Source organism: Pistacia vera, unplaced genomic scaffold (genome assembly GCF_008641045.1).
Source record: "Pistacia vera cultivar Batoury unplaced genomic scaffold, PisVer_v2 Contig735, whole genome shotgun sequence".
NCBI classification, from domain to species: domain Eukaryota; kingdom Viridiplantae; phylum Streptophyta; class Magnoliopsida; order Sapindales; family Anacardiaceae; genus Pistacia; species Pistacia vera.
The window spans coordinates 895,685-967,773 of record NW_022196596.1 but is presented as its reverse complement, the minus strand read 5'-3'; the positions used below and the strand labels follow the sequence as shown (position 1 = coordinate 967,773).

At 33.4% G+C, this 72,089-nt stretch overlaps 1 protein-coding gene and 1 non-coding gene across 2 annotated transcripts; one reads left to right on the top strand and one right to left on the bottom strand.

Annotated features, from left to right (window-relative positions):
• Positions 1-42,023: 42,023 nt before the first annotated feature.
• LOC116115297 lies at positions 42,024-42,131 on the bottom strand. Its single transcript, XR_004125651.1, has one exon. It is a non-coding gene; the product is annotated as a small nucleolar RNA R71 (small nucleolar RNA).
• A 20,593-nt stretch (positions 42,132-62,724) lies between these two features.
• Positions 62,725-64,150, top strand: LOC116115270. The gene is made up of 3 exons (XM_031401424.1): positions 62,725-63,343; positions 63,632-63,702; positions 63,971-64,150. Exons 1-3 carry the CDS (start codon positions 63,292-63,294, stop codon positions 64,148-64,150), a joined length of 303 nt encoding a protein of 100 aa, XP_031257284.1. The 5' UTR covers positions 62,725-63,291.
• The last annotated feature ends 7,939 nt before the right edge of the window (positions 64,151-72,089 follow it).

Genomic DNA, 72,089 nt, shown 5'->3' with positions numbered 1-72,089 from the left:
ATAGAATGTAGTTAAGTGAAAAATGGAAATGGAATGACAATCTTGTGCTTGGGCCGAAAAGGGTATTTTGGTAATTTGAAAGTCTAGGGACATTTTTGTCTTTATGGGCGAAAAGGGCACTTTAATAATTTTTCTAAGGGGTCGACACCATTATCCAATTTATTGGAAGAGTTTTACCAAAATTGGATTCATATTAATTTTAATTAATATGGAGATATATATTTAATTTAATTAAATATATATTAAAAACCCAAATATTAAATATATATATATATGGATTAAATAAATATATTTATTTAATTAGTTTACATATATTTATGGAATTAAATAAATATTTTTATTTATTTAATTTAGTATTTAATATTTAATAGGATAATATCTCTAAGAGATGTTATCCTTTCCCTTTAGGATTAGTGGAATCCTTCCAAAATAAGGATTCAAGGATTGTAATCCTTATAGAATTCCTATTTGGAATTACACTATAAAAGAAGGAGCGTTTTAGTTTTAAGAAAGTGAATTCTTTTGGGAAAAAATAGCTTAATTAAATCAAACTATTTTTCTTTCTCTCTCTCCCGTTCACGCCTAAAACCCCAGCCACCCTTGAGATTTTTCTCTCTTAATTTTTGCCACCATCACATAAGCCCTCTGATTGATCTAGCAGTCAATCCTAGGGTGATCCCGAGCCTACCTTCGTGTGGATACCGACGGACTCACTCCTACATTGGATTGATAGCAACTAGTTTGAGAGATCCAGAGGAGGAGCTGCCAACGGAGGTAAATCACATAACCTTGTATGGTTAATATTTATGTTGATTAATTTAGTCGAAATTGTGATCTTGGGTAAGGGAATCGTGCCATGGCAAGAACAAAATTTTTGTTATTCTACGCTTGCCATGACACAGTTCCTACAGAAGAGGCTCTACTTGAAAAGCCTAGTGATGTCACAACCTTGTAACACAACGTGTTTAACACCTAAATTGCAATAGTAGTATCAGGGCATGGATCTTCCTATCGTGGTCAAATACCCCCAACGTCATGAGAGGTGTTATGTGTCAAAACAATTGTTTAGGTGTAAGATGATTAAAGGTGCCAATGTTGGCCCTCATGTACTTGAGATGATTGGATATATAAAGAGGCTTGAGACTTTGGATTCTCATTTGGACAGAGACTTGACGGTTGCTCTAGTCTTAAAGTCATTACTTAATTCGTATTCTTAGTTCATATAAAACATGAACGTGAGAGAGAATACTCTCCCTGATATCCTCACCATTGTAAAAACTGTAGAGCATGATTTTTAAATATCCCAACCAATATTGCTAGTAGTCGCTAGCACTGGCAAATGGATAAGAAAGGAAATGGAAGGGTAAGGATAAGGATAAGGCTAAGGCCAAATCTAAACCGATGTCCATATTCCAAGATGCTTAGAAGCTCGAGGGTGGCATCGGTAAAAATGGAAAGGAAGTTTGCTTCTACGGTGGTAAGCTTGGCCACTGGAAGAAACATTGCAAGGCCTTCCTTTTGAACAAGAAGAAGTTGATTTCTTTTGCTTTAGGTATGATTGCGATTAACCTATCTCCTGTAACATCTTAAGTCTTTGATTCTCGATTTGGTACTCATAATTGTATTAATGTGTAAGTACTAAGGCAGAGTAGATTACTCCCTAGAGGAGAGATAGACCTACAAGTTTGAAATGAAGCGCGTTATGTTGCATTAGTTGTAGAAATCTATTATTTGTTTAGCCTGCAGGCTTTATATTGGAGCTTACAAACCTTCTGTTCTTGAGAATATAAATTCTATGTTTGTTTTGGACAAACGAACGATATCATTTTGATTTCTAATAGATTGTTGTCTCTTAGTTTGAATGGTATTCTTTATGGAACTACTATATTACCTTATGGTTTGTAAACTCTTCAATTAAACAATATGGAAATTCTCAATGTTGTAACAAAAGAAAGCCAAGCAAGCTTGAATGAAAATACCTTTGGTATTGTAGACTGGGTCATTTAATCAAACTCACATCACAAAGCTCTACAGAAACGAAGTTTTGGACCCTTTTAACTTTCACCTTTATATGGTATATGACTATTAGGCAAAATGACCAAATCATCTTTCATTGGACATAATGAAGGGGCTATATAACTGTTAGGTAGCGGCAACATCTTTAAAGATATATTTAGTCTTCTAACAGTTAAATCTAAAGGTAGATATTCTCACTTCATCATATTTACTTATGGTTTCAGTAGGTATGGTTATGTCCATCTTATTAGGCATAAATCTGAATCCTTTGAGAAATTAAAGAAATTCAGGAATGAAGTATGGAATATGCTAAGCGAAAGTATTAAAACTCTTTGGTCTGATAGAAGAGGAGAATACTTGAGGAGATATGGGGTATTATCTCAAAGTCATACCTCTTTATATGCCATAGCACAATGGTGTTTCTATAAAGAGGAATCGAACATTGTTTTGTATGGTTTGATGTATGATGAGTTCTATTGATCTACCAAAATTATTCTAAGGCCATTCCCTAGAGACTATGACTTAAAGATTCACACACAGAATCATGTGCCATCAAAGTTTGTAGATAAGATTCCATATGGATTATGGAGTGAGCGTAAACCTGAGTAGTTTTCAAGAAATTTTGGATTCTAAAGCTTATGTGAAGGAATTGACTTTGAACAAGCTAGGTCCCAAAATCTTAAAATGCATCTTTGTGGGGTATCCTATAGAATCTATAGGATACTACTTCCACTATGTACTGTGGTTTTCTTAAAGAAGAATTTCTTCTAAGAAGTATTAGTGGGAGGAAAGTAGAACTCGATGAAGTTCTAATTCCACAGGATACATTAAACGAAAGGACGGGATGATGTGCTACCTAAGGTGGTTGAACATCGTAAGGAGGTTCCTTTATATCCTGTGGATCAAAATGAACCACCTCAAATTACATATGAACTACGATTGCTGCATATTGCTTCCCTAAACGAAAACCTTGTAGTGGATATATATATGACATAACCCGATGGTTTCAATTTTGATGGACAAGTTGGTTAAGTATGAAAGTTGTGAAGATCCATTTATGGACTCAAGCAATCTTCTAGGAGCTCTAATATTCGGTTTTGATGAGGCTGTTAAAAGTTTGACTTTATCAAAAACGAAGATGAGCTCTTCGTGTACAAGAAAGTCAGTGGGAGCATAGTTGTATTCCTAAGTGATGTATGCTGATGACATACTCATCATTGGGAATACTATACCAAACTTGTAGTCAGTAAAGACTTGCTTGTCCAAGTGTTTCTTCGTAAAAGACTTATGATGAGTGGCCTATATCATTATAGTTTTCTAAAACAAGGAAGAGATAATATCAATTCTGTAAACCTAGAGTGACGAAATGTATTTCAGCCTTATCAAATTTCCAAGTTCACTTATGATAACCTAAAAACTAGACCTGGAAAAATAAGTAATTACCTGCAAGTGGACCCGTATCCGTTAAAGTTATATAGGGTGCGGGTCTCACAATTTGGACCTTTTTTTATTTTTTTTACCCATACCTAGCTCGATCCCTTTTTTTTGTGGCTAGTCTAGGTATACCCCGCAAATACCCGTAAAAAATTAAAAAAAATTTAGCAAAAATCTTTAATTCCTAAAATTCTATTCTCCAACTCTCTTTGACTATTCAACTCTTCTCCTCATTCTCTTCTCACTTTCTCACGCATCTCACTCCCATCATAGCCTGTCGTTGCTTGCTCTCTCATCTTCGGCCACCACCACTACCTGCTCTCTCATCTCCCTTTGTCACCAGTCACCACTATCAGCTCCCGTCGTTGCCATTCGCCATTGCTGTCTCATCGAAAGTAAGTTTTGTGTCGTAAAACTTTTCTAATTTGATTTTTTCAATTTAACTCTATATATCACCATCATACTTGGTTTGTTTGTGTTTATTTCTTATTTGATCTCTCCTTGTCCATGCTTTCGATTCGCTTCTATGAAAAGATGAATTCTAGCAATCGGGGTAGTTGATTTATTGATTAGAATTATGATTATAATTATTATGTATATTTTTTTATGAGTTTCCACTTTTATTGTTTTCTTAACTAGGTAGGAGGTCCACTCGTTGCGCAGGTTGCTTATAAACTTGTATACAATGTACAAAGTATCATAAGATTGAGTAAAATAGTAGATTAGAAAATATATATTATAGTATTTAATTTAATGTTCAATTAATAATTAAAAGTAATAAATAATAAAGAAATTACGAATTGTAATTTGATAAAAATATTACATGTCCATGTATACCTATTTAATCCAAATAAGTTATATTAAATTGTAAAGTTTTTTTGAAATTATACAATGTACAATTGAGTAAAATAATATATTAGAAAATATTTGTTATAGTATTTAATTTAATGTTCAATTAATAATTAAAAGTAATAAATGATAAAGAAATTACGAATTGTAATTTGATATAAATATTACATGTCCATGTATATCTATTTAATCCAAATAAGTAATATTAAATTGTAATTTTTTTTTAATGGTATAATAAAGAAATAAAGAATTGTAATTTAAACTAAACATTACATATTGATATATACCAATTTAATGCATGTAAAAAATATTAATTTGTATTGTTTTTTTGAACTGGACAATTAATGTTACATCAAGTGTTTCGAATTTTTGCTTGAAAATTTGGTTATTATTTATTTAGGGTTAATATTAATTTTAAGTTTTTTTGTGAACCGGTTTATTAATTTTTAATAAATGGTCCGGCTGGTTTTATTTCAAGTTCGGCTACTATTTAATTAGGTTTTTTTTTTTTTTTTTTTTTTTCATTTTGCTTTCATCATTTGTATCTCATGGTCTGCTTAGGGTTGTTGTATTGTCACCGCTTCTTTTGATTACAATCATGGTGTTTGTGTTGAAGCTTCTTTTACTGAGGAAACAACATCTCTGTAAGTAACCTCCCTTTTAATAGTTTCTTTTGTTTTTCCTTTCAATTTCAGTTCTTAAAATGTCTTTTATGTTATATTGTATAGTTTGTTCAACAGGCATTGCATTCTGAGAGTGTGGATTTAGTATAAGTTTGGGCTTTTATAGTTTTGGAAGATTGATTGTAGTTTTTTATATTTAGTAGTTGATAGAAGTTATGTTTTTGGTTTTGATTGAAATTATACTTATCTAAGTTTTTTAGTTCTTGACCTCTTAACGGGTTGTTTTTTGTTTGCAAGTGTTTGTTTTATTGAAATTTGTTTGTTAATACATTTATGTTTTGTTTTTGCTTCGTTAATGTTGATAGCATGGAAAACACAAATTAATCCTTGAAGAAAGGGAAGCACCTTGTTAACATTAATGTTAGACGTTCTATTCGTTTCCAAGAGTTAGATGTGCAAATGCCGAAACAGGATATTCAACGTCTGATTGGTTCTATTGTTCTTAGTGAAAGTGATAAAGAACACCAACCACCAGCACATGGGAATGTGGAGAGTTCTGATGTAATTAGGGCAGAGAGAACTTTGCACGACAAAGTTGATTATCTCATTCAAGCAGCAGAAAGTCAACGAAACAAATTTATACCGCATGATAGCCCTTGTTTGTGTCAAGTCAAATACATAAATTTGTATTTTAGTTCCCAGAAGCAGGTATCAATATCATCAATGTATTTGTAAATGTCTTTCTTTTTGTTAATGAGTTCAATTTTTGTATTGATTTAATTATGTTTGTTGTTTGTTGTTTTTTTTTATCTTAAAATATACAGATCGAAACTTTAACACAGGAGAATCATCAGCTAGCTTTGAAGTTGGAGAATGCGCTGGGAAAACTTGAAGCAGTATGTTCGTTATATATTATTAATCATATATGCTGTTTTAGAAAGCTGATTCTTTTAATTGATTGTATAGCGAATTCATGTGTTTGTATTTGTGTTGTTTTTAAACTGTGTTGAAAACATATTTTTTTCACAACATGTAATTGATATATATTAGTATTGTATTAAGTATTTAAGTGGTATGTTTGTTAGACATTATTAATCATATATGCTGTTTTTTTCTCTGTTTTTTGTTTGTTTTTATAGGGAATTCATTTTTTGAATTGTTGTTTTTTCCAAATGGTGTTCAAAACATGTCTTTTTTCACAACATATATTTGATTTAAGATATAAATAATGTTTTGATGTTTAGTTATGATAGACCGGAATTTTAGTTTTTTAATCATATTGTATTAAGTATTAAACGTTTCATTACCCATATGTACATGCATTTTTAACTGTTTATATATAAGATAAAAGTAGTTTATTTTCATTAATTTTTGAAATGTTGACATATAACTTACTAATGTTTTATTTGATTGTAGAATGAGAAACATATTCAATCATATTCAGCATTTGTGGACAAATGGAAGGATATGTTTTTGAGTTCATATGTGTCAAGAGAAAATGCAGTAAATATATCCTGCCAATCAATACCTGGAAAAAAGCGTGTTCGCAAACTAAAATGTTTATCAACCGAGACAAAGAAACTTGATAAATAAATTATATGTGATTTGGTGTTGTTTTGTTACTATAATGTACACTAATGAACGCAATTCTTATATTTTTATAATTATGAAGTAATCTTTTTGAGCCACCAATTATAATTTATCATGTTTAAAATTATTTTATATGTGAGATATTTGATATGTTCTTTTTTGTTAGTTTATATAAATCATATTAACTTTAAGGAAAGATATATTTTGATACTCCCATTATAATGATATGAGTGTGTATATCTTACACTGGTGTATTGTACTTTGTGGATAAACAGTAATTGTTGTTTATTTCTTAATGCAATATATTGCTAATTTTGTTTATTATATATTAATTATAAAAGAAATGTGTACATTGGGGTCATTTATTTCTAATGTTGATGAATTGTCAGCAACAATTCGTTTGCAACAACCAATAACTTCATTGTAGTTAGATCAGAAATAATACTCATTGTTGAATGTATGATATCCGACAACCTATCAATTAGATCTTTCAATCTCCGTCTTGCAGCATCTATATTCTCTACATTGGTGCCAACATTTTGTATAATCTCTCTCAACTCCAACTGTCTGTTAAGTATCGCTGTTTAAACTGCTGAAAAAAAAAAAATTAAATTAAATTAAATTAAATTTTGCTAATGTTTGAAATGTGTATAAATACAGTGTTTGTGTATATAAATAATCATAACAAAATGGGTTAAATGTTTATTATCACTTTCTGTGTTCATCAAATCTGATATTCTGTCAGCCATTGCGAAATAAATAGTATAAACAAATAGTATTAATGAAAGTGTAGGATTTTACGAAATGACAATAGACATTGAATGAATGGTAAACGAACATACATTTGCTAAAAAATAAACACATATTCAAGAAGATAAAAAATTAAACACTTCAAATAACGTACAACGAAATGGTAATTAAGTATTTATTATATATAAAAATCTAAAAACATTACAAATAAACATTTATATTGGTGTGTTTATAATATATATAGATATTTAATTTGAATTTAAAACGTTTGTATTTATTTGTATGTTATGGGATTAAACACATTACGCGTCCAAAAAACTTTTAGATTTCCAAAACATTATCATAACTATTTCATTTCATATCTATATCTATATCTTTATTTATTTAATAAATACAATTATCGTGTGAAATGTCATTTTTATTTAATGGTGAAGAATTTTTTTTTTTTAATTTAAGTTTTGGTTTGGTAATAGAATTATTATATTTAAAAATGGTTCAATATGTTTGTTGAATATGTAATAATCATGATTATTTTTGGATTTTTTTAATAGTTCATCATATTCCAAACGATCTAACATAAATCAATCATTCGGAAAACACAATCATTGAAGGAGATACAAAAACTGTTCGAATAACGTGCAAGGAAACAGGTATAATTATTTATCATATGTAAAAATCCATTGACATTTAAAAAACACATTGATATGGCTGAGTTCATAAACATATATAGATTTTTAATATTTAATTTGAATGTGATTTTTTTTCAATTAATGGTTCGGCAAACACAGTCATCGAAGAGAATGAAAAAATTGTTCGGATAACGTGCAAGGAAACGGATATATTTATTTATTAAATGTAAAAATCCACATACACTTAAAAAAGACATTGATATGGGGGTGTTCATAAACATATATAGATATTTAATATTTAATTTGAATGTGAATTTTTTTCAATCAATGGTTTGGCAAACACAATCATCGAAGGGAATGAAAAAAATGTTCGGATAATGTGCAAGGAAACAGTTTTAATTATTTATTAAATGTAAAAATCCACAAACATTGAAAAAACACATTGATATGGGTGTGTTTATAAATATATATAGATATTTAATTTAATGTGAATTTGAAGTGTTTGTTTTTATGTGTACCTTAATGGATTAAACACATTGAACAAACTTTTAGATTCCCAAAACATTATAATAACTATTAAATTTCATCTCTATATGTTTATATCTATTTATTTATTGTTGACGCTTGATTTTAGACGCCAACGACTCGCACGTGCAAAGTGCTAAGAGGGCTTTATAAATTACACGTAATGGATCTATGAGATTTGAATATGGAACTGAGATTGTACATATTGCAGAAAACATAAATAATAAGCTAACAAGAGAGGTTTTTATAGTGGTTCGGATGCTTAAAACAAATCCTTCATCCACTGTTATTTTATTGATCTCTGACCATTTCTATGATATTGCCCGTAAGGCATACAAAGATGAAGAAATACAGTGTTTACAGAGAGAAAGAATTGAGTTTAAATCTATGGTTAGCTCTCATATGCCCAGCCCCCCTCTTTGGGAAGAGAAGTGCCAATTTATACACCTAAACACTCAATGTAACGAGTGTTTTGCATGTTGCTTTGACACATGGAAGGCTCTCGTCCATTCATCTTTTAAAATGAGATAGGGTTGGTATGAATATCTTTGAGGAGATATGGGCTTATGAGCTAGTACAAAAAGACATTTATTGGACTGACATAAGTGTAACTTTTGAGGCATAACATTTATGTAATACACTTAATGTACTAAATGTCATTATTATTTAATTGACTTATTATTGTTAAAATGTTTCAGCATGTTTATTGAATATGAAATAGTAATGGGTATTATTATATTTGTTGTAATTGTTTAGCATATATCAAACGATTTAGCATACTACAACTGTTCGGCAACAGGTTTCTATTACTGGCAATGTGTTAATGAACAACAGAGTTTACAATGGAAACAACATGTGTAATTATTTAAAGTTGTTGACACATGAGATTAGTAACGTCCAAACTTTAATTTAATTTAGTTTATGGTTTGGCATGACACTTATTAATTTTAAACATAGTTCGGCATGTTTATTGAATATGTAATTGTAATGTGGATGGATAATATTTTATAAGAAATATTTAATTATATAGCACTGTTATTATTTGCTGAACAATTTGATGTTTCTGAGATAAGAAGATTAACCATTCAAGTTTATAGATTTTATTAGATTTTTTATTTTTATTTGGTAGAGTTTATATATTATTGTTATAATTTATTATATACATTGTTCACGAAAGTTTTAAAGGGGGTTACCAAGTGATTAAAACTTATGCGGAATGGGTTGCTTGTTCATATTATGCATAAGTGTTGTTCAAAGCATAAATGAAACATCCATCAAAGCAAGAAAAGAACACACTCATTTTTACATGGTTCGGCAACATGCCTACATCCATAGGACCAAGTCCAAAAGAAGCAAATCCACTATGTAAACTTATGAGTTCAAATACAAAGCAAGAAAAGCATACCCTGTTTTCAACACATCAATCTTGTCTTCTTCAGTTGAACTTCAAGCCACCATAGCAAGCTTCATACACGAGACCACCAGGTTGTACTTGAGCTCCTCTCAAGTTTCAACAGCAAAGAATCAACTTCGGAACAATAGCTTACACACAAGCTCTCATCACCATGGAATTAAACATCCAAAGTCATCACACAAGAACAAGCGAAAAGGGTAATTGTAAGCCTACCAAAGCATATGAGAAACCATAGACGAAAACAAAAACCTCAGAGGATATTAAGTGATGAATAAGAGGCAATTAGGTTTCTTAAGGAAGACAACATAAATGTATGAATATATAGAGAACAAGGTGACTAGGGTTGGAGGACAAAAAAGTTAAAGTAAAACTTTTGTGTTTTTCTTTTTGCACATGAAATTTGGGACCACCAAAAAAAAAAAAAAAAATATTCCTTTTCACACAACAAATAGAAAGTGGACAAGTGGAAAGGCACAAAACAAAGTATCAATAAGGAATAATATTGTCCAAAATTCAAAACTGGTGCGTGATATGTGATTGAGGAAAAATATTTGTCAGATGTATTGTGAGCACACAGACTCTAAAGTGCTCACACTTGTGAAGGTTATTACCTTTAGAGAGTGTGCCACGTTGGCGGAAAAGAAAAGATAGTGCAAGACTCAAAACAAGATCATAAGATGACAAAAACACTAACAATTCATAATGTTTTTTGATCAGGCAATAGTAGTTTAAAAGGTGGTTTTAAGTTGTGGTTCGGTATGTAGCTTATTACACACAAAAAATCGTTTAGTATGTGCTTGTACTATGTAATCATAATGTATATTTATCATAAAGTCGTGTTTTAAAAGCTATTGAAATTCAGGAACTGTTGATCTTGTATTTTTTAATGCAAAATATTGTGATTCTTATTTATTATATTTTATTCATAAACAAATTTTATACAAGAAGATTTTCTATTTCTTCTCTTGACGAATTCCGAGTTCCACTTCCTTTGCAACAACCAAGAACTCCTGTCTAGTTAGATCAGAAATAATAGCCATGGTTGAATGATGCAGAAACAATCAAGAGATGAGATGACTGAATGTAGGAAAACAAGGATATGATAAACCACCACCAAATGTATCAAGTTTGGATACTCGATTGGATAAAACAACCACAAAATGTTGGATTGTTTAAGATAACCACAAAAGGTTGTCAATAATTCATTCGCATAGTATATTTAACTCTTTTTTCAAGGTTACAAAGATTCTTATTTATACTAGAATTATCGTTAACTAACTAGGAAATGAATAAACTATTGACTGTAATAAATCTTATTATAACATGGAAAATACCTAAAACAAGAAATTTAATTTAATTAGGACTACTATAATAAAATAAGAAAAGCTAAATATAAGGAAATAATAAAATTTCTTTCCTAAAGAATTTTAATAATATATTCCCTGCATCATTCTCCCCCAATAGTTGGAAATCCGCCCTCGAATTTCTGGCACGAATATCTTCATCTTCAACTTGGATTAATCGAAACTTCTTTAAGTTCATCTCTAGGTAATATGCATGAAGATTAAATTTTCCTGCCTTTGTAACAATATCCATCCAATCAGCCCAATAATGGAAACAAAATCATAAAGCAAAATCTCTTGTAGCCTTATCTTGTCATAATAATCATGCACGTCGGCAACACAATTAATGATAAAGGAACTTGTTTCATAAGCAGCCTTGTGAAGACCCAAATGTGAAACATTGATTCTTCAATAATTTCTTCATCAAATTTCGGCGACTCACCATGATCATTAACATAATCAAAGTGGTCACGATTGTTAACCTCAACGTCATCACCAAAAATATCTTCAAACTCTTCTTCCTCGTCTACTTCCATCGAGGCCTTGATTTGCTCAAGCCGCTGTTGGAGGTCTTGAACTTGTCTCCTCAGATTGTCAATCTCTATATCTTGCTAATCAACAGCATCTCTCCCAAGAGCCACTCTACAACCCCTGCCGCAACTTCGCTGACCTTGATCACAATTCCATTCAGCCATCGATAATAAACTTGTGCTTTGATACCAAATGATGCTGAAACAATTTAGAGATGAGATGATTGAATGTAGGAAAACAAGGATACGATAAACCACCACCGAATGTATCAAGTTCGAATACTGGATTAGATAAAACAACCACAAAAGGTTGGATTGTTTAAGATAACCACAAAAGGTTGTCAATAATTCATTCAAATAATATATTCAACTCCTTTTCAAGGTTACTATTAGGATATGAGAAAGAATGTGATGAGAAAAGTGAAGAACTGTGGAAGTTTTGTTTAAGAAGGGATGTTAGGATATGAAGAAAGCTGACCGTTGATTGTAGCTAATGTGTCAGGAAGTTAGTTTTGATTCTGTTACAAAGCACATGTACATAAACACATCACACATGTATCACCTTTATCATCAATAACAAACCTGAGTTTCTCTCTTTCTACTTTGTTTTTTTTGCGTTTTCTGTTAGTGTTCTAAGTTGGTATCAGAGCCATTGACAAATGTCAAGAATGGTGGATATCTCTCAAAATCCTTCATCTCTTCAGAAAACAGACAATAGCTCAAGCTCTAAACACACTTTTAATTCAAATAACCTTGTCAATTATGCTACAATGACATCTTCAACACTGCCTGTGATTTCACCGAAACTAACGAGAGACAACCACCGCTTCTGGAAATCACAGATTCTTTCTACAGTAGGAGCTCACGATCTTGAAGAACACCTCACTGGTTTAATATCATGTCTAGCTCCTTTCGTGAAAGCTTTATTAGACGGTACACAATCAGAGGTAATTAAAAAACCTAATCCAGAATACTTACTTTGGAAGAAAACTGACAAGATTTAGTTAGCTGGTTATTATCGTCAATTTCAGAATCTATGTTTGCAGTGATTTCTAAGTGTCAATTTGCTACTGATATTTAGCTCACATTGGAAAAAGAATTCTTGACTGAGTTTATAGCTAAGACATTTCACGTTAAAAACCTTTTACAAAACACAAAGAAAGATGACATGAGAATACATGATTATTTCTTAAAGATGAAGAACTATGCTGAAAATTTATCATCAAGTGGAGTGGTGATTACTAATGAAGAGTTGTTAAACTATATTCTGGATGGACTAAATTCAGAGTATGATGCCGATATTGTTAATATAACAACTAGACTGGAATCTAAGGTTGATCCAATATCTGTCCAGGAAGCTTAGATTGTCTTACAAAAAATTGAACTTAGATTGGAAAAAGCACATACTGTAATGAACACAATGATGCATAATGAGTTTCATAATAGTTCAGCTAATGTTGCTAGTATTTCAGTGGAGAATGAAAACAAGAAAATAGAGTCTAATCAATCATCATAACTTCCTGGAAATCAGTATAACACGGTGACCTCATCTATACCACAGTTCACTAGATTTAATCCCTCATACTCACCTACTGCTTAGAATTCCCCTGTCTTTGCTACATCTCAGCCTCAACCTTACTTTAATAATCAGTTTTCTGGAGGATATGCTAGTGGTCGAGGTAGAAGACGTACAGAAGGTAGAAACAGGTTCATTTGTCAAGTTTGTGGAAAACCTAGTCATCTTGCTTTACACTGCTATCATCGGTTTGATGTAATTACACAGGGAATAATTTGTATGTTAGAGGCAACTTCAGTTCACCTGGTTTTGTGAGATCATCTGAATCTCTACTTGGAGGACAGTACTCTTCTATTGCTCCTCCTCATTACTTACAAGGCAGTCCTTCGGGATTATTACCACCGTACCAAACTGGATACCACACTCAATTCTTGACAAGTGCTGGTTCATCTCTTACACCTATTGTAAATCAGCCATCAGCTCCTAATGCCATTCAATCCAATCAAGTGTTCATGGCACAATCTCAGTCCCCTAACCATAACCTTGCTGTTATCAACTATGTTGCCTCACCAACCACTGTTCAAGATGTTGCCTGGTATATGGATTCAGGAGCCACCGATCATGTTACTTCAGATTTTTCCCAGCTTACAACAAGCTCTCCCTACACAGGAAATGAACAACTCCAGGTTGGCAATGGTGAGTTGTTATCAATCTCTCATACTAGTTCTGGTATATTACTCTGTCCTGTTAAAAATTTACACCCCAAACATGTCTTATTTGTTCCTTATATCACAAAAAACTTACTTAGTGTATCCAAGCTCACTAGAGATAATGATGTTCTTGTGGAATTCTTTACTGATCACTGTGTGGTTAAGGACAAAATATCCTAGGTCATTCTTCTTCACGGGGTACTTAGAGTTGGACTTTATCGTCTTCAAGTTCCAGTTCACTCGTGTTCTCAATCTAGTGCAGTTTTGGATCCCTCAATCTCCTTAAAGTCCACCAGCAGCAGTCTCGTTCCTCACTTTAGTGTCTCTAATAAAAATGTTGATATTCTGTCTAAAACTCAGAAGTTGTATTCTACTTTCAATAAGTGTACACCTTTGAATGTTTCTGTCAATAATCAGTCTTGTATTAGTCATGTTCATCCTCTTGTATCTACTCCTATTTCAGTTGTAATTGATACCTCTATTGGAAATAAATTGAATGTTTTCCCAGCCTGCAAACTGACTTTATGCTATGACATAAACGTCTTGGTCACCCTAACATTTCAGTTCTCACAAATATTCTTAAAACTTTACAATTACCTCATCCTGCAAAACCAAATATCAAATTTTGCCAAGCCTGCCAGTATGGCAAATTACATCAGTCTACCTACCCCAAATCTGATTCTCAAGCATCCAAACCTCTTGAACTCATTTATTCAGACCTTTGGGGACCCTCACTGATCACCTTCCCTGAAGGCTTTAAGTATTACATACAATTTTTGGATGATCACACTAGGTTTACTTGGATTTTCCCTTTAAAGAACAAATATGACACCTATACTATCTTTACTCAGTTCCACAAACTAGTAGAAATACAGTTTAATGCCTCTGTCAAATGTGTCCAAACTGATTGGTGAGGGGAATATAGGAGTTTAGTTCCTTACTTTAAGGATCATGGCATAATCTTTAGGCACCCTTGTCCTTATACCCATCAACAAAATGGGACGGTAGAGAGGAAGCATCATCAGATTGTCAGATTGTAGAACAAGGATTAACTCTTCTTGCACTAGCTGCTATGCCACTGAAGTATTGGTGGTTTGCATTTCAAACTTCAGTTTATCTTACTAACAGACTTCTGTCTCCTATCTTAGATAATTTATGTCCTTTCCAAAAACTTTTTCATACTATTCCAAACTATTATGTTCTCAAGGTCTTCGATTGTGCAGTCTATCCCTTCCTTCAACCCTACAATGCTCATAAGTTTAATTTTCATACTGTTAAGTGTACATTTGTTGGTTATAGTCTTCAACATAAAGGTTATCTTTGCTTAGATCCTTCTGGTTAAGTCTATACATGTCAAAGTGTTCATTTTGATAAGTTTGATTTCCCATTTTATACCTTTTCTAACTCTGCTTCAACATCTACTACTGCTGCTACGTCTGAGTCCTTGCCATCTATTCCTGTCTTTTCTTCCTGGTCTATTCCTAATTTTTTACCTCTAAATAATTTGTCTGGTATTTTTAGTCCTACCACACTTGATCAGTCAGAATTCCCAGCCAAGTCCTCATTTAATGCTTCCTTATCCTCTTCTTCACATCTGTCTCTTGTATGTCCCACCATATGTGATCATGCAAATTTTCCAGTCATATCTCCAAGTGGCCCACCTTTGTCATCCCCACAATCGTCTCTTGTGGCAACTTCTTCTAAAAAAATAAGTTCTCCTTCTACAGACTCATCTTCACGTTCAGGTTCTGTCCTATCTCCCATAACACTTTCTCCTAATGAGTCACATGATACCATTCACTTAGTAGTTAGCTTACCTATACCTGATCCTACAACTTACCCTGCATAAGACAAGTCCTTAAACACTCATCCCATGTGTTAGAGTAGATGCCCTAGAGCCAATCAATTATTGTAGAATTGACTCTTTGTAATAATGTTCGTTGATCAATAAACGACATTTTATTCTATATCGCGTAAATCATCATTGTATGTATTGATATATGTCCTTAGAATGGTAGAACCATGATGAGGGTATCAAGTGTTTCAAATCTTGATAGTGAGAACCCTATAAGCACATATGGTGGCCATTCTAGAAACGTCCGTAGCCCCATTATTATTGTGAAGTAAGGGCAAATATAATACGGTAAGGTTATCATAGTGTTGAACGACCCTGTTGATAAGAGCTTGAATGTTTATATTTTCTTAGTGATTTAATTGGTTTATTTATGGAAAAATGTGTTTAAAGTGTGGAATTTGGATTATTTCTTTCATAAATACCATTTATGGGATCACGGGTGCATGTTGAGTGTTTTCAGGCTCAAACAGGTTGTTGAAGGGAAAAGAATGATGTCGATAGGATTCAAAACACGTAGGAACAAACGGCACAAGAATCAGGGTCGAAATGAGGGAGTTGTGGTACATCGAAGATGTTACGGAAAATCTGGAAATTCTTTATCATGAGTATGCCTTGATGTTTCTGTCATAACTTGAGCTGTAGAAGTCAGAATTTGACGATTCTAGTGGTGTTGGAAAGCTTATTCAGAGAGCTACAATGTTTGTGTTGATAACTTCATCTAATTTTGAAGTTTACAGACACTTTGGACAGAAGGAACGATCACCACAGCGACCATTCTTACTGTCGCGGTGATGGGTCACGGGTTTGTGTTAATGCATTACCCTAATCCGAATCTGAATGGGTTAAGTTTTCTAATCTTTCTCCTAAGCACGACCAAGAACCCCAGGGATATAAAAGAGAGTTTTTAAGAAATTAAAGAGGACATTTGGGAAGAAGAAGACGGTTATCAAGTTGGAGATCGGGATCCTGAGAGCTCTTGTTCACCGATTAGAGAAGTTTTTATCTTTTTCTTTCTTGAACTGATGTCATTGAATAGAATGATGGTTTTTGTTATTTTCATTATGAACTAATTCTCTTTTCTGGGCTAAGATGTAGCCCAATTTATGAATATGTGTTGACTTGAATTGTTGTTAATTCTTTGGAGTTTATAATTCTAAGTTTTATTACTGTGCATAATGCTTTCAATTCTTAAGGACCCGAGAGTTGAATGATATTATGGGTTTTGAGATCGAGAGATAACCTGATTTGTCGTAGTAAATAAACCGTAGATTGAGCGAACGCTAAGGTTACCGCGATCTATGAGGCTCCGGTAAATTCCATAGAGCTTAATGTCTTTTAGCTCCTAAATCCAATTTAGAGATATCTTGGGTTGTTGCTTAAGGGTTAATTTGTAATTGCGAGAGAGAGAGTTGTGGAATAAGGGGATTTGGCTTTCAGATTACGCTTGATTAGGTTAACAACAAATGTCAAAGCATAGGATTAATTAGTGTGAAATCTATGCCCTAGGTTTGTCATATTGATTTTTACTTCAAAGTGTTTACAAATTCTGCCTTTATTTAGTACTTAATTTTGTTTTTGTTTTTACTTTTTCATTAAATTCATTCTTAAACTTCAGTTTAATCAAATAGCAATAGAATATAATAGTTTGGTACTTGGTAGGTAGTTCCCTTGGATTCGACACTCGTTTACTCGAGTTTTACTACTTGCACGATTTCGTACACTTGCTAATAGCCTATCACCTGTCGAAAGGCAGTGACTGATCTCACTTGTCAAGGTTGTTTGGTGTGACAACCTGGTGCAACACATGGGTGCTTGTTGTAGGCAAGTTCTTGGACTGACCCACCAGAGGATTCCATATGGATGGTAACCCCAGTGTCTATGGAAAAAATCCTCTAACGATGGTGGTGCAGGTGATCCTTAGACTTGAGATCACCAAAGTGCCTTGTGCACCGATTGGTGTAGTTTGACACTAGCCTAACGCAGTTCTATTCAGAGCTGTCAATACAGTGGTGATTGGCTACATCGAGAGTGTATCAAGACTATGGTGGATAGACAAATGATTCATCACTCCCAGGTACGGGAGAGGTTATCTCACGGCGCAATCAGTAAATGGCAATGACACTAAACTGTGGCCACAATGGGATTGATTGTTGCTCTATCCAGTTTTATACATATCATTGGTCTAGTAACTGAATACACAATATCGGAAGTAACTGAAGGTTGACACTATTTATATGCCTCGGTCTCGTCGAATAACGATATGAAAGGATCGGATTGTACGGTAACCATATCGTTGACAGGTACTACTTTTGAATCCGAATCATCGACTGGCCATGATGCCTGCTAGGGGCCAATCTTGGTCTATATATAGTGTGACGATTAATTGGTGTTAATCGTGATACTATACACTGCCGATATGATGAGGAGCCTATGGGTCACACACATAGAGATAATTTAAAGCCAGGAAATAAAAAGTGTTTTCGTCTTTATAGGCGAAAGGGCATTTTGGTAATTTCACAGTGCAATTAAATTTGCTGAGGTCGTAGCCTTTATTTAATTTGTTAGAAAATTAATAAGTGAGATTACGTTTAAATATGTTTCACATATATTTAGTAAGTTATCATTATTGTTAAATGTTATACATATTAAATATATTATTATTTGATTTTAATTGAGATATTGATAAACAAAATTAAAATATCTAAACGGAGTGTTGTAAACAAGGGGTGTTTGGGTTGGAGCCCAAACCTATTCCATAGGGAATAGGGCAATTAAATTTACCACTATAAAAAAAGGTTTAATTGAGATAGAGTAAGATTTTCATTATTTCATTTCATCATTGAAATGAAAAACCCCAGCCCCTTGAAATAAACACTCACGCCAGATTTGGGTTTTTGCCTAAAATCAATTTCTTTGATTTCTTCTTCTTTGTTTCTTAAACTAAGAGGATCTAGCAAATCCCTTTTTAGTTCCTTGTGATTATCTTCGTGTGGACTACATTGGTTCGATCCTACACTTGGGTTGGTAGCAAAATACGTTCAGAGACAAAGTTGGAGGAGCCTCCAAACGTGGGTATGGTTTCTAAACCTTTAACTGATTTCTGCAGATCCGATTATAATGTATAAACTGTAATTTTTTTGTACCCTGATCTTTGTTCTAAGGAACGATCTATCATGTTATTATTTTTGTTTCAACTGCCATAAAATGATCATTTCCTAGCAGTGGTATCAAGACCATGGGTACCAAATTTTACAGTTTATGTTAGATTTATAACATGTATTTGGTTGATAACATGTTATTTTGTTAAATCTACAAAATCACTGTTGAATGAATGATTTAATTGATAATTGTTTATAATGTGTGATGAATGTTATATTGGTTGGTTGGTTGGTATCCTGGTCGAATGTTTGTGCGTTCGATTTGATTTGGTTTCGTGTTATTACATGAAAAACTGCAAAAAACACGAACTGTGTTATTCGCCGTGGCAAACCTGAAATCTTCACCGCGGCGAAGTCTGTTGCTTTCCCAATTCTGTATTTTTCGCGAGAGGACCAAACTGCAGTTTTTAATAACCTATAAAGCCAATAATCATTCTGCACATATAAAGGTGTAATTAATACCCACCCAATTCAAAAATTGATTGTTTTTTAAATGTATGCTATGTACTTGTTTATATATTGCATGGTGCTCGGTACATGAGCCCATGACCTATGGTGAATGTTTTAAATTATTTTGGGTATATGGTTTGAAGGTTAAAAGATAGCACTGGGTGTCCTACCTTCCTTCCCCTTCTTGATGTACATTCTCTTCTCATCTCATTCCCCTCGAATGTAAATCAGGTTTTTAATTTTATTGATGTAAAATTACTTTAAGATTAATTTTATTGTAAATTTAGTATGATGTTTTGTAATGTACTTGAGCGGAGCAAAGGAAGAGGCAATCATACTTGAAGACTCAAGGTATTCATTACAAGCCCTTAAGTGACCTACCGATTCCTCTAGCTCGAGGAAATCGGTTTAGTTGAGCCATGTACCGGCACGTTTTAATATTTTGTTTAGAATGCATGTTAAAGTTGAATGTTCAACAACATGCCGAATGATTTCATTCTAACAAAGATATAATCTGGGGAGACATTAAATAACAAACCCTAATTAAAGTAAATTAGGTCACGTAAGCCTTCCATCACCATGGTTTTAATCAAACCACTGTCTCTCGAAACCTTGTTTGCCAAAGCGAAGGGTACACTTCTACCATGGGAGGGTAAAATGCATTGGAGTTTTCCTTAATAGTGATGGGTCGACTAAAAATGACGGTTTTGCTTTTTCGCCAAAGCGAAGGTTGATAAACGCTTCATAGGCAAAGTAGAGAAGTACATATATTATGTGTACGTGGAGGCATGTAGTGTTCACTCTACTGATACTGAGAATCACACTTGAGGATGCTTTGGGGCCATTAGATTGTGTGATTGGCTTGTTGGCTTCGTCACATTTGAGGTTGATAGTAGGAGCTATCAACTGGTGTGGATTAAGTTTGTTGGCCTACCTAATCAACTCATTTTGGCTTGTTCGCCAAAGCGAAAGTTTGAAATGGGCCGATGGGATCTCATTCCACTAGGAAAGTCAACGGGTTTCCCGAGTTAATAGTGAGGGCTATTAACTTGAGTAAAATAGGGAGCATCGTTTAATAAAGACCATATTAAATATAATGAACTTATAATGACTTTATCTTTTTTGCAATTGTAGATTCACCAAAAATGAGCATAATGAACCTGCGACTGATAACGGAAAGAAATAGGTTGTGTGGAATCCAATTTCTCAAACTGGTATCGTAATCTTCAGATTATACCTAAGTCGGAAAAGAAATTGTATATCTTTGAAAAGCCATACATGGCTGAGCCTGATCCTAATGCCACTCAGGAAGTAAATGATACTTATCAAAAGTTCTTTGATGATGCTAATGGTGTTCAATGCTTGATGTTAGCATCGATGACACCAGTGCTGCAAAAGTAGTATGAGAATATGGAAGCTGCTACCATCAGTCTACACCTTAAGGAGCTTTTCGAAGGAAATGCTCAACATGAGAGCTACAAGGTGTTGAAAGCACTGTTTGGTAGTCATCTGACTGAGGGAGCCCAAATTGGTCCTCATGTGCTCAAGATGATCGAGCACATAGAGAGGCTTGAGACTTTGGGATTTGAGTTGGATGTAGAATTACAAATGGATTTGATTCTGCAATCCTTGCCAGACTTTTATGCACCATTCATAATGAACTTCAATATGAACACAATGGTGAAAACCCTGTCAAAACTTTTGAACATGCTGAGGACTGCAGAGCAGGACTTGAAGAAGTCCAAGCCTATTTTACTAGTTGCTGCCAGTAAAGGAAAGGGTAACGGCAAGGGTAAGGCCAAGGCCAAACCCAAGTCGAAGCCAAAGCCCAAAGGACAGGTTGCTCTTAGGCTTGAGAGTGGCATAGGGAAGGGCAAAGTAGTCTGCTTCTTTTATGGCAAGCCTGGCCACTAGAGGAAACACAGCAAGGCTTTCCTCGAAAGCAAGAAGAAGTTAGATGCTACAGCTTCAAGTATGTTTATGATTGAGACTAACTTCTCTCCCTCGACATCTTGGGTCATTGACACAAGATGTGGTACTCACATTTGTACTAATGTGTAGGGACTAAGGCAGAGTAAAGTGCTCGCCAAGCGAGAGGTGGACCTACGAGTTGGAAATGGAGCACATGTGGCTGCATTGGCTATAAGGACTTACTGTTTATGTTTGCCTACAGGCTTGTTGTTGGAACTACATAACTGTTATCACGTACCTTTTATTTCTAGAAATATTACTTCAGTATTCGCTTTGGATAATGTAAGGTATCATTTTGATATCTAATGGATTGTTATCCTTTAGTTTGAATGGTATTCTATTTGGAATTGCAAGGTTATATAATTGATTATATGTTCTTGATTTAAACAATAAAGATATTTTCAATGTTGAAACCAAGAAAGCTAAACATAGCGATCAAAACCAGACATACCTCTGGCAATATAGATTGTGTCATGTTAATAAGACCCACATTGCAAAACTTCAAAGGGATGAAGTTTTGGACCCTTTTGACTTTCAATCATTTGAGGTATGCGAGTCATGCCTATTAGGCAAGATGACCAAGTCTCCTTTAACAGGATAAGGTGAAAGGGCTACTGAGTTGTCAGGCATCATCCATAGTGATGTATGTGGTCCACTAACAGTTGAGGCTAAAGGTGGATATTCATACTTCATCACATTTTCTGATGATTTCAGTAGATATGGTTATGTCTACCTTATGAGACATAAATCTGAAGCCTTTCATAAATTCAAGGAATTCAAGAATGAAGTACAGAATATGTTGGGCAAGAGTATTAAAGCCCTTCGGTCATATCGAGGAGGTGAATACTTAAGCTCAGGCTTTTCTGAATACCTGAAGGAATGTGGGATAGTATCACAACTCACCCCGCCGTATACACCCCAACACAATGGAGTGTCTGAAAGGAGGAATAAGACCTTACTTGATATGGTTAGGTCCATGATGAGTTTTAGTGATTTACCTGCATCGTTCTGGGGTTATGCCCTAGAAATTGTGACTCACGTTTTGAACCGTGTGCCATCAAAGTCTGTAGATAAGACTCCATATGAGCTATGGAGTGGGCAAAAGCCCAGCTTGTCTTGTCTAAGGATTTGGGGTTGCGAAGCTTATGTTAAGAAATTGACTTCGAACAAGCTGGGCCTAAAATCCTGTAAATGTATATTTGTGGGGTATCCAAAGGAGACCAAAGGATACTATTTCTACCACCTAGAAGAGCGTAAAATTTTTGTTGCTCGTTCTGGTGTCTTCCTAGAAAAGGAATTTTTTCTAAGAAGTACTAGTGGGAGAAAAGTAGAACTCGATGAAGTTCTAGAACCACAAAATATACTAGACGAAGGACGGGATGATGTGCCACTGAAGGTGGTTGAACATCAAGAGAAGGCTACTCCACAACTTGTGGATCAAAGTGAACCACCTCAGGTAGTACAGGAGCAACGTAGATCTATGAGAGTACGCCATGAGCCCGAGAGATACGGTTATCTCGTGACTTAACATGGTGACGTACTAGTCTACTAAGACGATGAACCCAGAAGCTGAGAAGATGCTATATCGGATCCAAATTCTATTAAATGGCTTGAAGCCATGAAATCTGAGAAAGACTCCATGTACCAGAACCAAGTATGGTCTCTGGTGGAACCACCTGAAGGGGTAAAACCCACAGGGTGTAAATGGGTCTTCAAGAAGAAGACTAACATGGATGGCAAGGTGTATACTTATAAGGCACGATTGGTTGCCAAAGGTTTCAAACAAATTCTTGGTATTGACTATGAAGAAACCTTTTCGCCAGTTGCCATGATTAAATCCATCCAGATTATGCTTGCAATTGCTGCATATCATGACTATGAGATTTCGCAAATGGATGTCAAAACAGCTTTCCTGAATGGAAACCTTGAAGATGATGTGTATATGACATAACCCGGTGGTTTAGTTCTTGATGGGCAAGTTGATTGGGTATGAAAGTTGCAGAGATCCATATATGGACTCAAGCAAGCTTCTAGGAGCTGGAACATTCGTTTTGATGAAGCCGTAAAAGAATTCAATTTTATTAAGAACGAAGATGAGCCATGTGTTGACAAGAAAGTAAGTGGGAGCGCAGTGGCATTCCTAGTGTTGTATGTTGATGACATACTTCAGATCGGGAATGACATACCGAACTTGCCGTCGGTAAAGAATTGATTATCCAAGTGCTTCTCCATGAAAGACTTAGAGGAAGCAGCCTACATCCTTTGAATAAAGATCTATCATGATAGATCGCGTAGGTTGCTTGGCCTAAGTCAGACTGCATATATTGACAAAGTACTGAAAAGATTCAGTATGGAAGAATCCAAGAAGGGATTTCTTTCGATGTCACATGGTGTTTATCTCTCTAAGGAATTGTGTCCTAGAACACGAGATGAGAGAGATAGGATGAAGAGGATCCCATATGCATCAGCAATTGGATCCATCATGTATGCCATGCTATGTACTCGGATTGATGTCTCATGTGCTTTGAGCACTTGTAGTAGATATCAATCAGATCTAGGTGAGCGTCACTGGATGGCTGTCAAGAATATACTTAAGTACTTGAAGAGGACTAAGGATATGTTCTTGGTTTATGGAGGGGAAGATGAGCTCACTTTAAGAGGATACAGTGATGCTAGTTTCCAAACGGACAAAGATGATTATCGATCGCAATCAGAGTTTGTATTTTATCTCAATGGGGGTACAGTGAGCTGGAAGAGCTCCAAGTAAAGCACTGTAGCGGACTCTACAATGGAGGATGAGTATATTGCATTGTTAGATGCGGCCAAAGAGGCTTTCCGGATTAAGAAGTTTGTTACTAAACTTGGTGTAGTTCCCACGATTGTTGATCCTATAGACATCTATTGTGACAACAATGGAGTAATTGCTCAAGCCAGGGAACTACGGTCTCATCAGAAGTCCAGACACATACTCAGATGATTCCATCTTATCAGAGAGATAGTTGAGAGGAAAGATGTGCAGATCAATAAAGTGTATACTGGCGACAATCTTGCAGATCCACTGACAAAGCCTCTGTCGTAGCAGAAGCATGAAAGGCACTTGAGATCATTTGGTATTAAATACATGAATGATTGGCTATAGTGCAAGTGGGAGATTGTTAGAGTAAATGCCCTAGAGCCAATTAATTATTGTAGAATTGACTCTTTGTAATAATGTTCATTGATCCATAAACGGCATTTTATTCTATATCGCATAAATCATCATTATATGTATTGATATATGTCCTTAGAATGGTAGAACCGTGACGAGGGTATCAAGTGTTTCAAATCTTGATAGTGAGAACCCTATAAGCACATATAGTGGCCATTCTAGAAATGTTCATAGCCCTATTATTATTCTGAAGTAAGGACACAAATAATACGGTAAGGCTATCATAGTGTTGAATGACCCTGTCAAAAGGCAGTGACTGATCTCACTTGTCAAGGTTGTTTGGTGACAACCTGGTGCAATATATAGGTGCTTGCTGTAGGCAAGTTCACTGGACTGACCCACTAGAGGATTCCTTATGGATGGTAACCCCAGTGTCTATGGAACAAATCCTCTAACGAATGGTAGTGCATGTGATCCTTAGACTTGAGATCACCAGAGTGCCTTGTGCACCGATTGGTGTAGTTTGACACTAGCCTAACACAGTTCTATTCAGAGTTGTCAATACAGTGGTGATTGGCTACATCAAGGAGTGTATCAAGACTATATTGGATAGACAGAGGATTCATCACTCCCGGGTACGGGAGAAGTTATCTCATGCCGCAATTCAGTAAATGGCAATGACACTAAAACTGTGGCCACAGTGAGATTGAGTTGTCGCTCTATCCAGTTTATAATACAGGTCATTGGTCTAGTAACTGAATACACAATATCGAGAGTAACTGAAGGTTGACACTATTTCTATGCCTCGGTCTCGTCGAGATAACGGATGATGAAAGGATCGGATTGTACAGTAACCATATCGTTGACAGGTAGCTACTTTGCTGAATCTGAATCTATCGGATGGCCATGATGCCTTGCTAGTGGCCAATCTTGGTCTGTATATAATGAGACGATTAATTGGTGTTAATCGCGATACTATACACTACCGATATGATGAGGAGCCTATGGGTCATACACATAGAAGATAATTTAAGAGCTAGGAAGTAAAAATGGTGTTTTTATCTTTATAGGCGAAAGGGCATTTTGGTAATTTCACAGTGTAATTAAATTTGCTAAGGTCGTAGCCTTTATTTAATTTGTTAGAAAAATTAAATAAGTGAGATTACGTTTAAATATGTGTTCACATATACTTAAGTAAGTTATCATTATTGTTAAATGTTAATATATATTAATTAATTTTAATTGAGATAATGATAAACAAAATTAAAATATCTAAATGGGAGTGTTTGGAAACAAGGGGTGTTTGGGTTGGAGCCCAAGCCTATTCCATAAGGGAATAGGGCAATTAAATTTACACTATAAAAAAAAAAAAAAAAAGTTTAATTGAGATAGAGTAAGATTTTCATTATTTCATTTCATTCATTGAAATGAAAAACTCCAACCCCTTGAAATAAACACTCACGCCAAATTTGGGTTTTTGCCTAAAATCAAATTCCTTTGATTTCTTCTTCTTTGTTTCTTAAGACTAAAGAGGATCTAGCAAATCCCTCTTTAGTTCGTTGCGATTATCTTTGTGTGGACTACATTGGCTCGATCTTACACTTGGGTTGGTAGCAAAATATGTTCAGAGACAAAGTTAGAGAAGCCTCCAAACGTGGGTATGGTTTCTAAACCTTTAAACTGATTTTTTGCAGATTTGATTATAATGTATAAACTATAATTTTTTGTACCCTAATCTTGGTTCTAAGGAACGATCTATCATGTTATTAATTTTTGTTTTCCGCTGCCATAAAATGATCATTTCCTAACACCATGCAAACCAGATCCAAAACAAAATCTCTACAAACTGCCCTCGTATCCACTTCATCCTGTGATATTACAGAACCAGTTACTGTATCTGAGGCTCTCTCCCATCCTTCATGGAAGGCTGCCATGCAGGCTGAATTCGATGCACTACAGTCCAACCACACTTGGGAGCTGGTTCCAGATACCTCTGATATGCATCTAGTGGGTTGTAAGTGGGTATTCAAGGTTAAAACCAATCCTGATGGCTCAATACAACGTTTTAAAGCAAGGTTAGTGGTAAAAGGGTTTCAACAGACCCCTGGGATTGATTACCTAGAGACATTTAGTCTTATGGTAAAATCTCTAACAATTAGAGTTATCTTGAGTCTTACAGTTAGCTACGGGTGGGACATCCAACAAGTGGATGTTAATAATGCATTTTTGAATGGGGAGCTTACTGAAACAGTTCACATGGCACAGCCTGAAGGCTTTGTCAGTTCACAACATCCCCATCATGTTTGCAAATTAACCAAAACAATTTATGGTCTCAAGCAGGCACCAAGGGCCTAGTTCGATAAGCTCTAGAAGGCCTTCCTTTCATGGGGTTTTTTACACTCTTTAGCTGATCCCAATCTCTTTATCTATCAACAACAAGAAATACAAGTATATATTTTGGTTTATGTCAATGACATACTCCTTACTGGCAATGACTCAAGCCTGGTTCACAAGATCGTTGCCAACCTCAACACTTAGTTTGCTTTGGAAACTCTAGGTTCACTGCACTACTTTCTCGGGTTTGAAATTACTAGAGATAAATCTCACCTGCACATAAACCAGGCAAAGTACGCAAAAGATTTATTGATCAAAACCAAAATGCTGGACTGTACTCCCTGCACCACTCCCATGGCTGTTGGCACTAAATTAGCTCTTGAAGATAGTGAACCAGTTGAGAATCCAGCTCTCTATCGAAGCACAGTTGGTGCACTGCAATATCTTACGTTGTCCAGACCTAATATCTCCTTCTTAGTCAACAAATTGAGTCAATTTTTTAAGGCTCCAACATAGTTGCACTGGCAAGCCTGTAAAAGACTTCTTCGCTATATCAAAGGGACCTTAAACTATGGTGTGTTATTCAGTCCTAACAACAGATTTAATCTAATCTGCTATACAGATGCTGACTGGGACTACCAGTGGCTGCTGTGTGTACCTTGGATCTAACCTAATTCAATGGAACTCCAGGAAGCAAAAAGTAGTGGCGTTATCCTCCATTGAAGCAGAGTACAGAGCCTTAGCTCAAGGTTCTACTGAGTTAGCTTGGTTTTGTAGCTTATTTTCTGAAATTGAACTGCCACTACCAGAGATCCCTATCATATGGTGTGATAACCAGAGTGCATGTTCACTTGCTTCAAATCCTGTTTTCCATGGTAGAACAAAACATATTGAGTTGGATGCTCATTATACCCGAGAGTATGTCACCTCCAACAAGCTCAAAGTTCAGTTTGTTCCTACTGAACATCAAACTGCCGACATATTTACTAATGCTCTCTCAACTTCCAGATTTGAACTACTTCATGAAAAGCTCAATGTTAAACCACCTTGTTGTGCATGAAACCTATGGTTCAGTGGCTTCTACTTCTGATGCTTAGTTAGAGCTATCTGATCATCTTGAGCAATTCATGAAATGTAGCAAGTTTCGTGATTTTAGTCCGCAGTTTTGTCTGTGACATGCAGAGCTTGAAATTCATGCAGCAGCTTTCTTATGACATGAAGAAATGCAACAACCTTCGTTGTGACCTATTCCTTGTTAATCAGTTGAGAAAGGTTTTGTTTAAGGGAGGATATTAGGATATGAGAAAGAATGTGATGAGAAAATTGAAGAAGTGTGGCAGTTTTGTTTAAGAAGGGATGTTAGGATATGAAGAAAGCTAACCGTTGATTGTAGCTGACGTGTCAGGAAGTTAGTTTTGATTCTGTTACAAAGCACATGCAAAATACATGCAGTGCACATGTATATAAACACATCACACATGTATCACCTTTATCATCAATAACAAACCTGAGTTTCTCTCTTTCTACTCTGTTTTTCTGCGTTTTCTGTTAGTGTTCTAAGTGTTACAAAGACTCCTATTTATACTAGAACTATCATTAACTAACTAGGAAAGGAATAAACTATTGACTGTAATAAATCTTATTATAATATGGAAAATACTAAAACAAGAAATTTAATTTAATTAGGACTACTATAATAAAACAAGAAAACCTAAATATAAGGAAATAATAAAATTTCTTTCCTAAAGAATTTTAATAATATATTCACTGCATCATTGAATGCATGATATCTAATAATCCATCAATGACATCTTTAAATTCCTGTTTTGCAGTATTCAGATTCTCCATGTTGTTGTCAACATTTCGTAGAATCTCTTTCAACTCCAACTCTCTGTTAATTATTTGGGGTCATCTGTTGAAAACAACAATGACATTTTGTTAATTTTGTTAATTTATGAAAGCTCTATAAATACATAGTTTTTGTATAGAAATAAAAATAACTGAATGGGGTAGATGTTAATTACCGTTTTCTGAGTTCTTCAAACTTGATGATCTATCAGCCATTGTGAAATAAAAAGAGAAAACAAATAGAATCAATGAAAGTCTAATATTTTACTTTATAAATGCAATATAATCACAAGTTCCTTATCTTTATATAGAAAGTAAGATGGTAAGATGGGAAGACGTCTTAAATGACAATAGAATTTAACAGTTAGTAATATAATAGTCAAGTTTTAATAAATAGACATTCAATAAGGTGAAGAAACCCTTCGAATAACATGAAAATTAACTGTAATAGTTATTTGTTAAATATATAAATAATATTGAACGTGAATATGAATATATCTAACCCTTCACATTATTATCAAACAAATACAATGTATAAATCCATTTACATTCATATAAATTTTTCTCTATCTAAATGAAAATATTTAATGTGAATGTGAAGTGTTTGTATTACCAAAACATGCAGCCACGGGCAACCTTCTAACATGTTATATTAATTATGTAGTTAATATATTATAGTACTAAGGACCAATTTTTTTTTTTTTTTTTTTCTTTTAACTTTATATCATGGTTTGGCAATTGGCTTATTACAATAAAAAATAGTTTATCGCGTGTTTTGAATATGTAATAGTAGTGGTGATTGTTCGACTTATTGTTTTGTTTAAGACATGTTAAATGAATTGGAATGTTACAATGGTTAGGCCACAGGGTTATATAACTGGAGATGTTCTGTTGAACAACACAGATTGGAATGGAAGGATCATCACTAACTATTGAAAGGTGTTGATGTATTATATTAGAAAGGTCCAATTTTCATTGTTATCTAATTCATGAATATGTAATTATAACGTTGATATATGCAATTATTATGACGATTCAGTATATTTCCAGTGGTTTGGCACTTTGCAATGGTACGGCTACTGGTTTATATTACTGAGTATGTAAATGTGAATGTTTAATTATCAGTGGTATATTAATTTGATTATAAACAAATAAAAAACAGTAACATGTTATGAGGGATTTAATTTAATTTCTTTTTTTTTGTATCACAAATTGTATTTTACACATACTATTTGGTAATTTACACAACATTGTCTGCAGGTGATATTTTCTGGGCTTGTTATTTTGTCCCAGTGTATAATATTTTGATCTTCTTTGTCGCAAGTCCCTAGTATTTTCCTTTTGCTGAGAATCCTTGCTGTTGGAGTCAAGGATTTGAAGGCTTCTCTACAATTTCTCATCCTCTTGAAATAGTTTGCCTATTTTACTAATTTCAGTAGAATTTGTATACCTTTATTCTCGTATATGATTAGTAGAGCAATTGCGAAATGATATAGTGCTTGCATGGTATTTGTCTTGCAAGCTTCATTCAGCATAGTAAACCTGTGTATGCATCACGTTTGATGAACACTAAATGTGTTCCAAACAGTAACAAAACATGTTCATTTTGTGTGTTCGCACAAATCATTAAAATTGAAAGGCCCTCTAGTGTTATTGCTGGTAGTTTGTATCTTTGCTTGTAGATGTTCCTTTTACGCAGGATTTTCTTTATATTTGCTTATTTGTTAAGATATTTGCACTTGTAAATTGTTAGATAAATAAAGAGTGACTTATAGCTTGCCATAGTATTTTATTATAGTACTCAATATTGCAGGTGTTAGTAATACTTACGTCAATTGAATTGCTCGTAGAGATTAGTTGCTTGTGTGAGTTGCTTTTACAATGATTTGTTGCAGTATGTCTGGCTATAGTTGTAAGAGATTAGTGCTGTCTATTGATGTTATTTCGTTGGCCATCATAAAAATTTTCTTGTTTTTTGTTTTTTTTGTTTTTGGTTTTAAGTGTACTGAAATCACATTTTATCTATATCAATTCTAGTTTATATAATTTTTTGGTGGATAGTAAATAATTATTATACGTTTTTGTTTTAAATATTATTAAGTGAATGAGGAATATGAGATATAGAATTGTTAACTGAACCTGCCTTTTAGAATCCCTTCAAATTGATAATGGTATTTATTATTTTATTGTACACTAAGTTAGTTGACTTTTTAAATGTATGAATCAATTTTTTTTATTGTACATTGTACAAAGGAATTTTAATCATACTATTTAATTAATTAAATGTATTTTGAATTGATCCATGAATATTAAATGTGATTATTTTCTCATTTTATGGCTATTTTAAATATGTATATATTGAATATTCACTCTCGATACGTGTAAATATTTTATGTTAGAGATGGTAATGGGCCCGATATTTTCGGGTGCCCGGCCTGGCCCAGCCCGAAAAGGTTAGGCCTTACCCGATGTTCGTGGGCTTGGGTTTGAGTATGGGCCTGATTTTAAGGCCCGACCTCGGGTACAGGCCGGTCTGGGTATGTCTTCAGGCCCGGCTTGGCCCGACAATTTTAGTATTAATTATACTAAATTACTCTTATACTATATATTTAATTACAAAATTATCCTACATATATATACTCATTTTTTCCAAACCCTACATGGATGGATGGATGCACTTTGTAGAAAGTTATGTATATATTTAGTGAGTATTCAAAAATAAATTAATATTTAAAAATTGTTTCTAAAATTAAAAATATAAAAAAAAAATATGAAATTTATTAATATTTAAAAATTCACATTATAAAAATGGGCGGGCTTGGGTCAGGCCTGAGGTTACAAAAGTCTGTCGGGCCGAGCTTGGGCTTTATCTGTCATACCCGTGATGGGCCCGGGCCAGGCTTGAGCCTTTGTCATGAGGTCGGGCTTGGGCCTGGGCCAAGGGATACCCGATCCCGGCCTGGCCCATTGCCATCACTATTTAATGTGAATGTGAAATGTTTGTATTTATTTATGTAAACCAATTTTGTATTATATATTTTACATTTGTAAATATATGATACAAAATAATATATCTTTTAATTAATAATAAAAATCCAACCAACAAATACATTAATCCACAGGTAAACAAAAATTGTACTTATTAATATAATATTTATATACAATTGCTATAAATTAAGTTGAAGACCAAAATTTGCACATTGACATATTCTCTATATGTGAGCATATTATTGTTCGGAAATGTACTTTCATGCAATTTTATATTTCTTAAGGACTTAATTTTTTTTATTAGTAAGAATTATTTTTTATTTATATAGTAGAATTTTTCATAACTGTTTGCCATATTGATCTCAAGAGACGATTACTATTGTTTTTATATAATTGTTTGACGCATGGGTTTTTAATAATAAATCGACATGGTTCAGCATACTGATTTTCTATTTTCGATTATATAGTGCAATTGTATAAATAAATAATAATGGTTCGGCATTGTTCTTTATTTGGATTTTATGTGATACAATTGTAGACAAACTAATAAATCATTATGATTTGCCTTTTGATCCTTATAATTCAATTTACAACATTATATCATAAATTTGTCAACATAATATTGTTCTGTAATGTCAATTCCATGCAATTTTATGTTTCTAAAGTACTTAATTTATTTTATTAGTAAGAATGATTTTTTAGTCTTTCCTTTAGGATATTTGTCGATTACTTGTTTAATACAATTAAAAATTGGTCATTATAAATTTTTAATAGGTAATATTATCAATGAACAATATTAGTTGTCATTATTACAGTATGTTAACTGTTGGTATTGTATTTGTGAAAGCAAAATATAGAATGTTATAAACAATTAATTATAATTGAAGTAGAATTTTATTTGATATAATATAATTATATAGATTTGTACACTGGTTTTTCTTTCTCTCAAGTACAATTTGATGCTGTAGAGGGCTGTTTTTTTATTCTTTTCTTCAAGATTTTTCAGTTCCTTTGCAGCAGCCAAATACTCATGTTTATTTAGATCAGAAATAATAACCATGGCAGAATCCATGATATCGAACATCTCATTAGTAACACCCTTCAATTTTAGTCTTGCTTCATTTGAATTGTGTACGTTGGTGCTAACTTGATGGAGGATTTGTTTCAACTTCATACGTGTGTCACTGTCAGCCACTGCCAAACCAACTGATGAAAAAACAAACAATGAAATTGTATTAATTTAGAAAGTGTCACAATTACAGAATATCTTATAGTTTTATTAAAATAAAAATAAAAGGACTGGTTAAATGTGATTGATTACAGTTCCTTTGATATTCACATATTCTGATTTCTTACATTTTAGTCTCTTTCCCGGAGAATCTATATTGTCGCCTTCGAGAGGTTTCTTCCCTGAAGTATCTTCAAATTGTAATTTCAACAACATACAATGAAAGATTAAAATAACATCAGATGTCATTTTAATACAATATTATATTTCTTAAGTAGTTGTATTTGATTAGTCATATCCATTTTTACTTTATTTTAAATTATTGTTTGTCAACTGTATTTTGATAATTATTCATATTATAAATTTTACCGTGAAAATAAGATTTTTTTTTAATAAAAATTATTGCAATGCTTTTAATTATTATTATTGTTATATTCATTTAATTTAAAGGAGAATATACAATTATTATTATTTTTGTTATCCCATTTTGAATAAATTATTATTTAATTATCCTTATTTTTACATTATTATTTTGTTGTGCAGTGTCGTTTAGATTCGTAATATTTATAAGTCATTTAAACGTTGTCGTTCAGCAGGTTGGCCGCTTTTAAAATTAGTTTGTGGATTAAGGCATTTTCTCCAGTATTAATGAAATATTATTTTTATTAAAATAAGTTTTACATTTAATTTTAATGTGCGCAGTCGTTTTGTTTCCTAAAATTTGTAAGCTTCTAAAACGTTGGCGTTTTGATTTGCAAAATTTTAAAATTCATTAAAACGTTGCTGTTTATTTTGTTGATTATCTTTAAATTCAATTTGTGATTTTAGGTCATTGTTTATTTTTTTGCCTGATTTTGGCAAGTATTAATCCCCAAACATTCAAATCTCTCTCTCTCTGACTCTTCTCAGTTGCATTGCATTGCTCTTGGTCATCTTGTTCAAAACAAATTAGAAACGTTCAACATTTCATTCACAACGGTAAAGTTTTTTTTTTCCTCTTTATTTTGTTATGTTTTTACACAAAGTGTTTGATAAAATGTGCACGACAAAATGTGTTAGAAATTTTATGTTTTGATTAGTTTGTAATCATTTTATAATTGTTATAGTAGGTGCCCTAGAACTAATCCTATATTGTAAATTGATTCTTTTTAATCAAGTTTTATTATCAATAAAAGGGATTTATCTATACCATATGACTTTATTATATTCGTATAAGAAAATGGTATATGTCTTTAGGATGGTAGAACCGTGACAAGAGTATCGAGTGTTTGAAATCTCGATAGTGAGAACCCTATGAGCACATATGATAGCCATTTTAGAAATGTCTATAGCCCCAATATGATCCTGACCTAAGGTACAGATAAATGATAAAGTTATCATAGTATTGGACAACCCTGTCGAAAGACAAAGATAGATCTCACTTGTCAAGGTTGTTTGGTGACGACCTGATGCAACACATGGGTGTTTGCTATAGGCAAGTTCACTGGACCGACCCACCAGAGGATTCCACATAGATGGCAACCCTAGTGTCTGTGGAACAAATCCTCCAATGAATGGTGGTGCATGTGATCTTTAGACTTGAGATCATCGGAGCGTCTCATGCACTAATTGGTGCAGTTTGACACGAGCCCAACGTAGTCTTATTCAAGACTATTAGAATAGTAGTGGTTGGTTGCATTGAAAAGTGTATCGAGACTATGGTGGATCGACAGAGGATTCATCATTCCCGGTTATGAGAGAAATTATCTCACTGCGTAATTCGGTGAATGGACAACGACACTAAATTTGTGGCTACAGTGGGACTGAGTTGTTGCTCAATCCAATTTGTTAAGATTGTTGGTCCAAAGAACCGAATACAAAGATATCAAGGATATCCATTGAGGTTGACACTATTTCTATGCCTCAGTCTTGATGAGATAATAGATGATGAAGGGATTCGATTGCACGGTAACCATATCGTTGAAAAGTAGCGATTTCGCTAAATCATAATCTATCGGGTGGTCATGATGTCTGGCTAGAGGTCAATCTTGGTCTATGTCTAGTAAGACGGCTGATTGATTGTTAATCGCGATGCTATTCATTGTCGATATGATGAGAAGCCTTTGGGTCTCATGCATAGAAGAAGGATTAGGAATAAGATTCATGAGATGGGCATTTTTGTCATTTATGATGAAAGGTTATTTTCGTCATTTATGATTAAATGGTGTTTTGGTAATCTCACAGTGCAATTAAATTTGCTAAGATTATTGCCTAAATTTAATTTCGTATGGAAATTAAATTAGTGAGATTATATATATTTAAATTCAAGTATAATGGATATTATCTAATATTAATATTGATAATATGAAATTCAAATTTTGGTTTTTAAATTTGAATTGAAATGCCATGTTTGGGTTGCAAGGGGAATCTATTCCTTTGTGAAATAAGTTGTTTGCTATTCCAGTTGGAATAAATGGCTATTCCAAGTCATAATAGGATTTTAGTGTGCACTATTTAAGTGCAACTAAAATTAAATCATTTAGTGTTTTGAGTTGCAAAATTGAAATCCTAGCCACCACTCTCTCTCTCTCAAAAACACCACCCCTTTTTGTGAGAGAAAGAATTTTTCTCCTAAGGAAAGATTCTGCAGGAAAATATTCTTTTAGTTGAGAGAATTTCCTAGCCTAGAAATTCCTCAACGGTGTTAGTCCCGTCTTCATTGGGATACCGGGAGTGCACTTCTACAATGAAGTGGTTTGCGAATCCAACATCAAATCGAAGGGGCCTCCAACGCTGGTATGATATATTATATTTGGTTTGTTGTTTTTATATTAAATAATGTAATCGACGTAATGATTTTGGGTGAATTGTTAGAGGATCTTAATAAAAATTATAATTTCCACTGCCTTCAAAAGATTTGTTAACTTACAGTGATATCAGAGTCTTTTATGCTTGATTACATTATTTTTATTATCAATTGATGTATGTCGATGATGTGTATTTGAGATTTTGATTTGCCAATTAAAATCTCAAAATTGCCTAACATGTTTGGTTGAGATGTTGTGGATTTTGCATCTGTTTTTATTTGTTTCAGGTTAAAAGAAATCAAATAAAACTTGATTTCAATGCTAGACAAATTTGCGCTTAAAGGGCTATGGGTGGCTGCCCTTTTAAAAGGGGCAACAGTTGCCGTGAAGGAGCAATAGTGTGTAAATGCGCGTTGCTGCCCCGCGCAAAGCGTGCGCCCACAAAGCGCGCGGCGTTTGGATGCCTTGCAGCACCGATGTTGGTTGCTGCTTTGTACCAAGGGGTGGTCACATGCCTTGGCTGGTGCTGCAGCCAACAGCACGTCAGCAGCCTTGCAAGGTTGCTACCCACGCACAACAGCGCGTTACTACTGCCTGACTCTTTTTGCCCCACTTGCGGTGGCCCCATGGTGGCCAAGTGCTTGCCAACACTTGGCCTTGACTGGCACTTGGTTTTTCAGCCAAGTGCCCAATCTGATGTGCATGCAAATGCACATCAAATATGGAAAAATGTGACAACCCACGCAAAGATGCAATGGGCCAAATTTGGGTCTTTTTCGCGTTGTTGCACGATAAAGAAAAATCCAAAAAATTTTGGATGCATGTTTGAAATGTTCTGGAGGCCCAATTGAGAGAAGCCCAAATCAAATGGGTCAAATTGTAATTTTTCAAAATTGTTGGACTAAAAGTTACTAATTATTAAGGGGTAATTTGTAATTTACAAATCTGATCAAAATTTAATTTTGATTGATTGATGCATGATTCTTGTATGTGAATATGCATGGTGTATGGTGCATAAGCCTTTGGACCTAGTTTAATTTTTGGGATTATGTAATTTTAAAACAGGCCCTACGTGTCGTGCCTTTCTCTATTATCTCCATTGTATTTCTCTCTCTCATCTCACTCCCCTTGAATGTACCTTGAGGTTTCTTTTCAAATATGTAAAATTAGATTTGTAATTTTAATTTGAAATTTGTGTAATGTTCGAGAAGAAGAAGCGAAGGAAGAGGAAGGCAAATTACTTGAAGAATCCAAAATTGTAATTAAACCTAGGTTGAACTACCGATTCCTCTAGGCTCGGGGAATCTATTTTAGCTAAGGCTATGCACCAACACATTTATTTTACGCTTAGTATGCATGCTAAGGGTGTATGTTATGACTATAATATGCTAAACAAGATAAAACTAGTGAGACACACAAAATAAAAAATCCCTCAAAAAAGGATATTAAGTCAATTAACACAAGCCTTCCATCACCATGAGTTTAATCAGACCACTGTTCGTTGGAACCTTGTTTGCCAAAGTGAATGGTACACTTCTACCAGTGGGAGGTTGAACTTCATTGGAGTTTTCCTTAATGGTGATGGGTCGACTTAAGTGATATGTTTTGCATGTTCACCAAAGCAAAGGTTGATAAACATATCATAGGCATAGTAGAGAGGTGCACTTTACAAGTGTATGTGGTGACATGAAGTGTCCACTCTACTGATACTAAGAATTACACTTGAGGACAATGGTTGGTGCCATTGGATTGTGTAATTGATTTGTTAGCTTAACTTACATTAGAGGTCAATTAGTTGGTGCTATCGACTGGTGTAATTTAAGTTTTTTGACTTACCTAATCAACGCATTTTGGCTTGTTCGCTAAAGCAAAGGTTTGAAATTGGCTGAATGGGATCTTGGTCCACTAGGAAAGCCAAAGGGCTTTCTCTAGTTAATAGTAAAGGCTATTGGCTTGAGTAAAATAGGGGGAGCAATTATTTAATAAAAGGCCCTATTAAATAATAATAATAATAATAAAATATGATGGTAAAATTTGTTTATCTGCACTTGTAGAGTTATAAAATGAGCAACGACAACCTTACAATGCCTTCGATAATCAACACAAGCTAGATGGCAGTAATTTTTCAAACTGGTATAGAGATCTTCGGATTGTACTTGAGTTTGAAATACTATCAATCAGGCTCTACCTCAAAAGCCTAGTGATGACATCAACCGAGAACAACGAGTTGTTTGCCAAGACATCTGGATGATAGTAACATTAAGTTAGCATCAGTAACACTTGAATTGCAAAAGCAATATGAAAACATGAATCTTTCTACCATGATTTGTACCTTCAGCATAATGAGAGGCATAAGGTGTTGAATTAGTTGTTAAGGTGCAAAATGGATAAGGGTGATGAAGTTGATTCTCATGTGCTCAAGATGATTGGGTACATTGAAAGGCTTGAGACTTTGGGTTATGGTTTGGACAATGACTTGGCAATCGACTTAGTCTTACGGTCCTTACCTAATTCTTATTCTCAGTTCATAGATAATATGAGCACGAATGAGAAGACTCTTCCTGAGCTCCTAACCCTTTTTAAAGACAGTAAAGCAAGACATTAAAATTCTAAACCAATGATGTTAGTTGCTGCTAACATTAGTATAGGAGCGGTCAAAGGTAAAGGTAAGGCTAAGTCCAAACCCAAACCTAAGTCAAAAACTCAAGATGCTCTTAAGTCTAGGGGTGACATCAACAAAGGTGGGAGAGGTAGTTTGCTTCTATTGTGGCAAGCTTGGCCACTGAAGGAAACACTACAAGGCCTTTCTAGAGAATAATAGAAGAAAGCCTCTTCTTCTAAAGGTGTGTATTGAGACTTTATCTCCTATTAAATCGTGGGTCATTGACACAAGATGTGGTTCTCACATTTATAATAATGTGAAGGGACTATAGCAGAGTAGATCACTGGGTCGAGGAGATGTGGACCTACTAGTTAGAAATAGAGCACGTGATGTTGTATTTGCTATAGTATCTTATTGTCTAACTTTGCCTACAAGCTTGTTATTTGGAACTTATGGATTATTATGATTTTCCCTCAGTTTCTAGAAAAAATATTTTGGTGTCCACTTTGGACAAGTGAGAATATTGATTTACTAATGGATTGTTGTCTTTTAGTATAAATAATATTCTTTATGGAACTGTTTCATAATAATTTTATATGTTCTTGAAATAGACAATATGGATATTCTCAAGGTAAAAACTATGCCAAGTATGGCAAGTTAAGTTAAACATACCTGAAAGAGAGTGGGATAGTATCACAACTCACTCCTCCTTATACACCACAACACAATGGTGTATCTAAAAGGAGGTATAAGACGTTACCCACATCATTCTAGGTTTATGCCTTAGAGATTGCGACCCATATACTAAATCGTGCGCCATCGAAGTATATAGATAAGATTCCATATAAACTATGGAGTGGGCGGAAGCCCAACTTGTCTTATCAAAAGATTTGGGGTTGTGAAGCTTAGGTCAAGAAATTGACTTTGAATAAGCTAGGTTCGAAATCTGAAAAATGTATCTTTGTGGGGTACCCTAAGGAGAACAAGGGATACTATTTCTACCTACCAGAAAAGCATAAAATTTTTGTCGCTCATATTGGTGTCTTCTTAGAGAATGAATTTTTTCTAAGAGGTATTAGTGGAAAAAAAAAGTAGAACTCGATGAAATTCTAGTACCACAAAATACATTAGACGAAGGACGGAATAATGTGCCAGATGATGAGTTGAACATCATGAGGAGGTTACTCAATAACCTATGGATCAAAGTGAACCACCTCAGGTTACGCAGGAGTTGTGTAGGTTTGAGAGAGTGCGTCACAAGCCCGAGAGATATGGTTTTCTCATGACTCAGCATGGTGACATACTGGTCCACCAAGATGATGAACCCAAAACTTATGAAGATGCTATATCAGATCCAGATTCCGTAAAATGGCTTGAAGCCTTGAAATCTGAGATGGACTCCATGTACTAGAACCAAGTATGGTCTTTGGTGGATCCACCTAAATGGTTAAAACTCATAGGGTGTAAATGGGTCTTCAAGAAGAAGACTGACATGGATGGTAACGTGCATACCTATAAAGCACACTAGTTGTCAAAGGTTTCAAACAAATTCATGGCATTGACTATGAAGAAACCTTTTCGCCGGTCGCAATGCTTAAATCCATCAGGATTATGCTTGCAATTGCTGATGAATGGTGAAATGGTATTTATATTATGTGATTCTATGGGTAGACTGTTTGAATTCATTGACTTTAAGAATTATTTTTATGCAAATTTCTTTATTTGTTTCTATCATCATGAATCATGAGTATGTGTATGAGTTTCATGTTTTTAGGCGGAAAAAATGGTGACTTTATACTCACACAACGGCTGAAGGCTTTGGATGTGCTAAAGAGAGAAGCCCGGGTTGTTAAGCAAAAGAAATAATATGAAATTGCTAGATGGTACTATGACATGGTTTTTCTGAGCCGCGACATGGTTTTTCTACGCCATGGTGCAAAAAGATGATTTGGGGCAGAAAGTTTATGTCACGGCATGAAAAAGTTGGTGCCGTGGCATGAAAAAGCTCTAGGGCTGTAGAAGAATTTTGCGTCGCGACGCCAAAAAATCATGCCGCTGCATGGATCACCAGAAAAATAAAAACCTCACCTTTTCCAACTCCGACTTGAACTTGTATTTTCCCAAAAACACCCCTAGTAAAGGAAAAGTATAAATAAGACTTTGTAATTTAATTTAGGGATGTTCTTTGACCTAAATTGAGAGCCACTTTGTAGCAAGAAAGAGAAGGAGATTTTTCGTAAGGTTTTGGATTTTCATGCTTTTGGGGAAATTCAGGTTTGTTTTCTTGATGGCAATGTGTAACTAATTTCTTCTCTAGGGATCCAATGTAGCCTAATTAGAAGGCTCTTTGTTAAACAAATGTTATTGCTACCAATTCAATTGGAAATCTTGATTCATTCATGTTATTAATTTAATCTTTAATTTTCATTATTGTGTGACGACACTTAGCGTGAATTATAAGGTTGTATGCGTTGAGATTAGACATTTATTATGTTTTAGTCATGAAGAACCTCATGTGAATGAATGATTGGTACTATGTGCATACGCCCTGATAGAGTATTAGTAGGTTCATGATTTCTTGAATAATTAGTGTCTGTGCATACGCCTTGACAGATGCCCATTTGTTCTTGATTTTGAGTATTCATGTGTTTAATGGGTTTTTAATTCATAGGCTAGACTATACACCCTAGCTACTCTTGTGTTTATGTTAATCCCAAATGTCTTACGGTAATATCTTGATTTAGTGAATGCAAACCCTAGAGACTGAATTGATAAACAATAGAGAGATGTTTGACATAGAGATGGATAATTATGATGAAGTTGGAGCCCTACGTTTTGGTCAATTGGGTTTTAGATAATTTTTATAGTTGATTAATTTTAGTTCTAATCAGTTGTTGCTTTTCAAGTGATTTTCTTTAATTCTTTTATAATTAATTCTAGTTTTAGTTTTAATTGAAGCATAGTTATTAGGATTAGTAAATTGCTTGCACATATTTGCGGGATTGACCCTTGCTTTTACACACTAGACTACGATAGCAAGTCATGCACTTGCGAGGAATTAAAATTTGTTCATCAAGTTTTTGGCGCCGTTGCCAAGGATTTGTTTTAAGTTATTTAGTTTTCTTGATAACGTGTGCTTTAATTATTGTTATTGTTGTTATTTAATTTAATTTGTACAATTTTTTTGGGGTTTTTTCTCTCTTTTGTCTTTGTTTTCGTTGGTGTGTTTGTTTTTGAATGCAAGGTCGCCAATCACTAGATAAAGAATTAGTACCTTACGTGGATAGAGTGGATTTGATCGGTAGAAAGAGGAAGGAACCATAACTTCCTGAAAATTCATCAGATTTAGATTCGTCAGATTCAAGTTCAAAACTAGAGATAATGGCTAAATTACCTCGTCCTATGAAGGAGTATGCACGTCCTACCATAGGAGCGCCACCATCTTGCATATTACTGAATGAGGCAGCAAGGAATTACAAACTGAAGCACATTCACTTTCAAATGTTACTAGACCCACTTACCTTTATTTGTGATTTTTATTCTACTGTTCAAAATTTTCCTTTGCAGAGTTTGATAGAAGATCAATTGCATATGTGTTGTTTTCCTTACACATTGAAGGATGCAGCTAAAACATGGTTCATTTCATTAACTCCCGCTTCACTTACCACCTGGGATGTAGTTTATAATAAGTTCATTGGTAAATTCTATTCTCATGCCAAAACTGCAGAATTTAGAGGTAAGATTGCTACTTTCTCACAAATGGAAGGTGAGCCATTCCATGAAGCTTGGGAATGTTTTAAATTGTTTTTAGTTCAATGTCCACATCATAGATATCCTTTAGAGTTACTGAATCAATTTTTCTATGATGGACTGACACAGGCTTGTCAAGCCATGGTTGATAATGCTGCAGGTGGTGCTATGGGAGAGAAGACTGCATAAGAGACGAATGAGTTATATGAGATGCTTGGAGCCAACTCATAGCGAAAAAGTGTTAGAGGAAAATCAAGGGGGATGTATGAAGTAAATACTAACACTGAGTTGGTGATGCAAGTTTTAGAGTTAGCCAAGCAAATGAAAACTATGTTGTAATATACTGTCTAGCTAGTAATTCTTTAAGAAATATATGATAAAATCCACTAAATAACTTTGTAAACATATATATACATAGAGGTATATAATGTAAAATCTGAAAATTCTAATTTTAATTCGTATAAATATATATACACAAAATAACTGATATGCTTTAATAAGTACAAGTTGGACAGTGCCGCTAAACTCCTCCACTTCTTGACGTCCTACCCGAGCGTAAATCATCAAGTACCTGCAAAACAGTAGAATAACGAAGTGAGCACTAATTGCTCAGTAAGTAAACCAAACTACACTACTCTTCTTCCTCCATTACTCATGTTTTGATTTTCCTTTTCTCACTTTAATCTTTGATAATATTCTTCATTCTTTTCTAATACTCTTCATTCTTTTCTGATATTCTGCATTCTTTTCTGATACTCTGATTTGCTACTTATCAACGTGCAAAGACAATGAATAAAACTGTACATCGTCGAGCACATAAGAAATACTGAATCATGTAAGTAGCATAATACATATGCAGAATAATAAACTTTCCTGAGAAAAGAACTTTCTTTTCTTTTCTGTTATCTGTCTCTTATGTTGTATCTCTTTCTTTTCTTTTCTATTTCTCTTTCTTTTCTTCCTTTTATTATAGTTTGCCGATCGGACTAGGTTGATGCATGGATTTGGAACCCTGGCTGTGTGAGTGTATACTGGGTACAGCCCTCATTTATATGCATTGCTAACGGATCGTACCAATGCTGTATCTCTCTGCTATGGCCGCTCACTGATGGTGGTGTGCATGTAGGTATGCTCTGCTGGGTACAATCCTCATCCACATACACTACTAATGGACTGTACAAATACTGTATCTCTCTGCTGATACCGCTCACTAATGGCGACGTGCATGTGGGCATCTCTGTCACTCACAGGTTCCCCATCACAACAACCTTATAACATAACATCTTGTAGAAAGATAATAGAAAGAGATACTATACACATTTCAACATGAATTTCCAAGCTATGGAAATTCTACACTTGCATTCTTTAGTAAATGAGAAAATATACATACTTGCATGTTACCTTAAAAGAAAACTACAAGTCATTTTCTTTTCTTTCTTTCTCATTCTTTGCTAACATATTCTTTCAAATTCTCATTGACCAAATCAAGGCTATATATAAATCATATGCACAATATATGCATGATCAAGCCCATTCTTTGATGTTCTTTCCAAGTTCACATGCACAAACTTGAAAATTCGTTATGGCATAATGGTATGTCATGACGTATTCTACCATTCTCTACTATCACAATTGCCATATCAAAGTAACACTTTAACTTGCAATTCTTCTCTAACACTTCCATGTGCATTTCAAGAAGTAGTAAAGGTTCAAGTAACTAGAACCAAGCACTAAGGGTCATTACTCTCATGGAACTAACATTTTCAAGTGATATATTAAATTTTGGCATAACAATATGCACTCTTGAATACTAACATCTACACTTGGTTAAGCCCAACCATAATCTTCCTACTTCAATTCTCGCCTTTCTCTAACCCTTTCTTCATTAGGGTTTAGCCAACCCATGCATGCATTTTCTCTTTGGATTTTCATCAAACACTTCACAAGCACTTGCATCTACCGTGTTGGCCACACTTCAACATCTCTCTAAATCCATCAAAATTTGAGCAAAAACTCACTAATTATAGCATCAAACCTGGCCATTTTCAACAATTCTCAACACTTCAAAATTTTCAACACTAATTCTTCCATAACTTCACCAAATCATCACATACTCATACACTACTTCCCATGGCTGGAAATTGCACATCATTCAACATCAAAAACAGCCAACAATTCTCACATACCATCACATAAAAACATGCAAGAATCATACTACACAAGTCTTGCTCAAATCAAGGCTAAAATTAGGTTTACTTACCTTGAATGTGTGATAGAACTTCCTTTTGCTTAAAGTCTCTTCCTCTTGGACCTGGATCATATAAAAAGCATAAGAATTTAAAACTTTAAAGTTTAATCACACTCCTTGTGCTAGAATCTTACCTTTGGATGTTTTATGATTGAAAATCTATAAAAATTCAAGCCAAATTCTATGATTTCCCTTTGAAATTAGTGAAGAAAATTGAGAGAAAATGGGGGTGAAGGGTGGCGTGAATGAGGGTTAGAATGGCTAGGGTATGTATGTATATTCACATTTTGCCCTTGCACTTTCTATGAAATTCCATCTATATCCTTTAGTCAATTACCAAAATACCCTCATTTTAATTATCTTCTTCACATTATTTTGCTTCCTTTCACTTCCCACTTTTTCATCTAATTATGAGTGACAATACCATTTTACCCCTAATGAAGTTTTAAGGAATTTTCTTCACATTTGTCTAAGGTAACTTCAAAGAAATCCAACTAAGGGTATTAAGGTATAAATAAAATTACGTACCTTGATGTGGGTGTTACATATGTGCAATATCATGATGGGACAAGGACAAAGTATTGCCAAAGAGGTATGTGCTATTTGTGGTAATATTGGTCATGCAACTAATTCTTGTCCTTTTAGTGGGAATTTTTCAGAGTATTCAAAGCAAGCTAATATGATGAACTTTTACAACCCGAGGCCTAAATATGATTCGTTTTCAAATACGTACAACCCAAGTTGGAAAAGTCATCCTAGTTTTTCATGGAATAACAATCATCAGCAGTCTGGCTCAATGATCAATCAAGGATATCTTCACTAGAAGAGACATTGAATAGCTTCATCCACGTGTCTCAGCAAAACCAACAGAACTTTGAACAAAGATTTTAGTAACAAGAGGCGTCCATTAGAAAGCTAAAGGTTCAGATAGGATAGATAGTAGAGGTAGTACAAGACCATGTTCCTAGGAAATTACCAAGCCAACTTGAGCAAGCGAAAGTAGTCATAGTGCTTCAAAATGGTAAGGTAATTGACAAGGAAATTAATCCTGAATCTAATAAGCCTCCTATAGATCATGTAGGGGAAGATAAAGTGAATGAGAAGTAATCATGTGTATCCATTTAGAATGAGGAGATCAGTCCCATTTTTGCTCCACCAAAGCCTTATGTTCCACCTATTCCTTTTCCAAGCCGATTGAAGAAAAGCAAATGGGATAAGTCATTCTCTGAAATTTATGATATTTTCTCTAATGTTAATGTGAATTTACCATTGCTTGATGTGATAAGGAATATGCTTGATTATTCAAAGTTCTTGAAGGATTTGATTACTCAAAAGCATAAGTTTGAACCTAATGAAAAAGTAATGGTTCTTGAAAAGGTAAGTGTTGTGCTTCAAAGGAATTTGCCACCCAAATTGAAAGATCCAAGTAGCTTCATCATCAACTTTACCGTGGGTGATAAAAATGAAGAACGAGCAATGCTAGATTTGGGGGTAAGCATTAATCTCATGCCTCACTCCACTTATCTGTGATTAGGCCTAGGGGAATTAAAGCCAACAACAATGTCTCTACAACTTGCTAACAATTCAATTAAATATCCAAAGAGGTGTTATAGAGAATGTCTTAGTTAAAGTTGATAAACTAATAATTCATGTTGATTTTGTAGTTTTAGATATGGAGAAGCCATCAACTCATGATAGAGATTTTCCCATTTTGCTCGGCCACCCATTTATGGCTACAACTAAGACAATGATCGATGTTCAGAATGGCAAGCTCACTATGACGGTTTTGGAGGAAACAGTGGAGTTCTTAGTTTTCAATTCCTTTGCATTTCCCTCGGATTGAGCCTGAAAGACCGTGCATTTCATCTTGCATAGACATTAAATAAAGCGCTTACTGGGAGGCAACCCAAGTTTTTTAGTTTTTTTTTTTTTTATTTTACGTTTATAATTTGTGTTGTTTTTGTTTATGTGTTAGTTAGTTATTTTCACAAGTCAGATAATGTAGATCAAAATTATTTTTATTTTTATTTTTCAGCAATATCTGTTTCACGCCGCGGTGCAGCTTCTCCATGCCGTAGTGCAAAAAGGGCTAAGAAGGCAGAAACTTCATGCCGCAACGTGGAAATTCTCCATTCCGCAACTCAAAAAGGCGAGAGCTTCAAACACGAATTGATGTTGTGGTGTAACTTTACCATGCCATGGTGTAAAACCACCCTCCAAGACAAAAACTTCATGCGACGGCGTGATGCAAATGGCGCCGCAGCGCCACACAGGTTTTGATGATGTCTCTAAAAGGGGGGTAACTTTCTCTTTCCTTCTCAGTTTTTCCTTTCTAATTGTTACATTGAGGACAATGTAGGTTTTAGGTTGGGGGTGGGGAAGTTCCTTTTTCCTTAATTTTCTTAATTGATTTTTTTTTTATTTTTTTGGAGATTTGGTGTGTTTTTATGTTATTTTTAATTGAGTGTGTTTCAGCTTTTCTAAATTAATTTATATGTCAATGATAATAACATGATTGCAATGACATGGGCATTTAGAACAAGTCAAATTTTACTTTAGTTTAGGAATAATTATGAATGTTGGTTTTGCCTAAGTTGAGGCTCTCAAGAATGTGGTTTGTCTAGTTGGTTAGTTCTAGCATTTAGGCAAGTTTTGCGTGTGATTATCCTATGACATTGTTGAGATTCAAATTCTAGAACCTACTTGATGACCACTTGAGATAAAATCCTAGACGGCACATGACTGAAGAACTGACTTAGGTCATCTTTGGACCGTTTGTGCCTTTCAAGCGAACCCTACATTTTATTATCTCTTATCACCCTTTGTGCCAATATTAAATTTATATTAGCCTTGATTTTCTTTCATTTATCCCACAATAACATACATTTTCAACCCTTAAACACACTACTCTACCCGTGATTTTTAAGAGGATTTAATCTGAATCTATGCAAACTGAGAGTGTTCGTGTGTGGCTTAGAGTGTTTTCTCAAAATTTTGAAGGGTATTCAAAAGAATGGGTTAGGGGTTGTGGTGTATTGTGAATATCAAGGTAACAAGGAGTATGATTGTAATATCCATGCTTCCTAACTATAGTTTCATTCCAACAAAAAAAAAAATTCTGAAATAAAAAAATGAATCAATCAAGGAAGTATGGAAAGTGTGTAAATGCAAATGCGGTTGGGAAGAGAGACATAACAAAGGCTTAGGAAATTTAGAGAGAATGTGATATGCTTTGAGTGATGTTGTTGCAAATAAGTAAAGATTAATCCTCTTATTTTGTTTGATTCCTTTCCATTCTTTCATAACCCAATACCTAAGCCTAAACATTACAAACTCAATAAAGTCCTAATGATCTAAAGTTGTGTGATTGTTCTACATTAATGGAGAGTGGTTTGAAAAGTAGGCCTATGGAGTTTGTATTTACAGAATTTTATTCATATTTCACAATTATTGGGATCAATTTTTTGTCTATGGATGTTGCATATGGAATTATCTCTAGTGTTAGGATTGACAAATTGTGAATTGATGGATGTTAGAGAGTTGAGAACGAAGGTGAGATTGATGTTTGGGATGTTCCTAGATTTGAGATAATGTTTTATTATTCTCTATGTTGTGTGTGTATGCGATTTCTGAGACACTTATATGAATTAGTTTGGAAACTTTTGTTTTGTTTTAATTTTATGTGTGAATGTTTGTGTGTTAGTTAGGATTTGTTGGATGTTTGTGGGTAACATCGTTGTAAACCCTCACGAGACTATAACTCGTCCACTAATAGGACCTAGGTGTTTAAAGGCTTATTGCATACGCTAAATGCAATCGTATCAACCTACAAAAAGAGTTTAGTTTAAAGTGTTAGAATATGGTTAGGTTATTTTTTATCGCTTTGATTGCTAGAGACTAGCAAGACGCTGGTTGGGGGTTGTGATGAATGCTGAAATGGTATTTATATTATGTTATTCTATGGGTAGATTGTTTGAAATTCATTGACTTCAGGTATTATTTTTATGTAAATATCTTTATTTATTTCTATTGTCAAGAATCACGGGTATGTGTATGAGTTTTAGGTTTTTAGGCGAAAAAATGGTGACTTTATACTCACACGATGGTTGGAGGCTTTGGATGTGCTAAAGAGAGAAACCCGGGTCGTTAAGCAAAAGAAATAATATGAAATTGTTGGATGGTGCTATGACATGGTTTTTCTAAGCCGCGGCATGGTTTTTCTGCACCGTGACGCAAAAATATGATTTGGGGCATAAAGTTTATGTCGCGGCGTGAAAAAGTTGGCGTCACGGCATAACAAAGCTTTAGGGTTGCAGAAGAATTTTGCGCCGTAGCGCCAGAAAATCATGCCATGGCATGGATCACGAGAAAAATAAAAACGTCACATTTTCCAACTCCGACTTGTACTTGCCCAAAAACACCCTAGCAAAGGAAAAATATAAATAAGACTTTGTAATTTAATATAGGGATGCTCTTTGACCTAAATTGAGAGCCACTTTGTAGCAAGAAAGAGAAGGAGATTTTTCGTAGGGTTTTGGATTTTCATGCTTTTGGGGGAATTGAGGTTTGTTTTCTTAATGACAATGTGTAACTAATCCCTTCTCTAAGAGTCCAATGTAGCCTAATTAGAAGGCTCTTTGCTAAACAGATGTTATTGCTATCAATTCAATTAGAAATCTTGATTCATTCATGTTATTAATTTAATCTTTAATTTTCATTATTGTGTGATAACACTTAGTGTGAATTATTAGGTTGTATGTGTTGAGATTAGACATATATTATGTTTTAGTCTTGAAGAACTCATGTGAGTGAATGATTAGTACTTTGTCCATACGCCCTGACAGAGTATTAGTAGGTTCATGATTTCTTGAATAATTAGTGTCTGTGCATATGCCCTGACAGATGCGCGTTTGTTCTTGATTTTGAGTATTCCTATGTTTAATGGGTTTTTAATTCATAGGCTAGACTATACACCCTAGCTAGTTTTATGTTTAGGTTAATTCCGAACGCCTTATGGTAATACCTTGATTTAGTGAATGCGAACCCTAGAGACTGAATTGATAAACAATAGAGAGATGTTTGACATAGAGTTGGATAATTATGGTGAAATTGGAGCCCTACGTTTTGGTCAATTGGGTTTTAGATAATTTTTATAGTTGATTAATTTTAGTTCTAATAAGTTGTTGCTTTTCAAGTGATTTTCTTTGATTCTTTTATTATTAATTCTAGTTATAAGTTTTAATTGAAGCATAGTTATTAGGATTAGTAAATTGCTTACAAATCTCTATGGGATAGACCCTTGCTTTTGCACACTAGACTACGAAAGCGATTCGTGCACTTGCGAGGAATTAGAATTTGTTCATCAATTGCTGTATACAATAATTATGAAATTTGGCAGATGAATGTCAAATCGGATTTCCTGAACGGAAACCTTGAAAAAGATGTGCATATGACACAACCTGATGGTTTTGTTCTTGATAGACAAACTCATAAGGTATGCAAGTTGTAGAGATCCATCTATTGACTCAAGTAAGCTTCAAGGAGCTGGAATATTCATTTTGATGAAGCTGTAAGAGACTTCAGTTTCATCAAGAACGAAGATGAGCCCTACGTTTACAAGAAAGTTAGTGGGAGCACGATTGCATTCCTAGTGTTGTATGTTGATGACATACTTCTAATCGGGAATGATATACCAAACTTGCAATGGGTAAAGACTTGGTTATCCAAGTGCTTCTCTATGAAAGACTTAGGAGAAGCAACCTACACCTTGGAATAAAGATCTATCGTGATAGATCACGTAGGCTGCTAGGCCTAAGTCAGAGTATATATATATAAAGTAATGAAAAGATTCAGTATGAAAGAATCCAAGAAGGGATTTCTTCCGATGTTGCATGGCGTGTATCTATCTAAGGATATGTGTCCTCACACATAAGAAGAGAGAGATAAGATGAAGAGGATTCCATATGCATTAGCAATTGGATCCATAATGTACGTCATGTTATGTACTCAGATGGATATCCCATGTGCACTGAGCACTTTTAGTAGATATCAATCAGATTTAGGTGAGCTTCACTAGAAAACAGTCAAGAACATCCTTAAGTACCTGAAAATGACTAAGGATATGTTCTTGGTTTATGGAGGAGATGATGAGCTCATTGTCAGAGGATACAGTGTTGCTAGTTTCTAAACGGACAAAGATGATTATCGATCGCATCCAGTTTTGTATTTTGTCTCAACGGGGTTGTACTGAGCTAGAAGAGCTTGAAGCATAGTACTGTAGTGGACTCTACATTAGAGGTTGAGTATATTGCATTAGCTGATGCAGCTAAGGAGGCTAGTTGGATCAAGAAGTTTATTATTGAACTAGATGTGGTTTCTTCGATTGTTGATCCAATAGATATCTATTGTGATAACAATGGAGCAGTAGCTCAAGCAAAAGAACCACGATCTCACCAGCGGTCTAAACACATACTTAGACGATTCCATCTGATTAGAGAAATGGTTCAAAGGAAAGATATGCAGATCTGCAAAATACATACTGATGACAATCTTGCTGATCCATTGACAAAGCCTTTGTCACAGCAAAAGCATGAAAAGGTCATTCAGTATTAAATACATGAATGATTGGCTTTAATGCAAGTGGGAGATTATTAAAGTAGGTGCCCTAGAGCCAATCCTATATTGTAAATTGACTCTTCCTAATCAAGTTTTATTATCAATAAACGTATTTATCTATACCATATGATCTGATTATATTCGAAAAAGAAAATGGTATATGTCCTTAGGATGGTATAACCGTGACGAGGGTATGAGGTGTTTGAAACCTCGATAGTGAGAACCCTATGAGCACGTATAGTGGTCATTCTAGAAACGTTTGTAGCCACAGTATTATCCTGACCTAGGGCACAGATAATACAGTAAGGCTATCATAGTGTTGGACGACTTTGTCGAAAGACAATGACAGATCTCACTTGTCAATGTTGTTTGGTGACGACCTAGTGCTACACATAGGTGCTTGCTATAGGCAAGTTCACCAGACTGACCCACTGGAGGATTCCACATAGATGGTAACCCTAGTGTCTATGGAATAAATCCTCCAATGAATGGTGGTGCATGTGATCCTTAGACTTGAAGTCACTAGAGCGCCTCGTGCACTGATTGGTATAGTTTGACACTAGCCCAACGTAGTCTTATTCAGGATTATCAGAACAGTAGTGGTTAGCTACATTGAAAAGTGTATCGTATGGAAGCAATTATCTCACTGCGTAATTTGATGAATGGACAACGACACTAAATCTGTGGCCACAGTGCGACTGAGTTGTTGCTTAATCCAATTTGTTAAGATCGTTGGTCCGAAGAACCTAATACAAAGATATCAAGGATATCCACTGAGGTTGACACGATTTCTATGCCTCGGCCTTGATGAGATAATAGATAATGAAGGGATTCGATTGCACAGTAACAATATCATTGATAGGTAGTTGTGTCACTGAATCAGAATCTATCGGGTGGCTATGATGCCTGGCTAGAGGCCAATCTTGGCTGTGTCTAGTGAAACGGTTGATTGATTGTCAATCGCGAAGCAATTCACTACCAATATGATGAGAAGCCTTTGGGTCGCACACATAAAAGATAGATTAAGAATAAGATTCATAAGCGAGGCATTTTCATCATTTATGATGAAAAACCGTCTTGGTAATCTCACAGTGTAATTAAATTTGCTGAGAGTGTTACCTAAATTTAATAATTTCGTATGGAAATTAAATTAGTGATATTATATATATTTAAATTCAAATATAATGGATATTATCCAATATTAATATTGATAATATGAAATTCAAATTTTGTTTTTAAATTTGAATTGAATTGAATTTAAATATAATGGATATTATCTAATATTAGTATTTATTATTAATATTGATAATATGAAATTCAAATTTTGGTTTTTAAATTTGAATTGAATGCCATGTTTGGGTTGCAAGGGGAATTTATTTCTTTGTGGAATAAGTTGTTTGTTATTCCAATTGGAATAGATGGCTATTCCAAGTCAGAATAGGATTTTAGTGTGCACTATTTAAGTGCAACTAAAATTAAATCATTTATTGTTTTGAGTTGCAAAATTGAAACCTTAGCCACCTCTCTCTCTCAAAAACGCCACCCCTTTTTATGAGAGAAAGAATTTTTCTCCTAAGGAAAAATTCTGTAGAAAAATATTCTTTTAGTTGAGAGAATATCCTAGCCTAGAAATTCCTCAACGGCATTAGTCCCCTCTTCGTTTGGATACCTGGAGTGCACTTCTACATTCAAGTGGTTTACGAATCCAACATCAAATTAAAGGAGCCTCCAACGCTGGTATGATATATTATATTTGGTTTGATGTTTTTATATTAAATAATGTGATCGGCGTAATGATCTTGGGTGAATTGTTAGCGGATCTTACTAAAAAATTTAATTTCCACTGCCTTCAAAAGATCCGTTAACTTACGATAATTACATTTAAAAAGCGTTGTTTCCTATGTTGTTTTAAATAATTTGTCATTGTTATTAAATTTGGTTACAATATGTGTTGTTGTTGGTGAGTTGTGACGTTTGTTAATCCAATGGTAGTATTTGGAATTGTTTTTGCTTGTTTTGATTTTGGGTATTACTTTGTTGTATTTTCTATTGGTTGTAAGCTAATTGATGGAACAAATTGTCAGTGGAATTAATGGTTAATTATTTGGTGATGTATAATTTGAATGTTTTTTTGCATCTAATGAAATTTTATTTTAAATTGTAGATATGGCTCCTAAAAATTTGACGAAGTTTGTCCGTAGACTTGAATCTAGAGAAGCATCTGAGGGAGTAACAATCACTGAGTCAAGGATGAAATTATTAAATGAAGTACAGAGTTGTGATTCACCTACATCAGTGTCTAATCCTCCTACACCTGCTTCTAGTTCATGTCATGTTGAACTGATTGAAGAACAAGTTAATGATACAGAAGAGCTTCCATTATGTAGATTGAACAAGTGCCAGAAAACATATCGGCAAGAGAGTGCGGATTGGAAGCCAGAGATTAATTTTAAAACATTCTCTTCTAAAGATCTAAATAATTTAGCAGGCACTGTGGGGAGACATGCATGTATGTTTTTTTACACTATTAAGTTAAGAGTTTAATTTATAATCTATTTAACATTCTGACTCTTTTTTTTCCCTTGCATTTTCAAAATAGGGTTATGATATTTTGTTAGAAATCAGAGATCGTGGCTAGCTTTGGAAACTGTGATCTCAAATATGGAGAAACAAAATGAACTCTTAATTTCTGATAAACATAAAATTGAAAAGGAGAAGAACGTTTTGAAAGAGGCCTTAGATAAGGTTGAAGATGATTTGAGACGTTGTCAAGAGGCATTTAAAACTGCTGAACAGTCATTTGGAATTCAGTAGCAGGAAAATGAAGTTCTTAGAAAATAAAAGAATGAATTGTCTAATGAGAATACAAAGATCCAATCTTTAATTGCCCAAGCTGAAAAAGACAGGGATGAGGCTGCTGATTGTGTCACAGATATGTTTGTGGCCACCAGATTAGCTTGTGTGAAGGCATTCAAATCAAAATATCCAAATGAAGACTCCCAATTTTTAGAGAAAATTGTGTTGAAGGAAGAGCAGGTTTCTTTAACTGAAGTTCGTGCTACTTGTGATGTTACTGAACCTTCTTCTACACAATGTAATACAACTTGCACAAATGATAATGTTGTGTAACTATTGTCTAAAATATTTAAACAACTTTTTGTATTAAGTATTTTGTACAACTACAGAATCAGTAGTATATGAAATTTTCTATTTTCTAAAACACTTCTTTGAAAACAATATTTTTTAACTTGTCTCCTGGTTCTTCTTATTGGACCAATAAGATCTTAATCCCTTCTCTTGAAGTGACTCTAGATATAGCAACATATAATTGTCTATGAGTAAATACTTGATGTTTCATGTATAATCCTACTATTTTAAGTGATTGACCCTGGCTTTTGTTTATTGTCATGCAAAAGGCAACTGCAATTTGTAATTACCTTCTCTTCAGTTTGAAGGGCCACTGCATATCTGCATTGGTCATTATTATTCTCGGAATCACAACATTTTCACCAATATTTGACCTAGTAATAATCTCTGCTTGTATGCACCACTTTTCTAGATGAGTTACAATTAATCTTGTCGCATTGCAAAGACCATCTACTTGATTCAAATCACACAACAACATGATTGGAATGCAAACTTTTAAATGTAATTCACGTTTCGGCATTCCAGAGCATATCAAAGTGTTAAGGAATCCAGTTGGATATAGGATGTCATCATCGTTTGAGACTCATGATGCTTTGCAAGTGCTATCTTAATTGTAGTATGTCTTCCTTTCTAATGGCAGCTTCTGAATAATAAACTCATTTAATTCATGTACTGTATCATTTTTAGGTGTCAATGTTGCTCTCTCCCTCATATACTCAACATTTCTTATCTGATCACATAGATCTGGGAAAACAACATTCACAATTGTTTCTTCTAGAGTGAAATATTGAGGAAGATTTGAATCATCAGGAATTTGTATGCAACTTTCATCTTCTGATACACCTGTACCTTCTCCAATTTGAAGTAACCATCTATCAAAAGCAGACAACTCATCCAAATTTACAATGCTTTTATAATTTTTCTTCAACCTCATATTTTCTGTCAGTTTCAACACTATGATATTTTCCCAAAGGTAAGATGAACATAAACATGCTTGCATTATATCATATTTCTTTCCCTTTGGAATTACAGGTAAAATTTTTCTGAAATCGCCACCAAGAGCAATAGTCATACCTCCAAATATTTTTTCAGCATTTGACTGATCTTCCTTAGACAAAATATCTTTTAGCGATCTATCAAGAGCTTCAAAGCAATATCTATTTGCCATAAGTGCTTCATCCCAAATGATCAAAGATGTTTTCAAAATCAGATTTGCCAATTGTGTTCCCTTTTTAATATCACATGTACTTTTGTTAGTGATATCTAAAGGTATTCGAAAACGTCAATGTGCCATTCTTCCTCCTGGTAACAACAAAGCAGCAATTCCTAAAGTAGCAACGGCAAGAACAATCTTACCTTCAAATCGTAATTTGGCTATTATTGATGACCATACGAATGTTTTGGCTGTTCCACCATATCCATAAACGAAAAAAGACATACCTTGTTTATTGTTAACTAAAGCAATAATTGAATCATATATATCTCTCTGCCCATTGTTGAGACCATTGTACAAATCATCATGCAGCGTTATGTTGCTATCAATATCATTCTTCAACTCCTCAAGAATTAATTTATTCTATGTACTTTCAAATCCAGAACGGTTTGGAATTGGAATTCCATGGAAATCAACCATTTTTTTCCTCCCATAAAATCTTCAATCTCAGTCAATGCATGATTACGTAATTGTTCCCTACTGAATTTCGATGTTTGCACTCCCATTTTTTTATTGAGATTGTATGCGATATCGTCAGATAATCAAACTACATTTGTTCTCCACAAATCTCCAGAACTGACAACTTCATTGAATAACATAATAGTTACAAAGAGTTGTCGTAATTGACTTCCAGAAGCCCATACTAATGCTTTATCTAGGCAATCATTCCATTCTTTGTCATCATCCAGTAAACCTAATGTGTAACATGCTTCTTTGAATGTAGGGTGTATCATTCCATTAACATTTCTAATACTCTCAAATGATGTTGCTCCTTTAACTAAATTTAGCAGCATTCGCAAATAATATTTCTCACCACTACATGGATATGCAAAGTAGATCCTGCCAATACATCTTCCACTTTTCCTTTGACTCCATTTTCTTTCTGTATCATTCCAAACTCATTTAGCTGGAAAATCCGATTAAGTCAATGACTTTGCCTCGTGATAGTCGTGATTGCACTTCATCCACTTTGTTAACTTGGTTTGCGTAACAATTTTGTTTTCCAAATATGAGACTAAACACTTATCTGGATTGAAGATTACAATATGTTTGTTTTCCAAGTGGAATGACAATCTTTCAACTGCTAGTTCTCTATAATACATATCAAACTGAAATATCCCCAACAAGCTTCCATAGCAGATATATATCTGAAAATTTAGTCATTGAATTGATTAATATTATATTTGTAACAAATTATAACAAATAATATAATCACATTATATGTTATCTGTTTGTATACATACCTGCAGTCAACATAATTTTTTATTTCATCCACCACTCTAACATTTATGGGTTCAGAATTCACTTGGCCGTTGTTGTCAAATTCCATAGAAACTGTAATTCTATCAGGCCCTTTGTTGACATACTTGAACAGATACTTGATTGATCTATATTGATTACAAATCTCAACATTAATGTGGGCATTGTTCTTAATTAATAAATTCTTATTGTAAGGAACAACAAAAAGGTTATTCAATTTGACACTCTTTTTCTCAATAAATGCCTCCAATATCTCGCCTTTTATATACCAGGTATCCTTGATTATCCACAGTTGTGGCATTCACAAATCTCTTTGGAAAATGTTTTTTACATCTTTCATTCTGCATGCAAGGAGAATTTCTATTTAAATCACCACATGGACCATGGATCATGTAGTTTTCAACAGTAGCAAAAGCAAGAGGATCAGTTTCTTTATCTAGTATTTCAGCGGAGACCATATTATCTATCTTTGATGCCTGAGGATTCTTATACTTAGGACAAAGGAAAACCAATATATGTGCTTGTGGAAGCCCTCTTTTCTGGAACTCAATAGTATTGATAACTGGAAAAATAGTATAATATGGTTAATAATGGTTGCTACAATATAATTGCATATTATAAACAATTAATGAACCAAATATTTTAAATAAAATACGCATATTATTTGTCAAGTACTTACTTGCATGAGTTTCACCAAAATATTTATCATTTTTTATTTCTCTGATCAATTCATGCAACTTTATCTCAAAAATTCTGCAAATTGTTGTTACTCTACCTTCTTCATCACATTGGCTAATAGCATTCTGAAGATATTGCATTTCTAGCCATTTTGGATTACACGTGAATGTCAAAGATATATTAGGATATCCAAAATTTCTGCAAATTGCCATAGCATCTTGAAAATTCTAAACATGATATCGGGACTGCTAGTGTGAAAGGATGGTAGCAATGTATACTTGCCTACATTATGTGGATTGATATCTCCTTTTGAAACAGCATCCATCAATCCACTGTACAAATCACTCCTTAATTTTTTCTGATTATTTCTAATCCAACGAAACCTCTCCTCTTCAATAGCCATATATGATCTACAATATATTGCTGCAATAATCTACTAGATTTCATCAAAGTATGCCCTTCATTTAATCTATAGTACAATCGAAAAGCATAAAATTGTCTCATTGTTAGTCTTTTTCTCATATAAGAGCCTCTATCGTCAAAAACCCGATGATCAATGTCAATTTTGTATCCATCCTCTCCATACGGGAATAAAATTGGATAACTTAATGCCACAAAACTTGGGTACAAATCACTAATCCTTTGAAGACCTTCTTTTGAATGATAAACAATGACATCTTTTCCATGTTCAGAAACTCCAATATCACCAACCATTAGACCCACAATTGTAGATGCAGTTGGCAAATTGTACTGTCTTTCATCCTTTTCCCTATGAATTTTTAATTGTAAATGCATTTCTTGAATACCATGTGAATGGATATTGTCCCTGGCAAATCGAAAACTTTTAACCAATTCATTGTTCCTATCTAGCACGAATTGTAATTCCTGCAACAATCCCCTGTCAATGCCATTGTCATCTATATTACCTTCCATAGGATTCAATTTGTGATTAGTTTCACACTGTGTGTCATAAATATAGAGTTGTGTAAAGCTAGGTTTCTTTCCAGTAGGTGGAAGCAATAACCGTATACGATGGAAATTTTGTCCACAAAGTTTGAAAACAAATGGACCACTCCATTTGTTGATATCACGATCAATTTTCCCTCCCATTGAAGTAAATAAGAATAATGAATTGTACATTCTTATTTTGTTTCTGAATTTAGCCCCTTTAGAACCATTGGCTACATCCAACAATCCCTTCAATGGTTCAGACAGTTCTTTCAACAATAGTAATTGAACTTTGTCATCCATACAACATAATGAAAATGCAGGAGAAGTTGGATTTTTGCTCTTAATAGTACGCTCTTCATGCCACAAGATTGCGCCATAATACTTGCAATTGTAAGAAGGTTCGTGTAATAACTACTCCCTACTCAAATACTCATAAAAATATACATAATAAAATACATGTATAATAACATAAGTAGTTGGGCCCAAATTTTTCTTTTATTAAATATATACATTCTTTATACAAAATTAGTATCATAAACAAAAACTATGTAGAAAGTGTAGCCATTCCTCCTCGCATGCCAACGTCCATCCGATCGTGTCCTCACCTAAATCCTGCAAAAACATAGAAAGACAACGGGGTGAGCACAAATAATGCTCAGTAAGTAAACCTTCTAGTCATCTATCCCCGTAACTCTCTCTCTCTAAGTCTTTCCTTACAATTCTCATTTACTCTCTCTTTTATATTTCTCTCTGTTTTCTCTTTCTGTTTCTCTCTCTCTGTTTCTCTTTCTTAGAACTCTTTTCTACTAACTCTCTTTAGTAAGTCACGGCCGGGACTCGCTCCCGCTCTCCGTGAATTCTACTCATTCTTAGCCGATCGGACTCGGTTATGCATGGATTCGGAACCCTTGGCCATGTGAGTATATAATCTCTCTCTTGGGTACTCTCGGGTATAGCCCTCATCCGCATGCACTCTCACGGGCTACACCACTTCTCTCTCTCATACTCATGCCGCTCTCTCAATGCGGTGTACATGCAGGAATACTCTACCCATTACTCACGGGTTCCCCATCGCACAACCTACTCTATTCTCTTTTTCTCTCTTGCTCTTAACAAAGCTCACACTCAAAGTTCTCTACTCTTTTTCTACTCTTTCTCTAATGCATAATTAATAAATATGGATGATTCATGCTCATTAATACACTCATGAAATGCACAAATGCAATGTTGCATCAAAATAGTCATTCTGCATATGTCACACTCAAGAAGGCATAACTTGAGTTATACATATCGGATTCTACGATTTTGGTCTCGTTTTAAAGCTTAGAGACAAGGCTACAACTTTTATGTTTTAGTCTCAACCCAGTTCAATCTGTAAGATGCCCAAAAATCACTCAGAAAGTCACGGCTGTGACAAGGCAGTTTTCACTTAGGCTTTTCACTTAGGCATTTCATCAAACAATAAATGTGCAAACATAAATTCTACTTTAGCTATAACTCTTCTTCTTTCTTTAACCATCCAAAATGGGAGTAAAGCTCCCTTGTATCATCACAAAACCTATCAAGGAAAAACACTCCCAAAAGTTTACTCAAACTTCAATCAAACTTCAACCCATCATCATACAATCAAAGCACTTCTCATAATTCAAATATATCCAACAACAAGCATAATTCATCATCAATCTCATCTCAATTTCTCAATAATCATAACACATACATAATTAAAAGAAATATCTACTCACTTGATTTTCTTAAATCTTAACTTGGTTGGATTTACTTACCTTGAATTTGAGCAACTCCAACACTATAATCTCTCTTTGATAGAATTCTCTTTCCTCTTAAACCCTAAGCATATAAAACCATAAGAATTCAAAACTTTAAAATTTAATCTCACATCTTGATGCAAGAATCTTACCTTGGATGCTTAGGATTGAAAATCCACTCAAAAATACCCAAAATCTATGAATTTCCTTGGAAATCTAGTGAAAAAATTTGAGAGAATTTGAGTAGAGAATGGCATGAATGGAGGGATAGAGTGGCTAGGGTTTCTACTCTTGAACTCTTATTACATAATAATATATATAGTTTCCTATTTTGCCCTTGCTCTTTCTTAAAAATTCCATCTATGTCCCTTAATCAATTACAATAATGCCCTCATTTTTATTACATTCTCCATGAAATTCTATCTCTTTTCACTCCCCAATTTTTCAACTAATTTTGAGTGAAAAAACCATTTTACCCCTAATGAAAGTTTAAGGGATTTTCTTCATATTTTTCTCAAAATAACTTTAACAAAATTCAACTAAGGGCCAACCAACCAAAAATAACAACATGCAAGCTCAAATGAGAACAAATCAATAAACATGCAAGTAATGCAACAATAATTTAACTACATACCTCAAGTGGGACGTTACAGTTCGTCAAAGTTTCAGGGCTTCCTTTTTGCTGTTCACAAAAATAAAATTAATTTTAAAAATATAACAAATTAGTAATGTAGCTTCAAAAAAAAACAATAATTCAAAAATAAAATTGTAAGACTCCCAGTCACAATTTTCTAAGGGAGTAACCTATACATTAGATTTTCGTTTTATACGTGGATTAACACCTGCAAAATATAGATCTATTAATTACATAAATATTATGAAAATCAGGACATTGTAATTATTTAAAAATATAAAATTCGTTACCTCTCTTTCTTTTTAATATAGACATTCTGTATGTCTTATTCTCTTTGAATTTCTACTTCTTCAGTATGTCATCTGGAATTCAAAATAATAATAATAACAACATTGTCATATTATTATAAAACAAACAAACTCATTACAACAAAAATGGCCTACGGTAACACTGGACAGTAGCACTTTTCCTTAAAGTGTTACTGTATACTATCTATCGTAACATTTGATCTTAAAATGTTATGATAATAATTTTTATATGTAACATTTTAACTTTTTGTAACACATTTTATATCAATGGTAACTCTTTTTTGTAAAATGTTACTAATATAAAAACTACAATAGAATTTTTAAAATGTTATAATAGACCTAATAATATAGTAACTTTTTTATAATGTTACCATATAATAAAAATATAGTAACGTTTTATAAGTGTTACCATAAACCCAAATATTTACCAGAAAACAAAATATTATTTCCCGCCAACATGAAATGAGGTTGATTTTGTCTCATTTTTATTGTTTAGAGGTCAAATTGACATTATTTGGGGTTTACTTTGTCACTTTTCATTCGTGTAGGGCCCATAAGGAAAAACCAGGTCAAAAATATTGGAAAGGTAAAAACCTAAAACTTATTCACTAACTCATCTCATTCTCTTCTTTGTTCGTTCTCTTCTCACTGACGACGCAGACTTCTTCATTCTTGAACTTGAATCTTCGTTCTTCGATCTGTTTAGTCTTTTCTTCGATCCTCTTTCATCTTCGACGGATTGATCATCGTGGACCTTCGTTGTTTGACTTCGATCCTCTTTGAATCTTTCATATTCGAACAATCGATCATCGTCAACATTTGTTCATCTTCCAATCGTCGATCATCTTTGATTTCAGCGACTATAACAGGTAAGTTTTTGTAGTGTACACAATTTCCCATTCTCGTTTTCATTATTTTTTAAAATAACCTATATACTCTGTCTTTGTGGGTGATTTTAAGAATTAAAATTAGTTCCCTGCTTGGTTGAAACTTGAAATTGATAAAGCCAACGACTTCCTGCAGAACATTTTCATTTTAATAATGAGTTCAACAGAAAAAATACCATGCTTAACTTTTTGTTATATGTATTAAGATTAGGAATTTTTACATGTTACTAGTTTTTATCCAATTTCTCTCTCATTAAATAGAGGTTGTATGGTTTTGCCATATGCTTATCATAAGGTTTATTTTGTACACTACTGGTGAGTACTTCGTTTAAATTATCACAATTTTTTTGTGGCTTTCAATGTTATTACTCTTTTTCATTGTTATCTTTCTTCATATCACTGTCGATGCTTGTTTTCTTTAATCCAATCAAGTTCAGGATCACATTCACATTTGGGAATTTACTTTCACTTGGGAGGCTTGTATTTTATTTTTTTATATGTTGGGGTGTGGTAATTTATTTAATATTTAGAAATATAGTTCAGCAGTATTGTTGTTTTTTGGATTTTTAGCTTATATTCTCCATGTTGGTTTAACGAACTGAATATTGAAGTCTTGTATGTGTAGGCGTGAATGTGTAAGTTTATGGTGATTAGGAGTAGAGTATATACAGAAGTGGGTGAGATTTTTATACTTTTTTCATAGTTTACATTATAGATAGCCGTTCAAAATCTTTTGATTTTTTCATTGATGAAGTGGCCAATTCCCACTGTACTCTAGGTGTTTTGCTTTGTTTTGTTTTTTAAGCCTGGGGTTTTGGAGGTAGGGATGTTAGGATCTAGTGATAGTTATATTATTTGGTTGAGATATCATCTAACCATCTCTACTTTGTGTTTTCAAAATATTTATAATTAGATGAAGGAAAAAGGAAAACAGAAGGATCTCTTGATTTCTGCATCATTGCTTTCTCCATGATCTCCTTTGTGAATGTTGGAACTGAGCATCATATTGCTGCTACCTTATTACGGCTTGGGTTGTTTAAAAACATTCAGTAGTTTGAAATTTTAATATATGCATTTTTCTTTAGAAGCAATAACCTTAGGTGATGCATTTAATGCGATCTTTCTTTGATTTCATTGAGCAGGTTCATAACAAACTATTGACACTTATAGCAATCATTTTAGAGTTTGGTGCACTAATTTGGTATGTTGAACCACTTACATACTCTTCCATTATGAATATATCTTCTATTTAATCTCACTCACACCACATTGGAATTTGAACCTTCAAGGATTAAAATGATTATGTTTCATTTGCTTGGGCATTTGGACATGCGAGTTTGGTTACGAGCTGCCTTGACCTATATATTAACAGTAAATTTGTACTCTATTTAAGTGTTATGCTTCATCACCTCTACCTCATGAAAAACCCACATCATTAATTACAAAGCCCTGCTTCAATTTTTTGATTCTGACTTTACATTTGCACCATTTAGTTTTTATTTAAGGAAGTGTGAGGCAATTCAGATACTCTTGGAAACAAATGCTCTGGACACCACCAGCTCTGCCTTCTGCATGGAATCCATCTCAAAAGGGTAAGCTAGTTACTTTCTTTTTATTTTGTTATCGAGGATTAAACTGTTAAGGGGATGAGGGCAATGAAAGCGTATTTTCATTTGGCGCAAAGATAGGTATCACACATATTATACTAGGTGTAAATGAAAATTTTAGCACCCTTATGAAAAATAAAACAATCATCAGGTGCTACTTTGCAAATGGTATTTCTACTTTAAAAGTGTTGGTGTAAGCTAGATTACCAAAATGAGCTAAAAACAAGTGTCATTATTATGTAAAATAATTTTTGACATTGCTTCACTTCACAGGTGTTCAGCACAGTGCCATGGAGTTGAGGCCTCAACTCTCAGCTACTAGCTCATACACTCTATGGTTGCAGGTTATGTTCTCTTGATTATGTTCTATTGGGCTTTTTATTTTAATCATATATTATGTTGGAAGTAAATCTATTAATATGTGATGTATAAAATGATTTGCCAATCTCTGTTTTTTTGTGTGGAAAACAATGCTAGTTAAATTTATGAATATTTGCATGAGAAAATTTTATGCACCTACCGTGAATCTGTAAGTTTGAGTTTTGTCCTTGGTGACATTCTTTATGGATAATTATTTTAGAAGCTCATGCTTCAATTTCATTCTTCATGCAGTTTGGGCTTGGGCAGCTTCAGAAAGTTGAGTCAACAAGTTGTAGGATATTCCTATGTGCTAGCCAGAGATCTGGACATTATCAAACTGTAAAGAAACAAAAAATCCCCAAAATGTGGATCTTCCACCTGTACTACCTAAGAGAAAGAAGAAGCCTTTTCTCATTCCAGGAGAGAAGATGACGCGGGCTGCAAGGAAGGACGAAAAACTTGCAGAAAGGCTATAGAGAAGCCCCTTAATCCTCCAGAGAATGGAATACTTATTCCTCAATTGGTCCCTGTTACTTATGAAGTATTAGATGCCTGGAAAAGTTTGAACAAAGGCATTGCACATCTGTTTGCATGTTATTCTTGTTTATGGTTGCAGGTAAGTTGTACTTAAATATACACAGAGACTCTTAATTCATTTTGCAGTTCACTCTTTTAACACGTATCTTAAAAATTTGTTATCTTTGTACTTTAACAGTGAGTGCTTAGAAATTCATGCTGCCCAGAGTGGTCACCACATTCAGATCTGCCATGGTGCAACCAGCCGAATGCACAATTGATAAAGCACAATTGGGAGTGAAAGATGGTATGCATGATGGTTTTTGTTGTTGGAATTTTTTGAATGATAGGAAAGGATTAACTATTGTTAATAGTTAATTTTCCAATTATGTAGGTATTATAATGTAAAAATGATTGATGCATATTTGGTAGGCATATATAAAGTTTTTTGTATAAGAAGGTTTATACCTTACAAAATAAGATATGATATATGAAGCTTTTTGTATTAGATTTTATTGATGTAAAGGATGTGGGTGCGTATTTATTAGGCATATATGCGAACTTTTTGTATATGAAGGTTCACCATCAATGAAATGTTCTTTGAAAAATTAGTGTATCATTGTTTATAATTTGTATTATTAAAATAACAACTGTAACAGTTTGTATATATGCTATAACGATACATTGATAGCACTTTTAAATACAATGAATGATACTTTGGTAACACTTTTAACATGTTATTAAAAACTCTTCTGTAGCATCTTAAAAATGTTAAGAAAAACCAATCTATAACACTGTAAAAATTTTACAAAAAACTAAACTGTAACAGGTTAAAAATGTTACAGAAAACTTATTTATAGCATTTTGATAATGCTACAGAAAATTAAACTGTAACAGGTTAAGAATGTAACAGAAAAATTATTTATAACATTTATGTAGTGTTACCAAAAATCATTCGTAACTATGAATCAGTGCTACAATATACTTAACAATAGCATTTTATAACAGTTATTGAAAAGATTGGTAACATGCAAAAATGCAAAAAGTGTTACCACTGTCAACTTCTTAGTAACACGGGCTATCACAGCATCCTTATAAATGCTACCAATTACCTACGGTAACACTTTTTGCATATTACCATGGGCCATTTTTGTTGTAGTGACTTATTCGAGAATTTTATTCCGGGTATGTTACCAATAACGAATTCATAACTTTTAAAAACATTTTTCAAATCATTTCTGCAAGAAATAATTAACAAACACATATTTCTTTTATTATGTTAATTAAAATGTAAGAAAAAGAAAAAGGACAGTTACCTTGGTTTTGAATTATATCATGGAGCATTTTTCTTTGTACTTCATAAGTATCTTCATCAATTTATAGTCAAAAAATAATCAAAACTAACTAACAGAACAAAGAAATAGATAATAATTATATGAAATTTTAACATTATCTACCTCTTTTTCTCTTCAATTTAGACATTCTCAATTTTCTATTTTTCTTGCACATTACACCTATAGCATCTCGACCACTACGTCCCATGGTAAGATTCTATACCTGACCAAACATCAAAATTATATAAATCTAATAATTATGTATTTAATATTTTTTTTATAATTATATGAATAATAAGAAAATGTTGTATGATATATACATTCATTCGGCATGATATTGTCACACTGTTTCTATAATAAAATATAACAAATCAAAATTTGCTGATATAATATTATTCATAAAAAATAATACTGTTATGTATATTATTTATGTAACAATTACGTATAATCTATTGTTCGCACAATAGTTCATTGTAGTTTATGGTTAGGCAAATGGTCAAAAATTAAAATTGTGATCAACTTGATGATCAAATTGGTTCAGCACATGTATTAGGAAATAGTAGGAAAATAATTGAACAACATAGACAAATAAATTGTTGGGAATTGTTCGGCTTGTGTCTGCTTATAACAACCATGAACATGAAAAGCAATTGAAGTCTAATCTAAGGTTCGGCATGTCAATAGTAATAAACAAATATATCAATCATTGTTCGGCATTAGGTAATTACAATTATAGAATCAAGTTTAACGCTTGACAGCTGTTTATGTAAATGACTATTACGTGAACAAATTTGATGTTTCCACAGACAATATATACCTTCATCAAATAACAAAAAGAAAATAATAATAATAATAATCTGGCAAAAGTAAAAGATAACAATTTAATATTGATTACATATCTTTATTCTAATTAATTATGTAACAAACAGCTAATGTAGAAAATTGTTAATATATATATATAGAATCCATTCATATTCAAATAAATATCTCTAACCCTTCATATTAATTTCACATAAACATAACCATATAACACGTACAATGTATTCTTTCAAATTCATAAATTTCAATAAGACACCTTATCAATCCCTTCAAATTTATGTTCATTGATATCAAGATATCTGTAATCCTTCACGTTAAATTTAACAAAAACAGTAAAACATAAAACATAATAAAACGTTTAACTTTAACGGAGAAAATACATTCATTACGTGCAGCAGGAATTATATTGTAATTATGAATAGGTTTGTTTTTTTTTTTTTTTACAATTTTATATATCTACATCAAATTAATATAAAGAATATTTACAACAAACGGGCATGAATTATAAATACATTATAATTGTTTAACAAAAATTGTTAAGGACATTACATTACCTTTAGCAAGAAGTATATTGCAAAGTTAAAAATGGTACGAAGGTTTTGTATGAAATCGGGCTGTTTGTTTTTTCCTTTAGTTTGAAACAATTACATGTGGTGGGGAAAGGTAAAACAGAGATGTTTGGATACTGAATTCAAGTATTGTGAAACTAAAGAATATAAGGTTTTCTTCTATAAACTTTAAGATGATATAGTAAGGCTTATAAACGTTTTTCAGATGCATATAATACAATGTATAAATCCATTAACAGTCATTAATACCAATAATACAACATATAACTAACACATACAACGTATCCATTCACATTCACAAAGTTCATTTTTAAGCACACAAAACACAACAGTCACAACGTATCAAACTACTAATTTTGAAATAAATATCTATATATTGAAGCTAATTGAAAGGGTGATAGATGTAATTAATGTCTATTTATGATTTATATACATACCAGGACTCCTAGGTTTTTTACTTTGTACGAAGCATTCTTCCGCCGTTGTCTTGTTCCTCCTTTCTCTCCTTTCGTTGAAGAAATTATGATTGTTTATAACCTTGTGCCAAGTCATAATCATCCGAATGGTTGGAAAACAGTTTTTAAGTATTGAAGTTATATACTTGATACATAAAATCACACTTCTTTTTTCTATTTTTAACTATTTTGACGCAATTAAAAAAAGACCCAATATCCCTTTTTATTTTTTTGAGAGTACGAAGGGTAAATGTTTGTTATTATAAAACAGCAATAAGCAGTGAAGGTGGAGTGATATATATTTTTTATTAGATTGTGAAAAAGGAACCTAAATAATTTGCTTAATCTACCTAAATACAGAGTGACAATTTCATATAGATGGTCAAGATAAAAATAAGAGTTAAATTTAATAGTAAACGTTTTCCAATAAAAATAGTTTGATATGAATATTTATTTAAAATATAGATATTTAAAAAAAAAAATAATTAAGGGGTGAATTTTTTAAGAATTTGTTAATTGTGAATAAGTTTGGATTTGTAAAATTTAAAATTCTTCAAAACGGTGCCGTCTAATGTACTGACCGAGTGACCGTGCCTAAAATGATTTTGAGGGTTTAGGGCAATCGCCTTTTGGTTCTGCTTCTTGTGCATTCCAATTGTTTCACACTCTGTTGTTAATAGTTGGATTAATTAGGGTAAAATTGATTGATATTCTGGTTTGTCATCACCGTTTTCTTCTGACTTTGACATCAGTTTGTTGGTAAGTGAACTTTTTTCCTATTTTAGTTAATTTGAATTCCAATTGCTTTTCCAAAATGTTTGCTTTAGAAATACCCAGCACTATTACTTGTGATGATCTTTTAAATTTTTTAAGTGAATACAATATCTCTGATGATGTTGATTTATTACCTTGTGATGCAACTGAATTTTTTATATGCACTACACCTCCTCCTGGGTTTTTTACTTTCTACGAAATATTTTTCCAATGTGGTCTTGTTCCTCCTTTCTCTCCATTCGTTGAAGAAATCATGATTGCTTATAACCTTGTGCCGAGTTAGATTCATCCGAACGGTTGGAAAACAATTGTAGGTTTTGAAGTTATATGCTTGATGCATAAAATCAGACCTGCTTTTTGTATTTTTAACTATTTTCACACAATTAAAAAAAATATCCAATAGCCCTTTTTATCTTATTGAGAGTAAGAAGGATAAATGTTTATTATCAGGATTGTGCAATAAGCTGCGAGGGTGGAATGATAGATATTTTTTGTTGGGTTGTAAAAAAGGGTGGGGTGGTCAAATGCTAAAAAACTGGAGAAGGATATATGCGACATAGAAGGAAATGAATCTGCTATGAAAACATTGGAAGAAATAATTCAGAATCAAAAAACATTTGACATTTCTGATATGCTAAAGAGATACGCGCATTTTCGATCCAAAAAAGGTATTATAATTTTTAATACAGTTGGTTTTCCTTTAATTATTAGCTATTAGAAACTTATTGTTAATTTTTTTTTTTCTTTGTTTCTTTTTGTGTGAAAGTAACATTTGGAAAAGTTGTACGAATCTCAAAAACTTCAAAATCAATTTGGCCACACAAATTGATTGTTTCTGCTCATCCTGGACCATCTACAATCGAACAAAGTCAAAATCTGGTCGAAGAAGAAGATGAAGATACAAAAGAGTGCCAATTAATCAAGCAAAGCAAGCACAAAAAAAAAAAAAAAAAAAAAAAAAAAAAAAAAAATTTCAAGAAGGAAATGTAGATCAACAATCTGCTATTAATTCCAAGTCTATGTGTGCAAAAGATCTAGATAAACTTACACGAAAAGAGGTGATTCTGCTGATTTGGAAATGTTAATTTTGTTGTACTTGTATTTATTCCAAATAATTATTTATTTTGTGTTGTTTATGTTATGTTTTTGTTGACAGGCTTTCCTAGCTTTGTTAGAAATCAAGGAACGATGGCTACATTCAGACAATGTTAACAATGTTTATAACATATGTCAAAATGTGTACAAATTTTTATTTCAAGTATCCGTATCTACTAATATTGAATATAGTGTTCTTTACTTTGCTTGAATAATGCATGTGATTCTTCAATATTATTCTTAAGAAACTGATGAAGCAAGGAAGAAGTTCTCAAATGCAAAAGCTATTTCATAAGTCCAAGTTTTTTGGGGTTCAAAACAAAGCTATGGACATTGATTTTCAAGTTTATTTGCAGATGTTCTTTGTATGTGCTTTTACCCTGACAGGTGTGAAAATATTTATTCATAAATTTGTTTCATGCATTATTACCTTGTATCTGAATTATTCATTAGCAAAAAACAATTGTTAAAGTTATCATGCATTATTATATACCAATCATTCAATTTCTAATAAGCACTGATGTACCTCGTCTGAGGGAATTTTGTTTCTTTGTTGCATCTTCCACAATAGAAATTGTTGTCTGTATCAGGAATTTTCTTCTTGCAAGAAATGCAAGATAAGTAACACCAACCAAATCTATCATCAACGCCAAGTATTGTAGCCTTTATTGTATATTCATCAACGCCAAGTATTGTAGCCTTTATTGTATATTCCGTCACTTATTGAAAAATAAACCTTATTAAAAACTTCTGTTGTAATAACCATTTTAATTATCATGCGAATCTTGTACATACCTGATCATAGTTATACCACATGAGAAGTGTAAGATGTTGCAAGGATACTCTATTATGAAACATTTCCTTCTAAATTGGTACTTGATTCAGTTTTATCTTTTGCAATTTAACTATTAGCGTATTTTCGTTATAGTAATTTTTAACAGTGCATAAGTTATAGTATATACAATTATTTAATAACCTATTATAACATACGGATTCTGATATACGTACTTTTTTTTTTGCAGAAAATGCACCTTCTCAATGTCTAAATTTTGATAAATTCTTGATGCTGGAGTAGTATTAAGATATATTTTTCCTGTATATGAAAAAGCAAAAATTAATTATCCAAGATATTTTTTAATTTACTATACTATGATTAAATTGCCTTGAAATTCTTTCACATTTGTCGACATAACAATGATAACAATTGGGTTGCTATTTCCCACTTGCAAACCTTCATGAATTTCTTTAGAAATGTTTCCCAAAAAGAAATTGTAATTGTTTCCTAGAAATTGATATTGCAGTAAGATATTTTAGTTGTACCATGGGATAATGATATTGGTAGAACAACGTACTATTCATTCCACAATATGATATCCCGTTTATCATTTTTTTTTTTTATATGATTTGTTCAGTTTCTCCTGTTGCATTAAAAACACCAATAACTTCTACGGATCATTGATTATATTAGGAATTAAAGTATTTAACATACATGTACAATATGGGTAAATAAAAAGAACTATACCTGACAACAAAATTGTGTCATTTGATCTATTTTGAAGATCATGAACACCAGCAAAATTAAACTTATACTTTAGAATGACAATTCTTGCTTCTTTAATCTCTTCCACATAAGTAATCATGAGAAATTGTAAACAGTATATACCCTTAACAGGTCAGTAATTAGAAGCAAATGGTAAGACTTTCACATTTTTAATCAAATATATTAAACCTTCATGAATTTGGTTCTTATATTTTGGAACTTTCTTCGGAATTGTTCCATGAATAACATTATTTTGTAAAATAATTAGAAAAAAAAAAAAAAAAAAAAGTTATCAAACTTGTGCAATTTAAAAATTAAGAAAATATTTTATTTTATTTTAAGAATATATCTTGTACCTATTCATCAATCAAAATCATATCAAGACTAATCAACTCATTATTCTTTCTGAAATTTAGACATTCCCACACTCTGGATACTTTCACAATGAGTATCCAATCATCTCGTGATTAGTTAAGATCTTTAAATGAAATATTCAACATTGTCATGACTTGCCTGCAGAAATTACAATCAACAATATGCAATTATATGTAAAAATTAACTTGTTATTCTAAAATCCATTATGTCAAACAGTATATACTACATTTAATTATCTATTCTATCAGAAACATCCAATATTTTAAACATGAGTCGGCACAACCTCAACAGAAAAACAGAGAAAGATATCAAATTCTAACTACATAAGATTTCAGTTTATTACCACTGTGGATGAAAATATTGTTCGGCAACTTGCTTGCAGAAATTATAATCAACAGCATGAAATTATCTAATACATTGTGTCAAACATGCAATATATAATACATTTAATTATCAATTCTATCAAACACATTTTAGAAACCAATATTTTAAACATGTGTCGGCACAACATCAACAGAAAAATAAATAAAGATATCAAATTTTAACTACATAAGATTTCAGTTTATTACCGTTGTGGATGAAAATATTGTTCGACAACTCGCTTGCAGAAATTATAATCAACAGCATGAAATTAGAACTAAAAAGAATACGACAATATTACAATTGTTATTGAATAATGGTTTGGCAACTAGCATCTCGCAATTTTATAGTACAATCTATATAGCTTTGTAACTTTCTTCTTACAATTCAACAGTATGGTTTGGCAAATTGCTACAATTTCATTGCACAATTGTAAACAATTTGATGATCAAAATGGATCAGCAAATTTATTTGGAAATAGAAGTAAAATACTTGATCCAAATAGTTTGCCACATGGATTTTTTAGAACAACAA

What these genes read in the sequence shown, in the direction of transcription:
- LOC116115270 (XM_031401424.1), top strand. Translation starts at nt 63,292, where the DNA reads ATGCTCTGGACACCACCAGCTCTGCCTTCTGCATGGAATCCATCTCAA. An exon ending in ATGGAATCCATCTCAAAAGG is followed by an intron (nt 63,344 to 63,631) that starts GTAAGCTAGTTA and finishes TTCACTTCACAG; the next exon opens with GTGTTCAGCACAGTGCCATG. An exon ending in CATACACTCTATGGTTGCAG is followed by an intron (nt 63,703 to 63,970) that starts GTTATGTTCTCT and finishes TTCTTCATGCAG; the next exon opens with TTTGGGCTTGGGCAGCTTCA.